At 37.5% G+C, this 72,089-nt stretch overlaps 1 long non-coding RNA gene across 1 annotated transcript; it reads right to left on the bottom strand.

Moving 5' to 3' along the window:
• Positions 1-21,056: 21,056 nt before the first annotated feature.
• On the bottom strand, positions 21,057-56,296 carry LOC130543250 (uncharacterized). The gene is made up of 3 exons (XR_008958458.1): positions 56,142-56,296; positions 23,009-23,114; positions 21,057-21,183 (listed from the first exon to the last, which is right to left on the bottom strand). It is a non-coding gene; the product is annotated as an uncharacterized LOC130543250 (long non-coding RNA).
• Between the last annotated feature and the right edge of the window lie 15,793 nt (positions 56,297-72,089).

Genomic DNA, 72,089 nt, shown 5'->3' with positions numbered 1-72,089 from the left:
TATTCTTCGGAAACATAAGTGTGTGTTTTCAAGGCAGTAGGAAATTTGGCAATCAGAATTAGAGAATTATCTCAAAGTTTTTAAAAATAGATATAAAGGTTTAAAAATATCCCATGATCTTTAAAGGTTATGAAAACTACCTCAAAATATCCCCTGTAGTTAATTTCAACAAAGGGAAAGAATTCTTGGCCAGTAAGTCCACTTCGTTCACAGCTTTCACCAGTTAACAAGGTACAGTTCAATTCCATTTTGCCTCCAACTTTGTCTCATTAAGCTTGGCTCCGATTCAAACCCTCAGCCCCTCCCACTGTCCCTGAATGGTCCCGATGTTTCACTTCACTAAAGAAGAGATTAATTTGTAGAAAGGCTTCAGCACATTCCTGGGTTGCTCAAGTGCACTTCTTTTCATAGAACAGGCTTTTGATTTTGTGCTTTAAATCAAAGGCAGAGAGCAAAAATTCCAAGTATGTATGGGCTTCCGACCTTTAAAAAAACAGGATTGTTCAGATGGAATTTGACACAGAAATGCTCTACTCCACTACTCTTGTTAGTTTGATTCTTACCCAAGATACCCCCTTTCTTCTTTCTACCAAGTATCAGCATTTCAATCAAGCTGGTGTTTGGCAAAGCATTAAAGATAAGTGAAGAGTTCGTTATTAGTAATTTATTCATATTGACATTTTAGGGGTTTTATTTCCTTGGAAAACACAGTGTCTCCAGTTAGGAAACCTGTTTGGTAGAAAATATATTAATACACTATTTTCTGTGTCATGGCAGATAATGTGTTTCCTTGGACACTGACTCAGGCACTGTTAAAAAATACTATGGCATACTGGAAAGTACTTTTGAATATTTGTACAAACTTCTAAGTTATAAATTTATAAGTTCAATAGAGAAAGGAAGCATAGGAAACATTAAATACTTATCACGGTCCCTTTGAAAGACAGTTTTCAATCATCTTTGAGTCTCTTTATTCCACCATTTCTATTTTTTAAGTTTACCAGTATAGTTTTACTTAAAACCTATGACAAGCAAAACATAATCCAGTCACGAGAAAGACCTTATCTCATGTGGGATGGAGATGTTGCTTTGATCTTGTCCAGGATGTCTGTTAAATAAAACAGCAAGTTACCCTGCTTCTTTGGTCTCATTCTATGTACACACACACACACACACACACACACACACACATTTTGATGAACAATTTGGGAAATAAAAACAGTTTCAAAAGGTTGTATACTCAGTGCAATAATTGATCTAGTCACAAAATTGTTCTGTCTTTCAATATTCAACAGGTGATTTTAGGGGAGAATAAGGATTCCAAAATTGTGCTGGACTTCTGAATGATCAGAATATATTTAAATAATAAACTGCATTTAGTACCATTTTTTACCTTTTTGAAATGCTTTCAACTTTATTTTGCAGATCCTTTGACCACATGAAAAGAAGTCCTCTGACTAATTATAAAAGGGGGTGCTTTTGATAGAGGCAATAGAAATGTGATCACTGGAGTGGGATCTGGTAAACGGAATTACAATGAATCACATTAATATAGTGGTAGTATGATCATTTGCAGTAACCATAATCAGTAGCCACTGGTACTGCACCCTTTACTGTACTCCTGAAACCATAGCATCCTGTCCTTAACTTAGTGGTATTTAAGAATTACTTTAGAGGGCCTTTAAACTACAAATCTTGCATATTGCATATGGCAGCTATCAACTGCTTCTCTAACACTATGTTGCATTCCACAGTTTCTTCTTTTGACATGCACTGGAGTAGAGGACAGCATTGTTCTATACCTTCTTCAGTCTCCTAGCCTTTTGATTTAGTTAGGTTTCTCCCAAGATGAAGGAAAAACAGATTCCTGGAATGTAGATGTGGCTGGAAAGGGGTTTTGACCCTGCCTAATTCAAAGTAGGGTAGCCAATCAACACACAAAAAAAGCCCAGGACCAGAAGGTTTCCCCAGATGAATTCTACCAAACATTTAAAGAAAAATTCATGGCAAGCTTCCACATACTTTTCCAAAAAACAGAAGAGGAGGGAAGATGCCCAAACTCATTCCATAAGACTAGAACTACCTGGATAATAAAGCAATCAAAACAATCAGTCAAAATAAAGAAATACAAGGTATCCAAATTGGAAAGAAAGAAGTATAACTGTGTGTGTTTGCAGATGATATGTTATCTCATATATAGAAAGTCCTAAAGACTCCACCAAAAAAACTGTTAGAACAAATCAACAAATTCAATAAAGTTGCATAGTACAAAATCAGCATACAGATATCAGCTATGTTTCTATACACCAATAATGAAATACTTGAAAAAGAAATAAAGGAAACAATCCTACTCACAATAACATAAAAAAAACCTAAAACTCCTAGGAATACATTTAACAAAGGAGATAAAAGACCTTTACATTGAAAACTATAAGACTTTGAAGAAGGAAACTGAAAAAGACATAAATCAAAAATAAATGGAAATATATCTCGTGTTCATGGATCAAAAGAACTAATATTGTTAAAATGTCCATACTACCCAAAGCTTTCTATAGATTCAATACAATCTCTATGAAAATGCCAATGGCATTTTTCATAGAATTAGGAAAAAACAATCCTAAAATTTGTACGGATATACAAAAAACCCTGAATAGCCAAAGTAATCCTGAGAAAGAAGAACAAAGCTGGAGGCCTGGAGGCATCACACTTCCTGATTTCAAACTATACTATAAAGATGCACTAATAAGAACAGTATGGTAGTGCCATAAAAATACACATATAGACAGAATCATGAGTTGAGAAATAAATCCTCATATATATGTTCAACTAATATTTGACAAGAGGGCCAAGCATACTCATATAGGAATTGGAAAGACTCTTTAATAAATATTTTTGGAACTGAATAACCAGATGCAAAAGAGCAAAATGGGACACCTATCTGTACCACTTACAAAATTAACTTGAAATGGATTAAATACATAAACATATGAACTAAGACCATAGAACTCCTAGAAAAAAAATACAGGGAAAAGGTTTCTTGACATTGATCTTGTCAGTGTTTTTTTTTTTTTTTTTTTGATATGACAGCAAAAGCACAAGCAACAAAAGCAAGAATTAATAAGTGGAACTACAGCAAACTAAAAAGTTTCTGCAGAGAAAAAGAAACAACCGACAAAATGAAAAGGCAACCTACGGAATGGGCAAAAATGTTTGCAAATCATATATCTGATAAGGAGTTAACATCCAAAATATATAAAGAACTCATGCAACTCAATAGCAATAAAATAAACAATCTGATTAAAAAATGGACAGAGGAACGAAATAGATATTTTTCCAAAGAAGACGTACAAACGGCCAACTGGTACACGACAGGGCGCTGGACAGCACTAGTCACCAGGGAGACGTAAATCAAAAGCACAATGAAATGTCATAGGGACTATCATCAGAAAGACAAAAGATAACAGGTGTCAGCAAAGATGTGAAGAAAGGGGAACTCTTCACTATTGGTGGGAATGTAAACTGGTAGAGCCACTATGGAAAATATTATGGAGGTTCCTCAAAATAGAGCAACCATACAACCCAATAACGCCCCTTCTGGGTATATATCCAAAGGAAATGAAATCAGGATCTCAAAAAGATATCTGCACTCTTATGTTCATCACAGCATTATTCACAATAGCCAAGATATGAAAACCATCTAAGCGTCCATCAACAGATGACGGGATAAAGAAGAGGTGGTATATATACACAACGGAACATTATTCTGCCATGAGAAAGAAGAGGTTCTGCTGTTTGGAACAAAAGGTCTTGAGGGCATTGTGCTAAGTGAAATAGGTCAGATAGAGAAAGACAAATACTGTATGATATCACTTACATGTGGAATTTTTTTAAAAAAGGCAAATTCATAAAATAGAGTAGAATGGTGGTTACTAGGGACTGGGGGGGGGTGAGAGAAGAGGGGAGATGTTGGTCATAGGGTACAAACTTCCAGTTATAAGATAAATAAGTTCTGGGGATCTAATGTACAGCATAGTGATTATAGTTAACAATACTAAATTATATACTTGAAAGCTGCTAAGAGAGTAGATCTTAAATGTTGTCATCACAAAAAGGAAATGGTATTTGTGTGACACAATGGAGGTCATGTTATACTAATGTTATGATAGTAATCTTTTTGCAATGTATCAAACCAATACAGTGTATACCTTACAATTACACAATGTTATATGCTAATTATATCTCAATAAGGTGGAAAAAAGGGGAAGGGTAATGACAATATGATAACTCCATGATACTGAAGATTTAACACATGAATTTCTTTTGGATTGATAAAATATAATAAAGCAAAGGAAAATATTCGTTAGATATATGATGCAATGGAATGATAAGAATTAAAACTTTTATCATTAACATAACAACAACAACAATAACAAACTAAATCCAAAGAAGAGTAACCAAGATCTGGTAGTGAAGCCACCGTAGCAACATAACCCTTTATTGCTGTACATACTGCAATGTTGGCCACGCCCTTCAAGGACTGTATTTTGATATGAAAGTGACCTCAAATGGGGCCTCTTCCAAGTTTCTGCCACCATCCATGAAGAAATGGAGAAGAGGTATCTATTAGTGACAACTTAGTCCTAGGAGAAATAGTGGGCCAAGAGACTAGGGACCAAAATCTTGAGAAAGAAGAATATAGAAATTTTTAAAACCCCCTTTCTACTGAATACATGCTTTCCTCTTTGCAATGTTTCTCTTTTAGAGTTGCTGCAGCAAGACAGTCCTGGAACAGATTTCCCTTCAGAGGAACCCCTTTCTTCTTTTTTTTTTTTTTAAAGATTTTATTTATTTATGTGACGGAGAGACAGCCAGCGAAAGAGGGAACACAGCAGGGGGAGTGGGAGAGGAAGAAGCAGGCTCCCAGCGGAGGAGCCCGATGTGGGACTCGATCCCGGAACGCCAGGATCACGCCCTGAGCCGAAGGCAGATGCTTAACGACTGTGCTACCCAGGCGCCCCGAGGAACCCCTTTCTAAGCAGAAACTAGCGTGGAGCCAAGAGCCAATAGACCTAAAATACAGTGCTTAGTGGAGCTGTTGTCTTTCTGTAGGATACTTTCATATACGGTTTGTCTCATCTCACAGCGAGAGGACGGCAAGGGCAATCAGGGTAAAGAACGAGGAAAAGAGGCCCTAGTGGCACAGCAACCTGAATTTTTCTTGACTTTGTGGCCACCAAATAAATAACACTTATCTTTGATATAGTATTTACTAGGTAGCAGGCACTTTCTAAACGTTTTACATATATTAACTCATTTGATCCTCTCATGGACCTATGAACCTCATTTCATAGATGAGAAAACTGAGGCCAGACAGGATAACTCAATTGCCCAAGGTCATAAAGCTAGTAAAAGGCAGAGATGGTGCTTAAACCCAGGCATTCTGACTTCAGGCGTCTGTATACTCAACTGTCACACTATGTTAGTAAATGTAAAGAAGGGCTTTGTGCTCATATCAATTTCAACTCATGGGCTAGGGGAATGGTTCCCAAAGGCCAAATATTAATCAGGACGAATAAACTTGCCTTGTGCATGTCCCATGAGGGCTCAAGGAAAGATGGCTACAATCATGATAAAATACATAGCTGGATATAAAGCTCTAAATCCACGAGACAAATGTCTTTTTTCTCATGGCGCCCCTGAATCTCAAGGACTGAGTACTTGGAGTGCCTAAAATAGGCAAGACCTATTGTCCTAAATGGCTCTTCCAAAGTTCTGAAAGGTCACTAAATTCCCTTGTAATCCCACTCTACCACATCTTATTAACAAATCACATTAATATTAACGCTAGATTCCACTTTGCTTTGCTGTCATCTCATTCTAATGTCTAAATAGATCATCAACACTAACTTTATACAATTTCTACTATATACTATTGGGTTACCTTCTTGTTAATCAAGCTGCCCGCCAAAAGTCAGGTTTGCTTAGCCTTCCTGGCTAGTGAAATACAGTATTTGAGAAGCAAATACAGGCACAAGATAAGCTGGTTTCAGAAGCTAAACTAAGAGTCAGAGAATGTCCCATACCCCATCGTCCTGTAGGCTGCAAGCCTAGATTTCAGAGGAAAAAAATAAAGTAACATGGCCTCAAGAAACACATGATCACTATAGTTACATCACACTGTCTCCTGGCATACACAAAGGAGAATAAAATCAACCCATCAAAGAAAATCATTTGCAACGAAAACAAGGTGTCCATGTGGAAACAAATCAATTACTGGAAAGTATACATCCAGACAATTTCTAAACAATGCCCAGTCATGATTAATTTTAGTTTTAGGAATTCAACAAAGAAATATTGTCCATTCAGAATCTCCAGTCCTGCTGAGATTCTGGGATGTTGCCAATAGCTCAGCTACTATTCACAAACCCTGGCAACCTGAGTCTGAAACTACATGTTTAGATAACCAGATGATGTTACCAGGATTTCATTTCTCTGTTCTTTAAAGACATTCTACTTCTTCTGGGGAAACAGAATCCAGAAAAGGGGAGCAGAAGTTGCCACCCCAAAATATGGGTCTTTGGCATAAAGATTATTTTAGTCTGATAATTTTTAAGAAACAGCGGACACAGGAAAAGCTCTGAAAACCAAGTAGAAATTACCCTTTTGTAAGAGAAAGTGACATTTATAAGGAAAATCTCCTTTGGTAAGGATGTTTCCTTCTCTGTACCAGGAAGAGGATGACCAAATCTCTAGAAACTCTTACCAGTGAAGAAGCCCAGGACTTAAATTTGCATAACAACGACACCCTTGTTTATTGTGCTTTGCCTCATAACCTCCCCAGACTGGCTTTCCCAACCCCCACCCCCAACATTATCTTTTGTCTTTGGCTGAAGATGGTATTTAAGGTGGTGGCTTGGGTCATTTCAAGGAGTGACTCAGTTTTCTCAGATATCTCCCATACATACAGGATGTGTGCACGCTATGAAACTTGTTTATCTCCTGTTAATCTGTGTTTTATTTTTTATTTTTTAAAAGATTTTATTTATTTTTTGAGATAAAGAGAGAAAGAGATCGCTAGTGAGAGAGAAAGAGATAGCTAGAGAGAGAGCACAAGCAGGGTGAGGGGCAGAGGGAGAAGCAGACTCCCTGCTGAGGTCTTGATCCTGGGACTCCAGGATCATGACTGGAGCCAAAGGCAGAAGCTTAACCGACTGCCACCCAGGCACCCCTAATCTGTGTTTTAATATAGTTCATGTCTCAGCCAAGAACTTACAAGATTAGAGGGAACATTATTTTTCCTCCTCTACCTCAGTAAGAATATTTTCCCCCAGTTCTACTAATCGTAACAGTCTGGTTTGCAGGTTAAACTCCCTCAAGCTCATCAAGGACCTAATCCACAAGTCAGACTGAAGAGGAAGTAGAACTGAGAGTCAAGGTATAATAGACACAGAAGTTAAGATAGTGGATTTTATCTTCAAATTCAAGTCCTGGCTCCATCATTTCCTGTATCTTAATCTTGGGAAAATGACTTATCCTCTTTTTTCTTTTCTTTTTCTTTTTTTCTTCCTTCCTTCCTTTTTTTTTTTTTTTTTTTTTTGTGGCTAGGTTTTCTCACAGATAAATGGGGATAGCTATAGCAGTAGCTGACGCAGACAGTCATCTATAGAGCCATTCCATATGTGGTGACTGGACCAGCAGCATCTTGTCAAACCACACAGGAGCTTCCTAGGAATGCAAACTCTTGGGTCCTACCCCAGAAATCTGAATTAGAATTGCAGGAAGGGAAGTGTTAGCTAAGAATCTGTATTTTGAAAGCTCTCCTGGAGATTCTTATGCACATTAATGTTTGATATACATTGACTGAAAGCATTAAATAAAACGTGAAGCCTTCGGTATGGCTCCTGGTATATAATATGGCTTCAATATATGTTAACTATTATTTTTATTAGAATGGAGGAGGAGTGGAGTTAAGGATTGACTTTGATCAGTGATTCAGGAGCTCAAATGGCTCCAGTGAGCTACTAGTAAAGACACCAGCAAGTTGCAAACTAATTGGACAGGGGTCACAAAACTGCCATTCCATCCTTTTCACTTTGTATGATCTCCACTGCATTTCTAAGACTTTTATTCCTGTGCATATAACCCATTCTATTATAAGCCATAACCATTTGCACCTTCTTAAATACTGCTGCTCCATTTACACAAAGTAAAACGTGACTGATTGAAAGGTAAAAGTCCATGCCTACATAGCAATACGAATCATACTTGAAAACTGGGAGGGATCGAAGAGACAGAACTCTGAATGATGGTCCTTTTGAAAGAGCAGAGTTGCTGACCAGCCCATCATGGTACCAGGAGAATGAACGCCAAGAATATATGAGAATTTCTGTGGGTACCATATTTAACTTGATAAGAATGGTTGGTAGCCGTTGTCAGTATTATCCCAGCTGTAGCCTGACTCAGGCAGTCAGTGCACAGTTTACCTCCTGTAACTAGACAGAGAAGAAAGATCGTTCCTCCTCGTGGACCTGAGTGGCTCAGACAGTTGAGCATCTGACTCTTGATTCTGGCTCAGGTCATGATCTCAGGGTCCTCACATAGAGTTCTGTGTTGGGACTCTGAGCTCAGTGGGGAGTCTGCTTGAGATTCTCCTTCTCTCTCTGCCCCTCCCTCCTCACCCCCACTCACATGTTCTCTCTTTTAAAAAATTAATTAAAATAAAAAAATAAAATACTTCAATTTAGCCTTTCAGATGAACAAGTTTTTATTGAATGCGTAAACACCTTAGAATACATCAAGTCTGATCCCCAATAAAAGTAGGAATAATTTCTCCAGCAAGCTGGATGGGGGGGTCCCTTAGTTCAAAACACCTCCAGTAACAAGGCTTTGCTCCACTCTAGTTGCCCATTATTTTAGAATTAGCTAAGAAAATAATCTTTCTATACTTTCTGCACATGCAATACTGCCTAATGTCGACTCTTTTGTTTCTAACAGTCTGCATTAAATATTGAAACTTTATCACTACTTTAGAATTCACTTATCAAACCTGATCAGGATGGGTAATCAGTTAATTAAAAATGCTGAATACGGCAAGGAAGCATAACAATTTTAACCTAAAACATATAAAAATGACATGCCTATGTCCATCTTTGCATTTCCTTTATTTTTGTTACATAAATTTCATCCATAATGCATCTTACAGAATTTCCAATTCCAGTATCTTTATTTTTTTAAAGATTTATTTATTAGAGAGAGTGGGATGGGAGAGACTGCTCGCGTGCACACCTGTGCATGTGCAAATTGGAGGAGGGGCAGAGATAGAGAATCTTCAAACAAACTCCCAGCTGAGCTTGGAGACCCACTCAGGGCTTGATCTCATGACCCATGAGATCCTGACCTAAGCTGAAACCGAAAGTCGGCCCCTTAACCAACTGAGCCACCCAGGAGCCCCTCCAATTCCAGTACCTTTAAATTGAAGCAAGAATTTAGAGGGACACATGAAACATATCAGTCTGTTGCATTCACCCTAGAATTTTTTTATTGTTTTCTTTATCTTGTCTCACCTAGGTCTCACCTACACTTAATTCCAAAGTATTTTTAAGGAATTCTCTTTTTTGAGTCTTTTAACGTAGTTTTGTTATTATAAATAATATTCCTTTAACCTTCTTTCACACTTTTGTTTAACTCAATTTATATAATATTTAATAAAATTATGTAAGTATAATGACAAGAAATACTGACATAATCCCATTGGGAATCAAAGGAAACTGGCTCTAGGTAAGTTACAGCTCAGCAAGGAGAGCGCCAGTACGTCACCAAACCAGAAAGGAGACTTCTGACCTACGTACTCACAGCGTTGTGGATGCCAGTATGTTTCACACCATAAAGGGGGTTTGTCTGATGCATCTACTACACGGAGCTTGGTTAAGACGACAGACTATTTTGAAGTATTTTATTTTGGAAACATATGGTAACATATTATTAATAATTTCATATGTGCTCATCTCCTATCACCAAGTAGAATGGTGTCTTGCAAAGAAAGGCAGCAAAAAGTCTGAGATCTGAAGCAAAAGTCCCAAAATATATGTAATTAGAAACTAGTGATTTATGAATAAAGTTTATTTGAAGACTAATTCATAAACTTTGTTGGAAAGGCCAACCACTGGCTAAGTTGCAGCAGAGGCCGGAACTTGTGTTTCATTTAGAACTGAGATGGGCTGTAAAGCAGATATGTTCACTGATTCCCCTGCCTTGTCCTTTTGACAATGGTGTTTGATCGGTCCCCTGGATGAATAAACTGACACATTGTACATATGTCTGTACACGGGCCAGCACTTAATTAAATCATGAAATTATAAATGGTACCCTAGAGTATGATCTGCAAGGATTGTGCCACATGAATATCTTATCTGGAGTTAAGAGCCACATTTACAGAATCTCTGAGAGAATAAAGGACATTGTAAAGCCCTTGGCATATAGATGGTGACAGAAAACGTCAATCATATCCTCTATTTTTCCAAAATGTTTCCTTTATGTAAGGACTGGGTAACAAAACTGTTAGGTCCTAGTGTTTGCAAACCTTTAGTTCTATTAATTAATGACAAATTGTTTTCCAAAATGGTGGTACTGGTTTATTCTTTCATCATTTTGGATGAAAACTCCTAGTCCTCCACATTTTACCAGTATTTAATATTGCTGAATTGATATATATTTGCCAATATGACAGACAAAATAGTATCTCATTACAGTTTTATTTGCATTTTCCAGATTACTAGTGAAACTGAAAATCTCATAATTTATTTAACAGTCATTTGTGTTTCTTCTTTTATGAAATGTCTGCTCATGTCTTTTGTTCATCGTTCTATTTGGATTTTTTTGTCTTTCATTGTCTTGATTCCTGTGGATTCTTTATCTTCCTGAACTTTCATATCAACCCCAGGACATGAGTCTGATTTCCCTTCTTTACAGATGAGAATCAGAGGAGTAGGAGGCTAAGAGATGTGTGCAAGGTCATAGAGATAGCAAATGATGGAGGGCAAGCCAAACCCAGCTCTCCTTGACTCCAAAGCTCAGATGGCTTCCACTAAACAAGCCATCTGGTCTTTACTTTTGCTGGTGCTTTCTTATTTCTGTACCTCAAACTCCCCCTATATTCTCTGCAAAGAACAATCTCCGTGTGAGCCACATTCTGATAGCAAGTGGGGAATGGAAATGCTCAAAGAAAGGGAGAACACTCCGGAAATGGTTAGAGAATAAACTAGCTACTAAACTGAAAGAATGGAGGCTCTCTGGGAGATCTCCTTTCTTCTTATGGCTCTGAGCCCATCATCAACACTGTCATCAATTACAATAATAATAATAATAACAACAACAAAAATATCGACCATTCATTGAGAGCTGAGGAGCACAAGCCTCTGCACAAGCACCTCAGATGCCTCATGCAAGGTGATCATAATGGCAACCCAGTAAGTTACGGAATCGATTCGATCCTGTTGCTAGAGGAGGAAGCCCAGCTTGAGAAGAGTTATTGAAATTCCCCCAAGGTCACATCATCAGGAAATGGTAGGCTCTGGGTAAAAACCAATGTGTTCGACTTTGGAAACTGCAGTTCTAACCATTATGCTCATATGTCACATGCCGTTCATCAAAATACTATTATATAGCTCCTGTCTCTTTGTCCTAAACAAGTATACATTTATCTCGCTCTATTGTTACATCATTTAGCAGATGAATAATCATACATTGAGGATTCAAAAGGCCTGATGGTCCTCAGGTATCAAGCCCATTTTAGGCTAATTCTCCAAAGAGAATTATTGTTGACATGCACACATGTGAATAAGAAGTGCACAATCAGGTCTTGTTTGGAACAAAGGCAAGGCTTCAGAGAGCTAGGAGTCCATGAGGAGGGTTAGTTTGATAGACAGCAGAGGTAGGACATGCATCGACCTATTGCTAGGATCCTTCTGTAGAATTAGAACCTGTTTTTTTTCAAACTCAAGGAAAAATATCTATGAAGTTTATAGAAAATCCAGGTACCTTTCAGATGCTTTTCACAGACATTTTCAATTCTGTTTTGGCTTATGTGAGGCATATCGTCTGTCATTTATGAAGGATCACTCTTCTCCAGATAGAAAGCAGCACTCAACTTTTGGCTGGCATACTTGAAAATACCACGCTTACTGTCCTGAAATGTCTTTTTTATATGTCACTTTTTATATCAAGCATAGCTCACAACGTAATAGTCTGATAACCAGATATGAATAACTACATAATTCTTAGCTTGATGACTTTTTTCCATTGGCATCACCTAAAACGTTACGAGGAACAATGCTTCCAGAGAACCTAAAACAAAGAGCAACCACAACAGATGAAAATACATAGTAGGTGTTCAGTCAATACTAGTTGAATAACAAATAAGATACCAGATCCATAAAGGGGCTAATGACATTATCACCAGAACACATCTCATGATTATTCAAAACTGTAACTCAAGGATGATATTACTCCAGTTATAGTTTCAAAAATACATACTGAAAATAGAATTTCTATAATGACACAAAAATCTGATTCACTCTACTTCTGTAGTAAAGGTATTATATTTTTTTAGTGGCCTTTCCTCAAAAAACAAACCTCATCATTTTCTAATGCATGATCTGGTTTAATCTTCTCAACATTACTTGCACTATCTTACAAATGGGGAAACAAAGAGCCTGAAGGTACATTTAAAGCATTAATGAGTTATTGAGGCAGGATTCACTCTTGAATCTCCTTGACTCCAAAGCTCGTGCTCTCTCTATTAAAACAGATTTCTGTCTCTTCTTTTGGGCAAACACAACCAAAATCACATTGCGGTCTAAAGAGAGGAAAGCACTAGCATATATCTGATACATTTGAATCAGATATTTTCCATACATAATCTCGTTCATCAAGAAAATAATAATGAAAGAATCATAATATCAGTTCCATTTCTATAAGTAAAGAAACTGAATACCCAGAGAAGTTAAGTAATTTGCCTAAAGATGGGATGAGAATTTAAGACTATGTCTACTAATCCAGTTTTCTTCAGACTATGCGAAGTCTAAAGACAAGAAGGGAAATGACACTTTTTAAAGGCACATTTTAATTATACATTTTATATAGTCCAAAACATGAGAAGTTGTTATATTCAATCAATTTCTACTGATCAGGACATTGAGTCTCAGAGATGTTAGGTAATTTGTAATGATGGGATTAGAATTCAAGTCTAAGTCTACTGATTCAAAGTGATTGCTCTTCCATGGGGTACCTGGGTGGCTCAGTCAGTTAAGCATCTGCCTTAGGCTCAGGTCATGATCTCAGGGTCTTGGGATCAAGCCCCACATTGGGCTAGCTGCTCAGCAGGGAGTCTGCTTCTCCCTCTCCCTCTGCCCCTCCTCCCCATTTGTGTTCTGTCTCTCTCTCTCTGTGTGTCTCAAATAAATAAAATCTTTTTTTAAAAAAGTTATTCTTCTTACCATTAGAAAATGGAATTTTTTAGCCAGCAGGACTTTTGAAATAGTTAAGGCTAGACTCCTAATTTCATTGCTGAAATAACACAAGTGTGAAGGGAATGTTGTTCCTTGGAAGTTGATGGAACAGCAAGAATGTACATGGACACCATTGCTTGCTGTCTGCTGGTAAAGAAGTTTCCAACTCTCTTATTAAAAAGTCGCTCAACAACCTCTAAAGGAATTTCATTTTGTATAATTAGTAATTATGATAACTTTAACCCGGAAACAACCATTTCAGTCAACTCCTACAAATTTCTTGGTGGGGAGGCTGGTGAGAGGCTAAGTCCCCTTTTGCATATTAATAGTTCATAGCACTTGGTGGTGCTCAACTTATGTTTGTTGGATAAATGATGAATGAAAGAATAAATCATAGAATGTATTTTTGAGAGTTCCTATATATTTAAAGGTATATTCATTTTATTTTCAACTCTTTGACAAGCCACTTCTGTCTCCTGGGATAGGGATCATCCATCCTTTCCCTACAATCTAGTGTATATATTTCTAAGAGATACTGTCCTCACTTTGTTAATTGTTCCCTCCACAGGTGGTAAGTAAAACAGTGGTTACACTGAATTAAGGTAAGAACAGTGGGATGGAATAAGATTGGAAAAAACTAGATTAAGGACTCTGAGGTTGGCAAGAGTAAATGATGAGGAGAAGAGAAAAGATAGGTGGCAGAATGTTAAAACGGACCATGTCCCAGTCGGGTTATATCTACCTGCATGTGCATGTACATATATGCACATATATTCGTGTGACAGAATTTAGCTAAAAAAGGACAGCTAAAGACAGTACAGTTATAAGAGGAAGTAGCTTCTATCAAGCACTTAAGGGGTTCCTAAACAATCAAGTCACAGACTCGTGGAGTGTTTACTAAGTGTTAGATACTGTTCTAAGTACTGAGGCCCGGGAGTGAACTAAAGTTGCTGTCCTCACGAGACAGCAGTTTTATTTTTGTTATACTTTTTCATGTTATTTTACAGCTGGTTAACCAAGTACTGACTATATTAATTCTCAAAACAGACAGTAGTTGGCAAATTTACTTCTTTTAGCACATAAAATAAAAAGCAGTGGCAGAACCTAAAATAGTGTCCAATGGCCAGAGCTGGAACAATCTGAGCAACTAATAAATAATGTAGCCTTGGACTGTAACCCAAAGTAGAAAACAAATGCATGACTCCATGTGATATAAAGTACTGAATAAGTAAATGTGGTGAAGCAACAGAACTTTCTTACAGAATAATTCTGATTCCAATTATCAGAAAGACAAAGCTTAGATTGCCTCCATCTCCCTTGAGAAAATGGTAGACTCAGTCGTTCTTTCCAAAGAAGAGCACAGGGAAAAGGAAAACGAATAACTGCACAAGAAACCCGAGAAACACGACATTAAACAACTAATGAAGGTTAAAATCACTGCAACGTCACTCGGATGTCGTGTACTCCTAGTGGGATGTGGTGAATATGGCGCTTCGCTTTTGTGGTCTTCTTCCCCAAACCTACATTCCCGTCTAATCATGTGAAAATCATCAGACAAGCCCAGCTGAAGGAAATTCTGTAAGATATCTGGCCCCAGATCCTCCAAACAGTCAAAGTCATGACAAACAGAAGACTATTACAGACCAGAAAGACGGTAGAGACAGCTAAATGCCATGGGGCCCTGAATTGGATGCCGGGAAAGAGGAGGTTAATGGAAAAACTGCTGAAATCAAAATTAAGTCTGGGCTTTAGGTAACAGTAATGTACCTATGTAAATTTATTAGGTTTGTTAAGTGTATCATGGAAATACCAGGTGTTAACAGCGAGGAAAACTAGGTGAAATACATATGGGAACTCACTATATTATCTTCGCAAGACTTCTGTAAATCTAAACATATTATAAAAGGAAAAACTATGTTTTTAAAAAAGAATGACAGAAATATTAAAAAACAAAACAAAAAGGTAGATGTGAGGTACTGTTCACAAGCGTGAATATCTTAGAAAATAAAAGCCCAAAAATGTATTACATACAAGCACAAGAATTTTGTGTGGACCTGGGTAAGTTTCACCTAGCGAACTCTTCTCCAGCCTTGTGAAAACTCTGAAAACCCCCTTCACATACTGGGCTGATTACGTGTGTCAGCAACCACGATTATAATGAGTACAGACAAGTTTATGGCTGTAAAAGCAAAAGTGAGATGAAGGAGAAACGTGGATTCTGTCTTTGAAATAGGTGACAAAAGGTTCCACCATGTGAGAACTTACTTCCCAGACCCTGAGTATCACTTGCTAGAAATACATACTTGGTAGAAAAAAAAAAAAAAAAAGAAACGCTAAAATAAAAAACATGTGTGAGCAAAGCACTATGAAAGGATAATTTATATCTCCAGGGATTTGGGGAAGTAACTAAAATAGTCAAGGAGGCCTGTATTTCATTCATTTAACAAAAGTTGGAATAAGAACCACTGGGTCATGCCCATTGTATTTATTTCTGTATTCCTGGGGTCCAAACATGTGAGATATGGATGAATGAATGAATGAACGAATGAATGAATGAAAAAACATGATGGAAAGATGAAAAACTTAGAATTGTAGGAAATACCACAACATTCATTTTAGTAGGGGAGAGGCTTATGAATGGCTCTGATATTTAAAATAAGAGATAAAAGCATTAAGAGGTTTAAATAAAGAATCACAGAGGTTTTAATCTGAGGTTAGATAAAGACCAGCCATTTATGTTAAACTTTCAAGTACTGTTAGGACTTGACCATGAGATATATTAAGGTTCATTTATTCTCTGGTTTTGTGTGTGGTACAAAGTGCTTGCTTAAAGCAAGAACATCAGAGTTTGCATCTCAGCTCCACATCTGACCCCCACACACCTAACTTCTATAGTTTCAGTAACTTTACCAGCAACACAGAGAGGAGGTGACTACTTATTTCCCTCACTGCTTTGCTGGAAAAATTAAAATAGATAAAATATGTAACAAGTCTGGCAGAGCAGAGTGGCTAAGAATGGCACATGACTATGAATCTAGAGGAAAGTGATTGACAGTTCACTGTTCCTAGTCTAGATGGGCCACCATCTATTTGGTCTAGCCATTCCACTAGGTAATGGCATTTTAACAATGCCTGGTGAGACTATGCTGTCTCTAATAGTGGGATTTTAGATAAGGGAGAACAGGTAGGAACTTCCCAGATCCCTGACAAGTACAGTTTTCAGGTGACCAGCCCTGAATGTAATAAGCCATCCTCTACTGTTAAGATTTACATTGGTGGTTACCAAGATACTCATATATTGATACCCCAAAGCATAATTTCCATCCCTCCACTTAGACTGGTTGATTTACACATTGGTTTATCCTCATAATAGATAGTTTTCAATAGCAGTTCCCTAAAATGATTTAGTGATATAACTTCCACTTTGGATTTACAAAGTCTGGTCAGATGCTGAATAATGACTCCTTGTTTTCTCAAATGTAAGACAGATAGCCAGAAGTCTGGAAGGGTCATGAGTAACCAGTAGGGAGTGTAGTATCTGTAAAGCAGTTGGTCATCTGAGAAATCTCGTCACAGTTCCAGTATTAGTCAGTTGACCTTCAATTTTCTCTCAGACACTCCAGAAATCCTGCAAGCTCATTATTTAAACACACACACACACACACACACACACACACACACACACGGATTCCTGTGGCTAAAACTTTAAAGTCCAGGTCATCTATTTTAAATGTCTCCATCCTAGGCATTCGGTGGTCTTATGTCCTGGTTTTTTAGTTAGAATTTAGAAGCTTTCACAAAAGCTGGGGGAAGAATAGCAATATTAGCCTTTAAAACATGTTTTCACTTGATTTCATTATTTAATGGTCACAATAGGAAGCTGTGGGTCAACCCATCATCTCTGATTTCCAGACGAAGAAACTCAAGCTGAGAGAGGTTAAGTGACTTGTTCAAAGTAACAAGGCAAGTTAGTAAGTCTTTTAACTCTGTGTCTGGAAATTTTTCCCCACTATGCCCTGCTGTTAATACCTCAGTGGGAATTAATTTTAATTAGTGCTTCCTTCCCAGGGCTATTGGCTTTTAAAATAACATAGCAAGTAAAAGGACGCATTCATTAATGCTGGAATTTAAGACATTATAGAATTTGAGTAAGTGGATATTTAAAGAAAGCAAAAGGACCTTCTGGGTGTTCCACAAATCAGATAAAATTTAGGTGAAGAGTACCTACTTACATGTAAGATTTAGTTTGATGATGTCATCCAGCTATGACCCCACCTTATTAGTAATATCATACATATTTAAATTCCTAAATAATTTAAGATTCTTTTCTGGCTCCAGTAATCGTGAGTCAGAACAGCATCTGTACCATTACATTCTGTCATCATGATCATTGGCAGACCAAAGGACAACTGCGTAAGGGACCATGGGGGTGTAACGTGAAAGCATGAAAAGCTCTAATGATTATATAATAGTTCTACCACTATATCTGACATTTTAAAAGTCAGCAATTGATAATTCCTCATGTTGATAAATCAAACATCATCTATGCAGATCTTCAAGTTTGGGTATGAAGGGAACAAAACCTACTAATCAGAATCAAAGATCTTAGAATGATTTTCCCCCCCAGCTTTACTGAGATATAATTGGCATAGAATGATTTGAACAATAGTGCTGTTGGGAAGGGAGTCATTAGTAGAAATGTTAAACATTTTGATCTTTGAATTTCTGTCATGGATAGAAAAAAGTACAGTGGGGGAATGAAGCACGAGAGACTATGGACTCTGAGAAACAATCTGAGGGTTTCAGAGGGGAGGGGGGTGGGAGGATGGGATAGGCTGGTGATGGGTAGTAAGGAGGGCACGTATTGCATGGTGCACTGGGTGTTATACGCAACTAATGAATCATGGAACTTTACATCAAAAACCAGGGATGTACTGTATGGTGACTAACATAATATAATAAAAAAAAATTAAAATAAAAAAAAAATTGTAGATTCTACACTCAAAGTCATTGGAAATGTCTTAAATATACCCGTCCCTTTGTGACTCCAGTCATTTTGTAGTTCTTTCCCAAATACTGTGTATATACATTATGCGTGATTAAAAAAAAAAAACTACACACACACACACAAAAAAAGAAAAAAGTACAGTAAATAAGCTATACACTGTGAGTTTTTAATAAATACCCAAATCGTTTTAGGAAAGCATAAATAAACAATGAAACCTAAGGATATCTGGGTGGCACAGTTGTGAAGCATCCGACTCTCGGTTTTGGCTCAGGTCATGATCTCAGGGTACTGAGATCAAGCCCCACCTCGGGCTCCACGGTCAGAGCAAAAGCTGCTTGAAATTCTCTCTCTCCCTCTCCCTCTGCTCCTCCATCCCGTGCTCGCTCGCTCGCTCTGTCTCTCCCTCTCTCTAAAATGAGTAAATAAATCTTTAAAAATAAGTACACAAACTAACAATGGAACCTGGATGGTGCTGACGATCGTGAAGAAGATGAAGCAGCTCTTGACACATACACATAGAGATCAGGTAGCCCCAAAAACGAACTCGGCAGGGAAATGCTAAAAGAGCACTGTACTGTGGGTTAGAAGACTTTAAATCCAGGCGCGCCTCTGCCATTCACCAGCTTTGTGGTCTTGGGCAGTCATTTAATCTCCTAGTCTCAGTTTCCTCCTCTAGAAGTTATCCAGTACATTAGATTCCAAACCTTGGCCCGCCCTCTGTCATATAAAACATTCCTTGGTAAAGAGGCAGAAAAATTTTGATAAGTACTCATTCATCTAGCTTAACCTTCATACTGTGCTTCATGCTCTGGAATCAAAGATAATTACAAACATAATTATCGTCCCCTAGTCCTATCCCCATTCTCTCACCTCCCCCGGGTTTACGAGGCTTACGCAGTCCAGGGTAGAGGTAAATTCATTCATGAGAGAAAAAGCACAGCACAATGGTTGGGACTATGAGCTCTAGATACAAACTGCCCAGGTGTGAATCCCCACTCTTGAACAAGTCACATTAGCTTCTCTGCACCTCTTCTCTGTGCCTCTTCTTCCTCCGCTGTAAACTGGCATGACACTAGCCCCCAACTTGTAAGTGTTAATAGTAATTTATTCACGTTACTCTTAGAAAAATATCTGATATTTACATGTACTATATAAATGCTTATTAAATAAGTACCATAAAACGTTTTAAGTGGTATAACAGATGTATTCACCAGTGCTTCTTAACCAGGGTAGTTTTGCCCAGCAGAGGATATTTGGTAATAGCTAGAGACATTTTTGGTTGCCATACTGAGGATGCTGCCAGCATCTAGTGAGCAGACGTTCGGCATGCTGGTCAATATCTTACTAGGAACAGGACAGACAGCCATAACAAGGCATCATCCAGCCCCAGAGCAACAGTGCTGAAGCTGAGAGATGCTGGCATACGCAGAGCAGCAGTGAGGACCAAGGAGTCATTTGGGCTATAGCAGGAGGCGGGGACATTGTAAAGATGAAAGTAAAGAGGTGTTTGAGGAAGATACAAGGCCATTCCAGGCCTAGAAGATCCCGGGGCCAAAGGCAATGAGATGAATTCCAGGTGTGGCCTGAGTCCCTGAGAATCTAAAACTGATTAAATTATTTCCTAAGGTATCAAAGAACTCGTAATCAATGAGTGCATATTTTGCATTATTAATTCACTTCGTCCTCATCACAACATTGGAAAATACATATTATTATCCCCATTTTACAAATAAGAAAATGAAAGCATGGGAGAGTTTTGAAACTTGCCAAAGGCAGCATAGCTAGTAATGATTTTAGTATAGCTTATGATTAAATTTCGAATTCACAAAGTCTTTTTTTATAGATCACATCATGCCAAAAGAAGTGTCTGATGGTTTGCAAAACACACACACACACACACACACACACACACACAAACATACACACGTAAGACTGTTAAATAGAGGAAAATAGCATTTCAGTGTTATACACATAAAGCCTTCAACAAGTAAAAGGGAATAGAAGTATGAAAAATATTTGGTCTTTTATGAAGTAAGTAGAAGAGTAAGAAATTTGACTCTGTGCTCCTTCTAAGCCAAAGTGAGGAGGAAAACATCATTAGACACAAAGCTATTGTGGTCTGATAAAAGGATATCAACTGATGGTATTCAAGTGGTGGCAAATATTCCCCAGGAACTCTTTTCTAAACGGAGCTCACCGTAAGGGACACTGTTGTACAGCTGAAGGACTCTTAAGCAGACACATCAGGCTGCGTGTCTAGCGGCAGACTTAGGCTATTCTTTCTCCTATGATTAAACATTTAGTTATTTGAGGATGCTGGCAGAGTTTCCTAACTTCTATGATTTTCACCTTAAAAATGGAGTGATGACATATAGAATCTAATCAGCATGTGAACAACAAGAGATTTCCTTAACTGTCCTCATATCGTGATGTTGGTTTAACTCAGCTGGAAAGCCTGGAGCAATGATTAGGTCTGTTGCTAAGGATTAAGGCACTGATTTATGGACGGAAAGAATGTCACCTACTTGTCCACGAAGGGCTGTTCTTCTCAGCTGGGCAGCCAAGGGCTCAATTCCTCTTCCCTTCCAAACCAAGGAAAATGTTTTAATTATGACTTAAACAACTGTTCTGGACAAATCCAGAAATAGATTGCCATGGGAATTCTTCTCTCTAAAAGGAATGGCAAGAGTTTACCATAAATACATGTTTAATGTATGTTCTGCTTATATCCCAGATCCCGTAGCTTTGAGGAAAAAGGCAGCATAAAATTACTTTACTGATGATATTTTTAGCAGGCAATTTTTAATTTATCCAACCAACATGTATTGAACACCTAAGCTGGGCCGATGTCTTTTCTATCTGGCTTCTCCTTTTTTTTTTTTTTTTTTTAACATCACATCAACCCATTACTTGGATCAAGAGAAGAATAGTAAACTATTACACAACACATGTTATGTAAACATAGCATAGCACATGCATTTCTTCATCTAGCATTTATCAGGGACCTCCTATGTCCTAGAATTTGCCCTGAAATCACACAATAGGCAGAAACACCAAATTTTTCCAAAACACATCTATTGACATTGACTGAATTTTTCTCCTCATACCTGTGAGCTCACTTTTCAGCAAACAAAATTGATTTTTCATCTGGCTTTCTATAGGGTAATGGGTTTCAAATATCTTCACTCAATACAAAGCTGTTCTCAGCCAGCAGGAAGACTCGCAATACCGTTAGGTAAGCCTTTAGCCCTAAAGCCACTGGACACCAAAACAATTCATATCTGCTCCGATATTTTATTTACCAACTCTACAAGCATCCACAGAAGTGAAAAGTCTGATAAATGTGCCCTCTTTTCTCCCAGCAGTCAAATCCCTCAGCACTGTGGTTTGGTTGAAAAATAAAACAGTGATGTGCTTCCAAATAGCTGCTGCTTTTTATCAAGCAGCCTGGCTGTAAGTGTACACTCCCCACAACACAACACAACACAACACACACACACACACACACACACATACACACCAGGTTTCCTTTTTCCTTCTCCTCTCTCCCCTCCCCCTCAACAAACTTGATCTCTGGAGAAAATCTGTACAGAACAGAATCAAAGGCGAGCGCTATGCTGCTGTCTTCTGCAAACCAAACGTCGCCCCATCGTGCTGTTCTAACCGAGGCGTTCAGAGACTGAGAGAGGAGCAGCAAGCCCTGTCTGGACTGCGGTTCGGGGTCGGAACATGAAAAGGAACATGGCAGGTGCCTGGAAGAGCTCAGTGTTCCTACCCTTGAAAGAAGTGTCTAAGCACGTTTGAGTTAAATCAAGTTGACAACACTGCAAAGTCCTGGAAAACCAGGTGCTTCGAAGCCAACTTTTGGAATCCAAAGGTCCTGTGAGGGGAGCCTGGAAAGGGAGGGATAGTTTTTCCTGACTCAAAATTCAGGGTTGCTGCCTGTGGAGACAAAAGTCCAAGGATATTTGTTTGTTTGCAGTGGAAGAGAAGAGATGTTCAACATTGCATCTCTCTTCCTTTTTACCTCGGAGCTCTGGAGATGAAGCTGCCCTCTCCTGCCTTTACAGAAATTATCTGACCATCTTCCTCCCAGAAAGGCCGACAGTCTCGGGCTCAGCAGGCCCAGTAACACTGACTTGTATCTGAAACGTTTTGACAGATAAATAATTCTTGGCTGATATCCTGGGTTAAATATCATCAACTCCTCCCTCCACCTGCCAGGGCAGCTGCAAAATATCTGACCTTGGTGAGCGAGGTCCAGACCCCGAGAAAGTGGCAGTATCACCACCAACTGATCACCGGGTGATCTGTTCTCAGGGACACTCCTCACAGTGGCTTCAGCCCCTCAAAGAATGTAGCTGGAATTTGCAACTCGGGGACAAGCTGGTCTTCACATTTATTTTTAAAAGCCCATCAATATGGAACCAGGTCTTGGTATGTTTTTAGACCACGTTATGAGGAATTCCACCAAGGAATGAACTAATCACAATACCTGCTTTTTCTCGGTGAGCACAGTCAGGAGTTGAAATGCTTCTTTGTTTTTTGTTTGAATACAAAATGCGTATGCTGTGAAAACTGGAATCTCTTGTCCTGAGTACCTTAGAGAGAAAAGTCATGAGGCATAAACTGAAGAGATAACTTGATTTGAAAGAGAGATCAGAGAGATTCTGTAGGAAAGAGAGATAAGTAGAGTAGGAGGTGGAGTATACGTACAATTATCACGCTTATGGAAAGAGATAGTAGATAATGGGGCATCAAGAATAAAATTAATGTGGATAGATGACCATAATAATAATAATAATAATAATAATAATAATAATAAAGTTCCAGTTATAGAGTTCCTACCACGTGCTAGAAACCGTATCTGCAAGAAAAACATCGGAAGCCCTGTTTTAAAGATGATGAAGTTGAGGCTCGGGGAAAAACTAGCTCCACGATGTCATCAGTCCTTAAGCACACATCTGTCTGAAACTAAGGTATGTGTTAGTAAAAACCAGACACGCTCTCAGGCAGTTCAATGTCATTCAGCTTCTCTTCTTAACCCAAGTTACACTACACACACCAGCAGAGATTTTGCTGAGCTTTACTCTGTAGTTTTTATAGAGAGAAACAGTGGTCGCATGAGTGTGTTTTTCAATGTACATACCCCTATCTAGAAATACTAACATAGTTCCAAAGAGACTTCTTTCATTCCCCAGGCTCCAGCCCCCATCTGTACCCATACCCTGTGCCATTTCTCTTGCCCTTCCAGACTAAGAATCATCGAAATAGTCAGGGAACTCAGTCCTCTATTACATACTCTGGTTCAGATATTTGGGCATTGCCAACATGCATTATACTGAAGACTAAGAAAATTCCGCTTTCTAAGATCGAATGGGTATGTGTTGCCTCGCTGTGTAGCAAATCTAACCATTGTGACGGGTACAGCAGAAGATGGATTTGAGAGGCTCCATGTTCATCACGGATCTGAATAAGGAGAAAAGAGTGTGAACGTGTGAGAAAGGGAGTGCCGGGTTTGAGTCTCAAGTTATCATTTACCACCTGTGTAAGAGAGCATGGCTCAGAGGTCTGACTGCCCGGATTCAAATTCTACCTCACCCATTAATAACCGTGACTTTCGGTTTGTTACTTTATCTCTGTGAGTCTCAGTTTTGTAACATATAAATCAGAGGTAATAACAGCATCTGTCTAGTGAGGATTAAATGAGATAATTGTAAGTTCTCAGAACGATGCTCGGCACTTGGTTCTCAATAAATGGTAAGTAACCATTACTATCATTGCATTATCATTCTTGGTAATACTGTGATTGCTGTTATTCTTGTGGTATATACTGTTGTCGAGTCCATGAAAACAACAACAAACAAGTATCAAAGCAGTTATTTTTTCAAAAGAAATTACTGTATTTGGCTGATTACATTAGCTTTAAGAAAATAGAACTTTATGAAAAAGTGCAATAATTCACTCAAATAATGGTAAACTGGCAACTGATAAACCTGAAAGCGTATAATCAGCCCCAAAGACTCTTCACTGGCCACACCAAGGAAGGAGACCAACTATCTTCATATCGCACTTGACACAAGTCACGGAGGAAATCGGAGAGCCATTCTGGAAGTTAAGTACATCTGCTTTAGAGTTAAGCACCCCTACCCTGAAATTCCAGCTCCGATAAAGTTCACTTCTCTTGTCTATATAATGGAACTAATAATAACTACCTTGAAAGCTGTTGTAAAAATTAAACACATAATGTCACAAAGTAATGAAAACTAACACTTACCGAGCTCTTATTTTATGCCACACACTGAGCTAGGCACTTGTAATGTATTAACTAATCTATTCTTCACAACTACTCTATGTGGTACATGCTATTTTAATACCTATTTTTGTCACTGCTAAATAAATCGCAACTTCAGTTATTTAAACCAGTGTCTTTACTGTGCTTGGCATTTGTTTTCAGAGACAAAGCCTTTCAAAGACTCTCCTCTTCCAGGCATCATTTCAGATCACCACATTATCTGCCCAGGTTCCCCACTGCCTGTCTTGCCTGAAGGGCTCCAAGCTGAGTGTGGGAGAAATTACCAGGGAGAAAAACCATTTAGTTTTACCTGGGTGACAGCAATTATGCAGAATGACAAAAGGAGCAGTTAAGTTACAAGTTAAGGATGATAATTCACTCTCCGCAGGGACTGTCACTCAGAAAGCCTTGAGAAAAACTAACAGCAAAACAATGGCAGGCTCCATTGTTAATAGCCATGTCCCCATGATGCCTTGGCATTCTGAAACAATAAGGCCAAAAATGCAGTCTGCTGTCCCTCCAAAGCTCCCCAAGCACATATGCTCTATCTCAAGCTGTCATTCCTTGGAGACTCACCATGGAATGGTCGTCAGGTCGTCCCTGTTAGCCATGGTAGCTCCATAGTAATGGCTCCATAGGACCCTCCAAATAACTTCCTTGCAATCAGAACTCACCAAGAGCTTTTAAAATACATGAACCAAGGAGTAGGAGAAAGCTGGATAGTGAAGTATAGATTTCCTCAATCACCATAGATATGAGGGTGGGAGTGGTTGTCAAGTCAGATCGTGACTATCATTACCTTTGCACACCCTGTGAAAAAGTGTTACTCTGAAAACCTCTGCCAAATAAATAGAGATAAATTGTGAATGCACGTATCTCCAGGAGTTAAAACATTTTACTGATTTCTAATCCATCAGCATTGATTTGAATATCTTCATCTTCCTTACTCATTGCTATAGTCTTAAAGACAACATCGAACTAGTTCATGGTAAGCTGATGGCAGGTGGCATATTTATCACTTGAGTCCACATCAATAAATGGAGTAAGGGAGACTAACAGTCTTTGAGGGCTTATTATGACCCAATACACCCACCTGTATACTAGCACATGCTAGGTAGCATAAAGATAAATAAGATTATGGAGCCAGCTTGCCTGGGCTCAAATTCCTGCTCTTCTACTTCTTGCTGTAAGATCTTTGGCAGGGAAATCTCTTAAACTCTGTATGCCTCAGTTTCTGGAACTATAAAATAGGCATAATATTTGCCCCTAAGCCATATGGTTATTATTAAATGAGTTAATATATAGCATATGCTTTAAGCAGTGCCCAGCATATGATAACTGCTGGATAAACATTAGCTCTATGACTTATTTAGCACATTTAACAGCGAATTTAATCATTTAGTCATTTTACTCCCATTTTTATTGATAACAAGACTAGTGCTCAGGGAAATTCCGTCATCTGCTGAAGGTCACATGGAAGAGCTGGGACTGGAACTATATCCAAACTGAATCCAAATATGTTTCTCAACCACTTGATTCTATTTCTCCAAGAGTAGGAGCTTTGGGAGAGAGTCAGAACTGAAATCAAATTGTTCACTCTGTGGCTTACCTGCTCTATGACCTAAGGCAAATCATCAAAATTCTGTTAAACTTAGTTTCCTCATCTGTAAAATGAAGATAATCATAACAGCTAATCTATAGGAGAGAAGTAAGGATCTGAAGAGATTTTTATGGCGAAACTAGCAGAACCATTTGTCATTCACCATGACAGGTGCTCTGTAGGTCACCTGGAAATAATGACATAACTCTCGCTTTGCTTTGGGAGGGAAGCAGTAGAGAGATTACAGGGGGGAATTTTGCATTAGATTTTATTTTTCCAAATAATTTCTTCCCAAAGAAATATTAGTATCAGTCAAAGGATTCATTAAACTTACATAAAATTTAAATTCAAAATCGTGTGACAATATGTATCACCCCAAACTGTTAGCCTCTAACACTCTTGATAGAGTGAGCTTAAAATTCCAAAGGTTCAAAGGATGCAAGAGTTTAACTTTCAGAAGTGTGTCCCAGCAAGAAGGAATCTAGGCAGCTGACACTCAGACATTAGTGTTCTGAACAATACATTTTTATTAAACACTTACTAGGTGAGGCACTGTGAACTGGAGTACCAGCCAAGTGGACAGAGTTTAGGTTGAAGTGCAAAAGAAGCTTGGAGGAGACCAGTCTCCTAGATGGGACACAATGAACAGAAATCTTATCAAAAGAGATACTTACTATGGTTTGTACCCGACACTTGGGGTGGGGAGGAAGGTGGAGAAAGAGCATGGTTGGGCCAAGAAATATTGAATTGGAGTGTAACTCATCCCAAGCACTACCATAAGGGTATAGTGAGGGATGGGAAGAAAGGTGAAAGAAGTCTCAACAGAGACTCACCTGTAAGACTAGGTGCTCTCCTCCGTGCTCCCAGAAGTTTCTGGGCCCTTCTCTAATGGCAATAGTGTTAACTACGGGCTGTAATCTGTCTCATCCACCAGACACACTAGAGGTCCTTGTAGAAAAGGCCCAGATCTGGGCACCTGGGTGGTTCAGTTGGTAGAGCATGTAACTCTTCATCTCTGGGTTGTAACTTTGAGCCCCATGTTCAGTGCAGAGATTATTTTAAAAAATTAAAATCTTTAAAAGAAAAAAAAAAAGGCCCAGATCATCCATCTTGTGTTATCAGTTCCAGGTATGGTCCTAAAACATAGTGCCAGTAAATCTTTTTTGAAAAAGAAACAAAGAAGAGAATGATGGAATTTGTTATATATACTTTGGCCCTGCCAGTTTAGGCAATGATCCAACCCTGATCTTAGAGGCAGAAGCTTGGAGAAATCAGGGCATGGAGATCAGGATAAAGTGAAAATCCCCCAAGCCAGTAATTCTTAAAGAAGTACTTGAAGAACTTATGAAAATATATATGATTCAGTCCATTCAAACCCAATGTTAGAAGATGCCATTTGGAGGGCACGGTGTAAGAATATGCATTCATTCATTCATATCTACATATCTCTTATGTGTGAAAGGCTTTACCAGTTGACGTCTTCAGACAGAAAACAACATAGAAACAAATTCTTCTCTAAAGTTTCTTATAGCTTATCATTGGCTCTGATATCAAGCAAAGAAGTTAAAAAAATTTAAAGTTAAAAATTATTTAATCATAATGTGATGGTTGCTACATAGAAAAATAGTAGGGTACATTCTGCTATAGACTAGGCATAGGAGGCATAAAATAGTTTGGGGACAGTGCCTTAAGGTGATTCAGATATATCTTCCATTGAAAACTACTGCTTTGGGTCTTTCTTAATTTCTTTTGACTCTTATTTCTATGATCTGTTTTTTTTTTCATACATTAAATCCACTTATTTGAAAACACCTTTACATTTCTTCTCCCAGTGGGTTGAAGGCTCTCCAAGTCCTGTGAGTGAGTGGAACGAAGTAAACACTGAACTATGGCTGGATCCCAAAATAATGGGGAAGCAGTTAAGTCAATATAAACATGTAAACGTTCATGGTCTTTTCAACCCAAGCCTCCTAAACAGTAATCTGTACAACTCTCAGGACACCCTATCCCACTTCCAGCCGAGGAACTGTAATTCACTTTTAACCATCCATATGACAAATAGCATGGAAAATCCAAAAAAGACATGACAGCTGAGGGTTCTAGCTCCTAATGTTGTGGCCCATAAGAAGTTACAGCCTATCGAAATGACCTTATGTCTCATATTTTCCCACTCCATTCTCTCACATCATCATGAATGTGATTAATAGCCAGAGTTTCTGGTGATGTCAGTAGAGACTCTGGCTTCATCTGAAACCCATGACAAAACTGAGTTTTTGTGTATCTAAGAGAAATAAGAACTAACCCTCACTAAAAGAAAATTACACGAACTCAGTGCAATCATAATTTTCTGAGATATCAGTTGCCTAAATTACATGTATAGACTTCAATCACTTCTGAGGAATCTGGGGGTGGGTTCTGAGTTTGTTGTTATGAATGGGTTTAGAGTAAACATTCAGAGTATATGTCCTAGCTGGTTGGACTCACCCCACTCCCCAGGTTTAAGTTCTCTGTTCCATGTAGGTGTTCTTTTTGATTCAGAGGTCATAGTATTGGAGGAAGAAGGAAAAAAGCAGCCTGAGTGTCATTTGGGGGCCATTTTGAGCTGAAGGATCAGGGATATAAAAATCCCTTCTCCAGTTGAGAAATCTCTAGAACGCTCTATACAGTAATCTATCATCTGCCACATCTTCCCACTTTTCCTGCCATGAGTTCCAGAGGTGTCTGACCCTGCTGACATTGGCAAAGCTTGCCGTTGACATCCAACAGTTTCCATTTCATCTCTATATTTCTCTACACTGACACACTGCACTCATGATAATGTTAAGCACCCTTGTTTCATTATTTTTAGGCATTTTGTAGGGCATAATATTTTTTAAAGCCAAAGCTATTTGTTACTCCTATCATGTTGTCTTTTTTCTTTCAAGTAAACCACAAATTCTTTTCACCAATGGCAAAATGAGCCCTTTCAAAGATTTCTCTGGGTCTTTTATCTTAGTCTTCTTATAAACATAGAGATGAACAAAATGTCAAATTCTGAATCAGTATGCTATGGTCTGAAGAGCACCAAATTGGATTTGAATCCTAGCTTTGCTTTCCAATGACCTTGAGCATGTGAAAGTCAGGCAAGGAATTACATATGAAGAACTATCTGGTCACTTATAGACCCATCCCTCAATTTCTAAAATCTATTAATTCTATGGTTTTTTGGAGCACACATAGTATAATTTCTAAGACATTCTCCAAAGAAATAAACACTGTATTAGATATCTGTGTGTTAATATTTATTTCAAAATCAAGACAGTAATGTTCTCCTTTACTGAGGCAATGGAATGAATCAGATCAGGATTTGAAAGCTACATTCTTCATCCAGCTGTTAAATAACATTTCTGAGTAACAAACAGATCCCTCAATTTTAAAACAAAGGAATAATGTCCTTCCTCAGTGGTTTTTGTGAGAATTAAACAAGGTAATGTACGTGCAAATGCCTAGCATGAGACCTGACACACAGAGGTCAGAAAATAAATGATAGCAATTCTTAGTATTATTGACACAAAGCTTTGTTCTTTTCAAAGCCCATCTATATACATTATTTCATGCTAACAGACTAAGCTAATGCTGCCAAGAAATTTCATGTAAAAACATATCCCGGGGTCAGTGACATTGTAAAATTCCCATCTTGAAATGAAGAGACTGTCAACTGATTTTAATTTGTAGCAATAAACTCCTTCAACCTATGTTTCATTCATTCAAATATCTCCTTGACCCAAGAACTTTGTAGCAGGTTTGTCATATTTTATTTATGCAGTCATTAATATGGCAAATATTTATCAAGTATCAACTATGTGCCTGGATCTTATTTTATCAGAGGCTAGTTTCTTATATTGAAAAAGGACTGGGGGGAAAAAAGATTGTTATAGTACAGCAATGTGCTTAGTGGTGAGCTGATAGGAAGGAAGGAAGGAAGGAAGGAAGGAAGGAAGGAAGGCAGGCTTGAGTAATTAATTGTTGAATTGGATATTAAAAATATTTAGTAACTATAATAACACTACATATTATGTTTCCACAGTGCAATAAGATTTACAAAGCCCTTTTCCCAAAACATACCTTGGCCTACCCAACTTGCTCTAAACCTACTGAAATCACTGACATTCAAGCCACCTTTATTTCTAACCAAGATTCTTAATATTAGCCCCTCTTCGTCTCCATGTTTTCACTTTCTGCGTCCTTATATACATTTTCTACAGAGCAGCTAAAATCATCTTAGAGTGAAAATCAGATCATTTTACTTCCCATTTTGAAACCATCCAATGCCCTCCCCATATGCATCTCCAATGTTGTATCCAATAGCGACTCCCTGCCCCTCAGACCCCTGCTCAAGCCACAGCAGACTTGGGCTATTTCTGGAGAGGGCAGATCTGGTTCTTGCCTCAGAGACCCTCCACTTACTACTCACTGTGTCTGAAACACGCTGTCCTCTCGTCCTCTTGAGGCTGGCCCATTTTCATAACTGGATCTCAGCATTCTTGAGCACTCACTCTGAAGCTGCCCTGTCTAGCATCACTATCACACTAGATGACCACTGTTCTGTCTCCCTGGCTCTTTACCACTACTTATAAAAATGTCTGTTCGTGTGCTCATGTGCAATCTAACTTCTCCACCAGAATGGAAGCTCCTTGAAGGAAGGGATCGTGCTTTCTCACTGACAAATCCATCTCACAAGGAAGCCAGCCGCAGGAAGAGTACAACACATAAGCAAATAAAGGGGATTGTAAATAGTATCTAGGATGATTTCCATTTCTGTTTTATTACATTTCTAGGCTGGAGAATTTGTTCATATAAGAAACTTCGCCCCTTGTTTCAAGACGCCTGAATCTACTTCTTAAAATATTATCTCATCAATAGTTAACAATCCGGGAGTTAGACTACAACACAACAAAAATACAATCATGTAACAAAACTGGATACGATTATTTGCCAAAATAATCAAAAAGAGACAGTAAGTGCTCTGATTTTGCATAAAGTTTAAGAAAGTATGTTACAAGAAGTGTTTTTTTCCTCCAGTAAATACTATCTATTGTTCTTTGAGTTCAAGTTGCCTGACTCTGCGGTTATTTGATTTTTCTGTTTGTTTAACTGAATGTCACATCATAGGGTCTCCTAAAATTGCTGTATTTCACATATTTATTTTGTAAATTAAACTTATTTCAAATCAGCTGTCTCTTGACCATGTTTTAAAATGTTCCAAACCCCTTAAGATAAATGGAGATACAACATTGGTGATATTCCAAAATCAGCATTGTGGTGGGGGAGCCAGGGGTCACTCATTTGGGAAAATTTTCACTTTTAGCAAAACTCAAAGAAAGTAGTTTATATGGCCTGTTTATCATTCATTTTCAAAAATAAAGACAAATAATTTGAATAAAATAACTTACAGGTATGTTTTAATAAAGCCTTCTAAAATGTTGACCTAAATAAATATATATCCAAAAATATATTTCAATTACATAAAAATATTAGTAATAATCACTTCTCTATTTCATTAAAATTTGAAAATGTGTTATTATATACCTGAGATTCTGTTCAGTTTTTTCCACTGATTAATTCACTTAATTATTACAACTACTCTTTGTAGAAGATACTATTATTGTCTCATTTCACGTGCCCAGTGGTACAAGCTAGTAAGTTTTGCAGCCATATGACCCCACAACTTACCCTTTGTTATAGCCTAGGCATTAAATGCATATAAAATTATATTCAGTGTCAAATAGAGCAGCATAAATACCTTTACAATTAAAGAAAACAGGAAAAAAATACTGAATGTAATCATTCAAGTCAAAATTTAAAATTAATTACCATAAAATCAACAAAAGAACAATGTAAGAAAAATATTTTAAGATTAAAAACAGCAGTAATTAGTGAATTAGAAAACTGAATATGAATTTTTTTAAATGCCTAGAACCAAAATTTCAGATTAAAATTTTAGATTAAGAACTCGGAAAAAAATAATTTAAAAAATACAGATTTAATGAAAAAGGATAAGACTACTGGAACTAATAAATGATCAAAGCAAGGTTGCAGGATTCAAGGTTAATATTCAAAACACAATCACTTTTCTATACATCAGCAAAAATCAAGCAGAATTTGAAATTTAAAATAAACTCTATTCATATTAGCATCTCCAAACATGAAATGCTTAAGTATAAATCTAACAAAATACATATAAGATCTACATGAGAGAAACTACAAAACCGATGAATAAAATCAAAGAACTAAATAAGTGAAGAGCTATTCCATATGAATGAATAGAAAGACTCAATATTATCAAAATATCACATCTTCTCAACTTGATATATAGATTCAAAGTAATCTCAATCAAAATCTCAGCAAATTATTTTTTGGATATCAATAAACAATTCTGAAATTTATATGGAGAGACTAAAGACAGAATAGCCAACACATTACTAAAGGTGATGAACAAAGTTGGAGGACTGACCCTACCTGACTTCAAGACTCACCATAAAGTTATAGTAATCAAGACACTATGGTATTGGTGAAAGAACAGACAAAGAGATTGATATAACGGAACAGAGAGCCTAGAAATAAAGCCACATAAATACAGTCACCTGATCTCTGACAAAGGAACTACGGCAGTAGAATGGAGAAAAGATAACTTTTTCAGGGTGCCTGGGTGGCTCAGTCGGTTAAGCGTCCGATTCTTGATTTTGGCTCAGGTCATGATCTCAAGGTCCTAAGGATCGAGCCCTGCGTTGGGCTCCATGCTCAGCAGGGAGTCTGCTTGGGATGCTCTCTTTCCCTCTGCTCTTCCCCCCACTCACTTGCTCACTCTCTCTCAAATAAATAAATAAATAAATAAAATCTTTAAAAAAAGAGAATTTTTTCAGCAAATGGTACTGGAACAACTGGACATCGACATGCAAACAAATGATTCTAGATACAACCCTCACACCCTTCACACAAATTAACTCAAAATGGATCACAGACCTAAATACAAAATGCAAAAAATATAAAACTCCTAGAAGATAACACAGGAGCAAATCTAGATATTCTTGGGTAACTCCATGACTTTAGTTACAATACCAAAGGCACAAACCAAGAAAGAAATAATTGATAAGTTGGATTTCACTAAAATTAAAAACTTCTGCTCTGTGAAAGACAGTAAAGAGAAAAACGCAAGCCACAGACTGGGAGAAAATACTTGCAATAGACATATCTGATAAAGGACTATGACACAAAATATACAAAAACTCTTAAACAGGAAGAAAATGAATGAGCACTTAAAAAAAAAAAAACTGGGCAAGAGATCTGAATAGACACCTGACCAAAGAAGATACACAGATGGCAAATAAGCACATGAAAAGATATCTAATATCATATGTCATTAGGGGATCAGAAATTAAAAAACAATGAAATACTACCACACACCTGTTAGAAAGGCCAAAATCCAGCTCCCGGTCAACCCAAGTGCTGGTGAAGATGTGGGGCAACAGGAACTCTTACCCACTGCTGGGGGGAATGCAAAGTGGTGCAGTCACTTCGGAAGACAATTTGGCAATTTCTTAGAAAACTAAACATACTCTTACCATATGCTCCAGCAATCATGCTCCTTGGCATTTACCCAAAGAAATTGAAAATTTATGTCCATACAAAATCTCTCCACAAATGTTTGTAACAGCTTTATTCATAATTGCCAAAACTTGGAAGCAACTAAGTCATTCTTCAGTAAGTGAATGGACAAATAAACAGTGATACCTCCAGACAATGGAATATTATTTAGTACTAAAAAGAAATGAGCCATCAAGCCATGAAAAGACATAGAGGAAACTCAACTGTATATTACAAAACGAAGAAGCCGATCTGAAAAGGCTGTGTACTGTATGAGTACAACGACATGACACTCTGGGAAAGGCAGAACTACAGAGACAGTAAAAAGTTGGGGACTTCTTGGGCTGGGAGAGAGGGAGGGATGAACAGGAGGATTTTTAGAGTAGTGAAACTTCTGTATGATACTGTAATGGTGGATACATGGCATTATTCATTTGTCAAAATCTGCAGACTACATAACAGCCAAAATGAGCCCTAACATAAACTACAGACTTGGAATGATAATAATGTGTCAATGTAGGTTCTTCAATGGTAACAAATATACCACTCTGGTGAGGAATGTTCATAGTGGGGAAGGCCGTATATGGGAACTCTATACCTCTCCTCACTTTTGCTATGAATCTAAAGCTACTCCAAAAAGAGTCTGTGTAAAAGGGGGAGGGGATACGACTGATATGGAAGATATCACAAGTTTTATGTATTCTTAAAATTGGTTATTTCCACGGTAATATGTACCAAAATTTATCCAAAACGTTAACAGAAGACCTTAACAAAAAAATACATAGAAACAATTTGAATAGGTTATCGAAGAATTATTCGATATTAAGACTAAAAACTGGGGGCTCCTGGGTGGCTCAGGCAGTTGAGCAACCCACTCTTGATTTCATCTCAGGTCATGATCTCAGGGTCGTGAGACTGAGCTCTGTATCAGGCTCTCAGCGCTCAGTCGGCTTGTCTTGCTCCCTCTGCCCCTCCCCCGAACTCACACTCACGCTCTCAAATAAATAAATAAATAAATAATATCTGTTAAAAAAAAAAAAAGTTTAAAAACCAGAGAGAGCTCACAGGCTTTTTTACTCAGTTTTTTCAAGCTTTAAAGAACAGCTAGTTCCTATATGGTAGTTACAATATAGAAGAAACGAATAAAGACACATCAAAATATTAGAAGTGGGGGCGCCTGGGTGGCACAGTGTTTAGGTGTCTGCCTTCGGCTCAGGGCGTGATCCCGGCGTTGTGGGGTCGAGCCCCGCATCGGGCTCCTCCGCTATGAGCCTGCTTCTTCCTCTCCCACTCCCCCTGCTTGTGTTCCCTCTCTCACTGGCTGTCTCTATCTCTGTCGAATAAATAAATAAAATCTTAAAAAAAAAAATATTAGAAGTGGACATCTACAGGTGGCAGACTCTAAGAAATTATTTTCTTCCGTCTCATTTAGTTTTATTAAGGGTTTATGCAATCCATGCATATAATATGCATTTATGTAAAATAATGTAAATAAAATTATGTAAAATAATGAACATAAATTTTTTGAAACTAAAGTGTATTAACAGAAACACTTGATTTATAGCCAATACCTAAAAGTAATATATATATATATATATATATATATATATATATATATATATATATATATATATATATATATATATATAAAACAGGGCATGAACTCCTGTGTTAAAAAAATTATCTTAATGAGAACTGGACATTAAAGCCTAAGGAGAAATGGAGAATTAAAACAACTTGGAAGGATAATGCACATGTAATTAAATATTAAAATATTCATGCAAAATGTTGTATGTTATCAGTAGCACCCACTTTTCTCATGGATAGATTATGATCTGTGAGGGCATGGGTCATGTATCCCTCAGGTCTGTATCTTAGTAAGCAAAGTAAAGGCAGGGATTTTGTTTGTTTGTTTTCTCCAGTATATCCCCAGACCTATAATAGCCCCTAGCATATTGTAGGCACAAGGTAAAAAGGTAAATCTTTCTTGGATGAACGATTCATCATCTAGTAAAGAATACCTGTGTGTGCACACACAACATGCAAATATATAATTTCAGTATTATATTTCAAACTTTATGAGAAACTTCATTCTTATATAGTCTATCTTTGGATACTTCTGCCTGCTTTACTTATCTGCTTATTTCTAATTCTGCAAGTCATTACTGCTGATCACCCAATATTTCTGACTCCCTGTCTTCCAGGCACATGGTGGGACTCTAGTCACTGGGTCCGCTTGTAGCTAGATGGGGTCATTTCTGTCTAATGAGCTACAAACAGAAACAATAGGTGCTGAAGTATTTCATTATTAATGTAAGCTACTTTAGCACTCTTTTATCTATCTGTTATGATAACCTGTAATGCTCAAGATGATACTGTTTCATTAGCCTGAATCCTTGAGTCAGGAACTGTGTACAGAGCTCTCAGGCCACCTGCAATGGTCTGCAGAATGAGCAAAATGCTAACTAAACCTTTGTTGTTGTAGATCATGAAGATGTTAAGATGTTTTTTGCTATAGAATATCCTAGTCCATCCTGCATGATACACTCATTAGTAGAAAACTTTAAATTATCATAACTTTATAACAACTCCTAATATCTAGTTTGACACATTTTCCTTAGTATTGTTCTTTTTCATAATCTTCTGAGCTATTATCCCACATTGGTTTTCAGTGAAATCTATCTGTGTTTTAATTTGGTTTGTACTGAGTTTACAGATGAATTTTGGGTGAATTTAAACTTTTACTATATTGAGTATTCCAATATAACAGTGTTCAATTACTTAAAGCTTCACTTATGCTCAATAGAATTTTTAAAAACTTGTCTTCATATAAATCGTACATATTTCTTAAGTGCATTTCAAGGCAGTTCATCTCTTTTTTTATCATTCTTATATATGGGAACTTTCCTTCTATTATGACTCTTATCTGGTTGTTTTTATACAGGAAAGATGTTAATGTTTTATATATCAATTTTTGAACTACCTAAATAAAGTCCCTTAATTTTTCTTATATTTTCTGTATTCATTTTCATTGTCATGTTTTTAAAATGTGTAGAAACACAAAAGATATTAATTTTACCTCCTCCTCTGACATAGCTATACCAGCATCATTTTTAAAGTCGTATTAAGTAGGAAATATTTATACAACAAAAGAGTGGAGAACAAGAGACCATAAAATAAAGTTCTAAATCACATGGCACCAACTGTAAGTGGTATAAATAGTTTTGAAATTAAAATGAAGGATTACCACGACTTAAAAGGTCATTATGTTGAGAAAAAGTAATTTTCCATAAGAAATACTCGAAGCTACATAATTGCAAAAGTATTTTACTGCTGAAAAACAACAGTGAAATGAGGTATTAAAATCTGTACATTTTACTAGTTCTGACGTTGGCCATAGTCAGCAATATGTTTCCCTACTTATGCATGCAGACCATAACACACCCAATTGAGTGTTTCCACATGGTTTCTGCAAATTGTTGTATTTATGATTTGTTGCAATTAATATTTAGGTCTGCTTCTTACGTCCAAACATTACAGGCATTTAGGCAAATCTCTCCCTGCAAATTCTGCAGATGTCAGGGCTACACCAATCCTGGCTTTGTTTCCTTTGGTCTGTATCTCTTTCTTCTTGTTGGTTTCCCTGACATCGTATCTTTTACAGAATTATTTATGTCCTAGTGCCTGACCTGTGGTGAACATATTTCAGTATCTCCACTCCATTCCCATTTCTTGTGCTCAAAAAATGAGTGATGTTTGTGAGCAAGTGAATTTGGTGTTGCCTTTATTGACGAACAGGCCCAAGGTCTGGGGCTGAAGAATGAGTCTTGGGTGTTAGGGAACATTTCTAAATTACAACACTTTGAATTCCCAGTAGTTGGTTCTTCCAGCCCACAGCTCCCTCCTTTGGGGGGGGGGTTGAAAATTTAAGGGATGTTTTTGTTCTCATAATGAGGTGGAGAAGAGTTACTGGCTTTTATTGGGTATGGCCAGAAATGCCAAATATCTTGCAATACAAACTAAAGAATTAAACTGCCTCTCTAAACCAAAACCCAAACCAAATTAAATAAACGAAAAATATTTGCAACAGCCTACATCCTTAACACTGCCTCCTCATCAAGGAAATAAAAGATATTTGCTCCAGATCTGATTCTCACTTCCTAGCTAGCAACCTGCACTCCTTCCAGGCCTACAGTAGTCGGATCGCACTTTCTACTTCCTTTCAAATAAGCATAGTTTATGGTTCGTTTCGGCTGGTGGGATGTGAAAGGAAGTGACACGTGTCACCTGCAGGTGCAAGCTTTAAAAGCCAGTGCACAGTTTTCCAAGTTCCTTTCTTTCTTTCTTTTCTTTTTTCCCCCATTCTCCACATGGTAAAAGCATGTGTCCGGATAAGGCTCTGACATCCTGGGATCCTGAGAGAACATAGGAAGCCTCTGCCTAGCCATACTGTGCCTATAACCTGACCAAGAAATGAACATTTATTGTACTAACTCACTAAGAATGTAAGGTTGCTTGTTACTGCGTCAGATCCTAGCCTACCCTCGCTGATATGTCCCTTGGGACAAGAGGAGTCAAATCACCTCTGTGTACCTCGTATGGACTGCACTGCATCCACCCCAAATTCATAGATTGAAGCCCTGACCCCAGTGTGGCTGTATATGGAGACAGGAACTTTAGTAGGGAGTTATTTAAGGTGAAATCAGGTCATAAGGGTGGAGTCCTAATCCAATAGGACTGGCATCCGTATAAGAAGAAGAGAGGCCAGGGAGGCACACACACACAGAGGAAAAAGCACATGTGTGGCCATGTGAGGACGCAGTAAGAAGGCAGCAGTATGCAAGCCAAAAGAGAGGCCTCAGGAGAAACCATACCTGCCAACACCTTGATCTTGGATTTCCAGCCTCCAGAACTGTGAGCACATAAATATCTGTTGGTTAGGCCATTCAGCCTGTGGTATATTGCTATGCAGCCCTAGCAAACAGAGGGCCAGTTCTACCATCTTCAGAATAGTTCCTTCAACTTCTTTTAATTATACACTCAGCTTTCACCAACCAACCTTGTCCAGATCTTAATCCAACCCCAGCATCCCTGAGTGTAACTGGAAGCCTTCCATTTACATAGGGAAGATGCTTTAGAGTTTCATTTGAAATGACAGTCAGTCCTAAAACCTGGGTTCGAATCCCCGCTCTCCAGTGGGTTGTGTCTGTGTTTTAATCCCAGCTCTTATCTCAAACTCATTGTGAGATCTTGGGCATATTACTTTCTTTGTGCCACAGTTAGCTCAGCTTTAAAATGAGGGGCTAGAAGCTATAAGAGCTCTTAGAACCTCTTATAGTGGTTGTAGGAGGATACAATAAGACAATGAAAAATAAGACACTTAGGGTAGGGCTTTATTTATAAGGCACACCAAAATGAATATTATTTTTTGTTATTATAACTTCTAGATTGAAAGGTCTTTCATTTTTGATTGACTACATCAGGAAAAGTCTTGATAAATTGGTCGGCTCTCGGGTGAAGCCGGCAAAGGACTTGTGTGACCCCGGAGAAAGTATCTCCTTAAAGGTGGCACCCTAGTTGTCTCACTTGCCTTCACTCCAGATCTGGCCCTGATAAACCTGGCAAACTTTGCGCTTCAGCTGCCAAGTTCCTTTTCCATTATCAGCCTCTACAGCAGGTGGAATTCTTGAGCTGAGGGCCCTACTCAGGCAATGGGTATTTTCAGGATACTAGTCCCAGCACTCTCTCTGCTGGCAATGTGGTAGCAAGATTCTCATACACCCTACACTCAATTCTACTCAATTTATAAAGTAGTCTAAAACACTTTAAGTCTCGTACACAACAATGATGACAAATTAAAGTTCAATGGGCAATTTACTCTAAAAATCAAAGAACATGTAAGAACATTTAGAAATGCATGAAAGAGACAGAGCATGCAGGGTTTGGTAACAAAAAGCTACCAGATATTTTATTTGAATTTTATAACAAGAAAATAAAGGCCAAAGATGTGTTCCTTTTCACACTAAAGGAAATAGCTTCTATCAGCTAGAAGATCAGCTCCAATAACTTCGGGGATCTATTTGGCTTTATTAGGTCTGTTGCCATTGTGATGGGCTAGGAAGTTTCTTTTGAAGAAAAGTAATTACTGTACCGGAGCCTCTAGTCAAAGAAATGCAATTGTGTTAAAAAATCCACTTGCTCAGCACAATTTAGGCTCTCCGTGCCTTTCCATAAGTTGGATCGATAGCTAGCAGATATATAGATCTCGACGATTGGTTAGAACTTAAATCTTCTCCCTTACATTTTCTAGTGATGCTACAATGAAAGAAAAACCGCTGTGTGAAACTATTTACCAAAAACCTAAATAGCATTTTATCACATTTACAAAGTAGTCACGAATGTATCATGGGGGTGTTGAAGCAGAAAAATATAGGAAAGAATATTTGTTGAACATGTACCTTTGGCCAGGCACTGCAAAATGTGATGATTTGACTTACATGATTTGAACGCGACGATTCTCACTAATACCACATGGGTGTGGGTGGATGATGCCTGAGTCACCCTCCGTAGGAAACATGAAACTAAAAAGAAAGAAATGAAATCTGAACCATTGCTGAACAATTACCCGGTGTAAGTTTTAAAAATTGATGTTTGTGGGTTCCTGGGTGGCTCAGTGGGTTAAGTGTCTGCCTTTGGCTCAGGTCTTGATCCCGGGGTCCTGGGATCGTGCCCCGCATAAGGCTTCCCGCTCAGCGGTAGTCTGCTTCTCCCTCTCCCTCTGCCGTTCCCACTGCTTGTGCTCTCTCGCTCATTCTCTCTCTGTGTCAAATAAATAAATAAAATTGTTTAATAAATAAATAAATAAATAAATAAATAAAATAATAATTGATGTTTGCTTGAAATCCCTATGATACATTCCTTACAGCTGGCAATATCTCTATCTAGATGTGTGGTAAATTGTATATGGTTTGAACAAGTGTTCAGCTTTCTTAAGTAACCCCTCTATCTTTCTAAAGTGCCTTTGAACGACACCCACTTGCCTGTTATGGAAAAATTTTGAAACCAGATAGATGCACTCAAAACCACAGCAGTGAAATTTTCAGGCCCAGAGTGGGCCTCATCTTTTCCTGAATGGCACTTGACAAGTTTTATTTCTGATATGTTCTCTCTAGCACTGTTGCTTTCTAAAGTGAGGACCACCTGACACAATTTTTAAAAAATTTTTTCAAGAAGAACCACCATTTCCTCGTGTTAGGTTTATGTTCGCTGGGTCCTGAATTTCCTTCCAACCAGCTCAGTGAACTCCCCGAAGCAAGAATCTTTATTTAAAAAATTAATGCAGAACAAATTCAGTTTAGCATAATCTGACGATTTAACTCTCGTAATTCTGAAATGGGGAATACAAATTAAAAGTAAAGTGATATCTTCTCTAATGTTGTGCCGTAGCAGGCTTTCATTTGAGGGGAAAAAATCCATCTGGCCTTAATAAAGACTGGTGCTTTCCAGGTTGTTGGGGTATATTGTTTCTTTTACATTTTTATAGTAAGGGCTAATTTTTAGTGCTGTGGAACCAAAAAAAAATTATTTTATTTTTAAAAGAGGCCAGTCTTATTGATTCCATAAGTCTTCATTAAAAAATAAATGAATAAGTGCCGAGCATCTCCTCTGAGACAGTGTGATAAGTCCTACGCCAGAGAGAAGTGAGATGTGCATGCAGGAGGGAACCCGCAGGTTAGGCAGAGCTCCCCGGAGGACAGGGACCTGGGTCAAATTTTGCAAACAGGCAGCAATTACCAAGATGAAGAATGGGAGGAAGGACTGTGCAGGCAGAATGAGAAGTGAATGCAAATCACATTACTGAGGTCTGATTATGATGCATTTTCATCTAAATCCCCGTACGTTCTCAGAGGTCTCATGAGCATCCCTCATCGGCAGCCCTGCATATGTGCTCCTCCGTCTGGATTCCCCATCTCAGGCAATGGCACTGTGCGTAACTCTTCCTCCACATCAAAAAGCCTGAGCTAACTTGAACTCCTTCCTCTTTTGTATTTAAAGACGACGTTAAAGGGATCACCAAATGTTCTCTATTTCATCTGCTAGGTGTTTGTTTAAGCTTTTACTTCCTCCTCATCTCCAGATATACTTACTTATTTAAGTGCCTTTTTCTCTTTCATCTGTACAATTGCTATTACTAGTTTTTATTAAATAATCATCTACCTTTTAAATTCAGCAATTATTAGCAGTTATGGTAAGGTATACACTAAGTGCTGGGGATCAAATGATGAGTTCAGCATGGCCACAGACGCCAACGAGATCCTTTCTAGTGAAAGAGCTAGAGACACAGAGAGAGCATTCTAAAGATACACACAAAAGGCATATGAGGAAGCGGAGGAGGCTGGAAAGCCCCCCAGGTGAATTAAAATCCTGTGGGGAGATCTCAAGGATGAAAAGGAAATGCCACAGAGAAAATATTCCAGAGAAAAGAGGCAGAATTAGCAAGGATACACGATACTGCGAGCTATATTCAATATTGCTGACATTTCGCATTTTGGGAGTAGGAAACGATGAGAGGTAAAGGTACAGGAGGAAAAACAAAGGCACAGGGGGAGCAGGGGCCGAGTCATGCAGCATCTTCTGTGCTATGTTAAGTAACAACAGCAGTAATAATAGCAGTTACTGGATGCTTACTGTACTCCCATATATGATGATACACGTTTGTATTTCATCAAAAGAACTCTATCTGGAAAAAGATACTATTTCCATTTTACAAACTTATAAACCAAGGCTCTGGTGGAAGTTAAGTTGCTGATGGATTCTGCTACATTCAAATTCAAATGTAAATATGATCTAAAACTGCATTACTCCTCCCTTTTTTTTTGCCTTTCCCCAAAGCCTCTTTAATTTATTAACAGATGCTTCTGCTTCTAATTTCACATTTCTCGCTTCAATTACACCCAGTTACCAAGGGATTATGTTATTCTGTTGGCTTTTGGTGATTCTCCTTTGCCTTTTGTAGAAGGTTCACACTTTCTCAAGTGACTTTCAACGTTCTTCAGGTTTTCCTCCTCCCCTATCTTGATTTCTCTACACCCATCTTCCACCCTAGAAGTACAACTTTTTGAATTTCCCTGAACATGTCTCTATATCCCTGCACGTGCTGGGTCAGCTTGCTCAAGGGCCTTCTCCCACTTTATATCTTCCTAGATCCCTGGAAAATACGTATTTATTCCCCAGCACTCTGAAGGAACCAAAATCCTGTGTTAGTTTCCTTCACAAAGATCTATCCTCCAAAGATAAGGATTCACTTTCAAAATATGTAAGAATGATACCAAAGACATTGAAATACGATATTTAGCCAAAGATCATGTAAGAAATATCACCTTCAAAGATACAGACGTAGTGAAGAGAAGGGCCATATGCACCCCAATGTTCATAGCTGCATTGTCCACAATAGCTAAATTGTGGAAGGAGCCAAGATGCCCTTCAACAGATGACCGGATTAAGAAGATGTGGTCCATATATACAATGGAATATTACTCAGCCATCAAAAAGAACGATTACCCAACATTTGCAGCAACATGGACGGGACTGGAGGAGATTATGCTAAGTGAAATAAGTCAAGCAGAGAAAGACAATTAACATATGGTTTCACTCATTTATGGAACATAAGAAATAGCAGGAAGATCGGTAGGAGAAGGAAGGGAAGAATGAAGGGGGGTAAACAGAAGGGGGAATGAACGATGAGAGACTATGGACTCTGGGAAACAAACAGAGGGCTTCGGGGGGGGGGGAGGATTGGAATAGGCCCGTGATGGGTATTAAGGAGGGCACATATTGCATGGTGCACTGGGTGTTATACGCAAATAATGAATCATGGAACACTACATCAAAACCAAGAATGTACTGTATGGTGACTAACATAATAAAAAACTATTATTAAAAGAAAAAAAAGAAATGTCACCTTCCATAAATCTATCAAGGTAACTATATGAGGGAGTATCATAGATGTATTTTTCCCTAAGTGGTCCAGTAGGAAACTACAGTCATTCCCACTGGTGTATGCCTGCCTCTGAGTGTTCTAGCCTGTGTTTTATAATCTAGGTACTGAGAAAGGTAACATGTATGGCCTAGTCAAAGGCACTATACAAATCAAAGCATGACCCATCCATTTCTGTTCTGTCATATGGAGATCGCGAAGAGTGTACTTTTCATGTGCCACATCATTTAGCAGGGCCTGACACCACATTCGGCTGCATAATATCTATGGCTGAAGGTGGACAAAGGGATTGAGATAGTCAAAGATGTGTGTGTGTGGACAGTTGTGTCACCAGTGTGATGTCATTTATGCTATCCCTCAACACCTATTTAGTGAGAACTTACTAAGTTCCTTGTTACCTTGAACAGTGACATGAGGCCAAGTGCTCACAATAATAAAACTCATGATCTTCTTGGGGAGACAGAACACAAAACATGGGAAAAAATCATAGTGTAGAAGAGCAATACAAGACACTTCATTCTATAGGAGAACATGGTAAAGTACGCAGCTTAAGATAGCTTGTGAATAATGGAAAGGGGACTGGAGTCAGAAGTTTGGGTTCTTGCCCCAACTCTGACACATAGTACCTCTATGACATACAACAATTACTTGAACTCTTGGATTTTTGAGTTCAGACAAATACACTGTTATGCCAACTTCACCAGGCTTTGGAAAGAAGCACACGAAAGTGCTTCAGACTTCAAAAGAATACACAGAAGTATAGTGCAAGACAGTTTCCATGTGAGAAACAATACTGTAGTGGACCATATACTCAGAGGTTTCTATATGTGTTCTCTTCTTCATTCACCTTCAAGTTGGCTGCTTCTCTGACTGTACTTATTAATTACTCAATTAAATATTATTTTTAATCCAATAATTTTGAGCAACTACTATATGCCAGCCACTGTGTACAATGCTGGGGACTCAATCATGGACAGGTCACATATCTGTATCATGCAGAAACTGTCTGCCAAATAGTGAGTGGTATTTTCACATTAAAAAAAAAATTAGACTCTGCATTTGTTGGGTACATAGAGAGAAACTATTGAAAGTGAAGAAAAGGTTTGCATGATTTAAAAATTGCCTGGATAGAGTAAAGTTTTTCATTGCCGTGACAAAGATTTACAATCCAAAATACATCAGAACATATTTAAAAAAAAAAAAAAAACTCTACTAAATTAATTTCCAACCTTCAATAACTGAAAGGCAAAAGAGAGGAGCTGGCAGTTCACACCAGAGACAGGATAAATAACAGCAAAACCTCGGTAACTGTTCTGCCTCATTAATAAAAATTATGTGTGTGTTCATACATATGGATGTGTAAATAATATATGCATATATGTAAATATGTGTGTATACTTCTGTGTATATATATACATAAAAATTAAATCAAGAGATGATTGCAAAACATTAGCAAATAGATATTCTCAACATCTGAAAAGCTGTGATGAAATGGGTATATTTTGATTGTACTTATAGCACACAATCTTTCTGCAAAATAATTTAAAAATGTATTACTATATTGGAGTGATGCTACCAGATGACCAATAATGGGGTATTTCTATTGCCGTGTGATGATTTTTCTACAAAGTAGTAGCTTAAAACAACACATCTTTCTTGTATCACAGTTTCTGTGGGTTAGGAGTTGGCATGGCAGAGCGGAGGCAGCTGGACCCTCTCCTAGGGTCTCACAAGGCTGCAATCAAAGTGTCAGCCAGGACTGGGGTCTCATCCGAGACTTGACTGGAAAATGATTCACTTCCAAGCTCACTTGAGTTGTTGGCAGATCGGTTCTTTGTGGCCGTGCCCTTACCTACTAGAGGCCACACACTGTTTCTTGCCACATGGGGCTCCCAACAAAGCTGACTGCTTCCTTAAAGCCAGCAAGGGACAGACTCTAGCAAGATGGGCTTTATAATCTCACATAACATGATCACGTACACACAATCACATATATCCCATCACCTTTGTCATATTCTATCATCTCAAAGTAAATGAGGGGCCACCACCACAATTAAACGGAGGGAATTACATAAGACTATGAATAACAGAAAGTATAGATCATGGGGACCACCTTAAGATTCTGTCTGCTAAAAGCATATCAGGACATATACCCCAAGGAAGTATTTCAACATAAAAAAAATACTTAGATAATAATGTTTATTGGTGTACTATATATTATTTCTGGACAATTGAGGGCAGTTTGAACTCACAAATAAGTGAGGGCAAGAAGAGAAAAGGATATAAATGGCTAGAATCTTAGGAATTAATCTAATTGGATATTATGTACATTTGTCATGAAAATTAAGAGGCATACATAATAGTTGAAAAAATAAATAATTGAACAATACAGGGGAAGTCAAGACAAAAAACTAAATATGAGATCATAGCAACTAGACAAAATTTATCTGAATAATTAGAGTAATAGAGAGACTATAATATTTAAAAAATGATTTTTATATTTGCAAGACCTTAGCTATTGTGTAGTGTCCTTAAAAAAACAAAAGAAAATAATTTAGAAAAACACAAGATTATTGAAATATAGAAAACAAAAATTAATTGTAGAAATGATATTTAAAACTCAACAGCTGTGCGGGGCACCTGGCTGGCTTGGTTGGTGGAGTATGCAACTTTTGATTCTAATTCTAACAAAAAGCAATTATTAGACCTGAGAAAGGAGGTATAATCATATATTTAAAAGAGCTTAAAATATCTGAATGCAAATATTGTGTGCAAAAATAGGGCAACTAATTAAGAGTATTTGAAGAACAATGAATGAATACCTAGCAAAGTATAAATTGTCCAAATTGATGCCAAAGAAAGTAGAGAACTGAAACAGACAAATAGCTACAGAAACGATGGTGGAATAAATTATTTTACCATTTATAAAGCTATTGGCCTAGATTCGTTAACAGATGAGTTCTACAGCATCGTGTTTTTGTTTAATGACATGTAAACCAGTATTTATTATTAAAAACTTTTTCAGATCACAAAAGATTGAAAGTTCCTCACTCCATTTTTAGAAATTAATAAAATCCTAAACATTTTAATATCAAGATAAAAAGATTTCAAAAACTTTATACCAATCACATTTTGAATAAAAACGCCCAATTTCCAAATCAGAAATTGGAAATTGAGAAACCTGTGTACCTTCTGCTTAATTTTGCTGTGACCCTAAAGCTGCTCTAAAAAGTAAGACCTAAAACATTTGCAGCCTGCATTACAGAATAATAAGACAGCACAACAAAATCAAGTTAAATTATTCAAAGAACATGAGGATGTATGTATATACTGTATAGCACATCAAATCAACATATCGGAGAGAAGAAATAAATTCTTAAGAGTAATACATTTAAAAATGCATTTGATACAATTGATATATTGATGCAATTCATCATTTTTAACCAAAATTTATTAGGTAAAGAGGGGACAGAATACTATTCAAACAAACAGAAAAGACCATTCAGAATCATTAGATGCAATGTCATTTCCATTAAAATTAGGAAGAAGACATTATAATTTTATATTATTATAGAGACACTAGTTCATACAGTAAGTCAAAAATAAAGTTACATACCTAAGTCCACTGACTATTGAACAAGAAAATCCTCTCTCGTTATGGATATGTTTGCACACCTAGAATCATCAAAAGAATCTAGTTTTTTAATAATAAAGATTTTATTTATTTATTTGACAGACAGAGCACAAGTAGGCAGAGCAGCAGGCAGAAGGAGAGGGAAAAGCAGGCTCTCCACTGGGCAAGGAGCCCAATGCAGGACTCGATCCCACGACCCAGGGATCATGACCCGAGCCGAAGCCAGATGCTTAATCAACTGAGCCACGCACGTGCCCCAAAAGAATCTAGTTTAAATAAAACAACACACATGCACATAAACACCCACACCCAAAGATGAACCATCAAAATTAGAAAATGATAGACACTCCAAGTATATTTCTATTGTCTGAACCAATTAGAATGAAAAATGACGAAAAATTCTGTTTATAAAAGTGATGCTAAATGACATAATACTAAAAATTTGCAAAGAATTGCATAAGACTCTCAGATGAAGAAAATAGCAAGTATTTACATGTATTTCAATAGGAAAATTATAATCTATGAAAGTGTAAATCTTTCCATCATTGTAAGGTGAATGCATTAGAAATCATATCAGAATATCAAGTTATTATTTTAGAACTGGATATGGTGATGTTGAAGTCCATATGAAAGGGCATATATTTGATTATGGCAAACAAAATAAAGCAAACAAAACAAAACAAAAGAAACCCCAAAAGGAATATGGAAGGAAATTTGTTTGAGTAGATACCAAAACTTACAATAAACCGATTATAATAAAAGTAACGGGGCAATTGAATAGATATAGACAACTGCCTGATCAAAATAACTAGTTCAAAATAGATCCACCTGAAAGTATGACTGAATTAATGACAAGTTATAGCTCAATAAAGTAGCAAAACAGAGGTTAATTTCATAACCAACACAAGTTGCGAGCCATCATTAAGAAAATAAAGCACCAGCCACATAAAAAAATAAATCTGGGGCACCGGGTGGCTCAGTGGGTTAAGCATCTACATTTGGCTCAGGTCATGATCCCAGGTTCCTGGGATCGAGTCCAGTGTCGAGCTCCCTGCTTGCCTGGGAGCCTGCTTCTCCCTTCCCCTCTCCCTCTGCTGCTCCCCCTACTTGTGCTGACTCCATTTCCTGTGCTCTCTCTGTCAAATAAATAAATATTTAAAAAATAATTGTTTTATAAATACATCTAAATAAAAAGTCATAATGAATAATGCTCATGTATATTTGATAACTTTGCACATATATTTAGACTAATTATTTAAATAAAACAATATATTAGAAAAACTTAGGAGGTCTCATACAACTCTTCTGGGAAAAGAATACACCTACCAAAGTGAGAGGAAGCCCAAATATCACAAAGGAAAATGGACATAAAAAAAATTCCATGAACAGAGTCAAATAAAATATTTGTAACTCATATGGTAGGTAAATGATTGCTACCTCAAATATATATAAAACTCTCCCATAATGATGAGAAAAAAAATAGAAAAATAAGGAAATTATATGAATAGGCAATTCACAAATAAGAAATCCAAATGGCCAATAAACACAAGGATTATCAGCCTCCCTGGCAGTTGGAAGCTGGAGACAGGATGAAAAACCATATTTCACATCTCAAATTAAAAAATAATGTAGAATAAAGCTGTGTTCTAATGACTAGATCTGGTAAACAGGCAGCCACGTAGTTAGCTGCTAGTAAGAATGTGAGTCACTACTGCATTTTGAGGAGTAACGTATCCATATTGATTAAAAACACAAGCTCCTTAGCCTTTGTATTTTCCCTCTGGTTTTCAGTATCACGGAATGAAAGCTCAGATATGCAAAGAAATATGTACAAAAGATATCTATTGTGGTATGTGGGGGGTGCTGGCAAAAAAGGAAACAGGAATAAAGAGAAAAAAAAAAACAAAAAAATCTAAATGTTGGTTAACTGACAGTTCAGTGCATGAAATATTATGCAGTATTTAACGAGTTTGTTCTGTATTTATTGACCTAAAGAGATGTCCGTGCTATATTATTAAGAGAGTAAAGCAAGATGAAAAGTAATGTGTATATAAAAAACTACAAAACCCTTGGTGAGCCTGGGTGGTTCAGCTGGTTAAGCATCCAACTCTTGATATCCGCTCTGGTCATGATCTCAGGGTCGTGAGATTGAGCCCCATGTCCAGCTCTGTGCTGGGTGTGGAGCCTGTTTAAGATTCTCTCTCTCTCTTTCCCTCTGCCCCTCCCCACCTCTATTTTTCCCTGCCCCGTCTAAAACACAACAACAACAAAACTACAAAACCCTTATATATGTATCTGAGATTCCACAAGCAAGGAGTTAGACGTGGTACACTATCAACCAGGGTGTTAACATTGTTTACTGTAGGTTAGGCCACATGGGGTGGGGTGAGGGGGTTAAATTGTCTCAATAGTTATAATGAACTTTTTGAAGACATGAGAAAAGAATTAGATTTAAAAGAAAAATTTACACTTTGTTGATATGAGTCAATAGGGTTTATAGACTTGCAAAGTTTGAGATTCATAAGTTATGATGTCCTACGGTCATTGTTGGTAATCTATTTCTGCTCAGATCTTAGTATTATATTTAATAAAAACCATAAAAACTATAAAAGGACTTGGCTGAACATGAGATGGAATGTGAAGAGAGAAACTTAAGCCAACAGCCCATGCCTTAAATGTTGGGATACCTCAGCCTTCTGTCCCAGATCTTCCTCTCTTGGCTGGTGAGAGATGTAACTGTACTGTATTCGAATCATCTTGTTACTTTCTGGTTCTCCTTTAAGACTTAAGGGCCTCACATGGCCAGGGACGATGACTTTATTATATTCAGTAGCTATAAACTAATAGGTAATCAACAGATATGTGCTGAATTGTGGGAAGAAATAAGAATAAAGGGAAGAAGGTGAAAAGATCCAACATCCCTAGCAGAGCACCTGCGACATGAAGGATCTTTACAGAACATTATCGCCCCGACATCCCTTTCTCATTCCAGTCCTCCTGCCTCCATTCCCTGAGCCCTGCATACTGCTCATTCTCCTAAGTCAGATACCAAAGCCAAGCAACAAAAAGGTTATCCAGCGATTCATCAATTCCTCACCTCCCATGATTAGCTTTCCTGGCTACATTTCAGCCCCTGGTGGGAGATCCACAGCCTCTGGCTATGCTTGCAGAATGGCCAAAGAGCACATCTGGATTGAGCATTTCATTTTCAATCCAAACCTGGTTGTATTAACGCTCTGTCATACTTAATATATACTGGGCAACATGTAGTCTGCTAGACTTGTACTCACTGGAAAAAGACAAAGCATGACATTGTTGAGGCCATACTAGCAGGGGGTATAATTCTTTGTAAAGCTATATAGTATGTTCCAAATATACTGCAGCTGTTGATAAGTTTTATTGCATTTGCAGTTAGGGACTTTATTATATTTGCAGGAAAGATTTATTATATTTACTTTTATTACTTTAGCAGTTTGGGATATTTTCATATTTGTCATGAACGTATTCCATTTATGCTCATTGAGTTTATATCTTAAGTTTGCTACATGAGCAGGCTATGAATAATTTCACCTGTTGTCATTATACTTGCAGTCAATTTTCATTACCACTCTGCTAATATTTCACAGTATTTGCAGGTGCTGCATATTACATTAGTGGTTTGAGTCTTTTAAAGTCATCAGTAATGGGGCAGTGCAATCAGCTGAAGAAAGGGCACAGACCTATCAAATGCTCAAACTCTTGGCAGATGGAGGGAAATATGCCGGGCTGCAGACGTTGGCTACAACAACTAGACTCATTTTAAGGAGTACGTGTCCAAAGGACGTAAACCTTAGTCTGACGTGCTCAAGCTCAAACTCCAAATTGTCTGTATATCTTACTGCTTCGAATTTCCCATACTCTTCTAGTGATTAACTAAATGAAGATAAGAAATAAAGCTTGAACATATGACAGATTATGTTTTCAAAGTGACTCCTTGCCCAAATTATCTCTACCTTGAAAAGCTAGACAGCAGCCAAACAAAAGCACACTGTCGGTGATAAAAGCGAGTACTTGGCCTAATTCTTAGAAGAGAAATGCCTATCTCCTGATATCATGACTCAGTGGATGGACTGGGGTGTCTGATAGTTGTAGGAGCACCCCCGGTGATTCTGATGCCTTAACTGCCCCAGAAAATCAGCTAGATTTAACTGCATATATTAATTAGTTTATTCTAAGTGGAAAAAAAAGAATTAGGGGAGATTTTGACAGCAGGGGCAACACTCTAGGCCTTCACCACTTACAGCCACTGCAGTCTATTAATAAACAAAGTGATGAAAACCTTTGTTTGAATTTAAATGATTTATTGTTGCTGTTAATGGAACCAGTAAGGAAGGCAATCTGGGGCAAGAAGCAACCTGGGATAACCATGGCACAAGCTGGTAGTAGCAGCTGCAGAAGAAAAATAATAGTAATCATTGCAGCTTAAGTTTATGGAGTGTTTACTACTTGCCAGTCACTGTTGTAAAGCACTTGACTTAAATTAATTAATCCTCATGACAATTCTACGAGATGTTTACAAGACTTAGCTCCATTTTACAGGTGAGAAACTGAGTCACAGATAAGTTTAGCAACTTGCCTAAGGGCACAGAGTAGGATAGATAGAACCAGGTTTGAACCCAACCAATTTGACTTCAAAGTCTAAAGTCTTAGTCCCTGGACCATGATATTAATTCCTACTTCCCCAACTCGACCAAGGGAGACAGCCTCCTATGCCTTAATCAAATAAAGATTTATATTTCATTCTTATTCATGTTATGGATTATGCTATGTTCACTGGACTTTCTCCAGACCAATATTTAGCCAATATTTAAATAAATATACTTTCTTCCAATTATATGGGAATCCACTAGTTTACACGAATATACAGTTTCTTTCTCTCAAACTATTTTTAATAATCTGACATCAGTTTAAAGGCAGGGAACATCCTTGTAAGTCCTCTGCCCCCAATATATGCTAAAATAATGTGTGCTGAAATTAACTATAGCTGTTAGGAGTATAGTATAATTAGCTCAAGAGCTAAAACAGTGGAAGATAGAGTCCTGGACCAGCAGATTAAACTTGGATGTGGTTTCTGCTCTACAGCTCACTAACCATGTGACATGCAAAAAAGCCACAGATTTGCAGAATATCAATTTTCTCATCTATAAAACCAAATTAAAAAAATACTTGCTCTGCCTCTCTCATAGGTTATTATGAGCTCATAGGGTTATCAGATTTAGCAAATACAGGGAGCCCAGTTAAATTTGGAATTCAGATAAAAAACAAATACATTTTTAGCATAAGTATGACCCATGCAATATTTGGGACATACTTACATGAAAAAGATATTCATTGTTCATACTAAATTTAACCAAGCATTATGTATTTTATTGGGCAATTCTACAAGGGGATTGAGTGAGATAATGCATGAAAATGTAGTTAACCATTTTGACATTCTGACATAACACATTAAAATGGTAAATAAAGGGGCACCTGCATGGCTCAGTTGGGTGAGCATTCGACTCTTGATCTCAGCTTGAGTCTTGATCTCAGGGGCATGAGTTCAAGCCTCGTGTTGGGCTCCATGCTGGGCATGGAGCCTACTTAAAAAAAATTCATCAATTAAATCAATTAATCAATCAATCAATCAATCAATAAAATAAGATGGTAAATATGGTTAATCCTTCCAAAACAGTAAAAAATACTCAGGGAGGATTTAATACAGAGTCCTAATGCTGATTTCCTCCCAAGAAATTCTTCCTCAATAGGTGGAGGGTTCTATCTGTGTCTACTTTGGAAAAGAACCAACTCTCAACAGAGAATACCCAAGCCAGGAGTAGGCAAAGATCTTTTCCTGGGTAGAGTAGGGCAGGAGGTTGTCGTAGCCTTCTCCATGGACCAGTGCCAGGCTGACTACACTAGGAATCAACAGACCGGAAGTTGTTACAAACACAGCCTCCTGGATCCCACCCCAAGAACTCCAAAATACAACTGTATTTGTCCAAAATTCTATATATGCAGTAAGATTTCCAGATGATTCTGAGGAGTACCAGGTTTGACAATCACTTTTAAAGAGATTTTCAGTGATACTAAATGGTTTTCTCCAGAACACTAAAGACCACTGCCAGTGGCAACAAGTCTTGTCCCCGGGATGGGCCTTAACCCCAGCATCTACATCAGATATTTTAAGGAGCACTGGCTGCCAACCAGAGCACAAATTCTTTGAAAAGGCTCAATATCCGACCCAACCATGTATTTAATCCACTAGATGGATTAAATAGGCCACTCACTGTTGATAAAGATAGAACCCTAACTCCAGATAAGTTAAATTTGAAACAGTGGAAGTCCATGTTCCAATCTCCATGCTCACACGGTACTGTCATCAAGACAAGTGTTATCTCATGTTCTCTCTCCCCTTCTCTCTCCCTTTCTTTCTCTTTCAGAATATCCCTCAGCTAACCTCACTGGCCCAGCAGAGTTGATAAATGCCTATCCTTGAACCAAAACCACTCAGGATTAGCCAGTCCTAAGTCACACACTCACCCCTGCCTAGGATGAGTTAATCTTACCAAGCCATATAGACTAAGATAAGAGGTGATGATTTTAAATGCCAGAAATTATTTCTATTACCAAAATAAAGTATGCTGGAGAGAAGGGTGTTTGTTATAATAAAGTATAAAAATAATGAGATGAAAATTTCTAAAAATATGAAAGCTAAAAACAAAACAAAACCCATGTGACCCAAAATTTTCAAAAGGCATTTTGTAAAACCCTAGTTCCATTAAACACTCTGGATGAATGGATAAATTGTGTATTATATATACATATATATATATATGTAATGGTATACTACTCAGCCATCAAAAAGAATGAAATGTTGCCACTTGCAATGATGTGCATGGAGCTAAAGGGTATCATGCTAAGCGAAATAAGTCAGTCAGAGAAAGACAAATACATATGATTTCACTCCTATGTGGAATTTAAGAAACAAAAGAGATGAACATAGGGGAAGGGAAATTAAAAAAAAAGAGGGAGGCGAATCATAAGAGACTCCTAACTAAAGAGAGTAAACTGAGAGCTGCTGAAGGGGAGGTGGGCAGGGGTTGGGATTAATGGGTGATGAGTACTAAGGAGGGCACTTGTGATGAGCCCTGGGTGTTATACATAAGTGATGAATCACTCACTAAATTCTACTCCTAAAACCAATATTACATATGTGTTAACTAACTGGAATTTAAATAAAAACTTTTTAAAAATTACCACAAGAAACAAAAAAAAATAAAAAATATAAAGTAATATTTCTCAAAGTTTAATGAATATGCCTATCACCTGTGGCTCTTGTTAAAATATTCTGATTTAATAGGTCAGGAGCAGGGCCTAAGATTCAGCATTTCTAACACAATCCCATGGGGAACCACACTTTGAGTAGCAAGGTTGTAAGAATAATACTTCGGGAAATACAGCTCTGACTGCAACCTAAGGTCCTAATGGCCATTTTTGTGTCTTCCCCACCTTAGCAACTTAAGACCTTTTGCAAGGTCCGGCACACAGAGATGCCCATAACTATTTTAGGAATAAAAGGATGTGTGAAAGATTGAATCACTTGAAAGCTTTGCTCTGTTGTAAGATTTACAATTCAGGCACCTTTTCTAATAGGCTAAGCAGAGTATCCTCATGTCAGACGGGGGAGGAAGAGGGAAAAGTGCAGGAGGAAAGATTCACAAGAGTCATTAGGTAGCTGGAGGGTAATGAGAAGGAGCTAAGTTAAGGGTCCCAGTGTGACAGGCCAATGGAGGGCCTAGTGGGGCTCCACACAGGCTGGGTACTGGGAAACCAACATGACTCTAAAGTAACGGTCTTCCAAATTTTTCAGTCCCAGTGACCTGAGGAATAAAACATGCTGATCTCCAAAGCCACTGCTCTGTAGCTCACTTGAAAAGAGATTCTTAACTGGAAATGGTGGAGTTAAATGCCAGAACTCTATTTGCCTTAGTCTGAAAAGAGCTCTCTCCTTTCCCTCATTCTAATTTGTGACCATACTCCTTACTACGACATACTTAGAAGCAGTGGTCCAAAAAAAGCACCAAGGATTTTTGAAAGATAGTGCTTCATAAGGAAGGTTCTGTTTATTATCCTAAGCAACTAGCATATTCTAATCACCGTCATCACCAACAAAATAAGTAGACTGAGACAAAAATCATACCAGCTGCATATTTATATGAGCAGCTCTCTCTTTGATATTAGTATGCAATTAATGAACATTAGTTTCTCAGATCATTTAAGTTCTCAGAGTTTGTCTCGTCATTTGACAAATGAAGTTCTGAATCATGATGATATTTGTTAGTCGCAGAATAGTAATTCTCTACTCCTTATGCTTCCAGGTGAAGAAACTTTCGCGAAATGAACTTTTGCCCCCACCCATCTTATTCCTTCTAGTGCTAGAAGAAATCAGCCTGCTTACCGGTGTGGCTAGGGACAAAAGTTGACAATTCTGGCCATGGTATCTTCCTCTGTTCTCTCTGGGGTCTTTCTGCTCACATAGAGCTGCATCCTCCTCTTCTACGAAGCCAGTAATTTAGTGGGTGGACTCTGCCAGGTTACACAAAGTCTTCAGTCCTGCAATACTGCCTGTGACAAGGTAAAGACGCCTGCTCAATTTGGGAATAAAGTATTAGCAAGCCCTCTTGCCTAGATGTATTGCCAGTGTCCACATTTACCTTAATATCAATAAAGTAGATACCCTGATTCTCCATGTCTCTGTCTCTTGGATTTCATTTTGTTCTGAACTAAGGTTAGGAATAAAGTTATTATTTATTAATTCCTTCAAATTTCAATGTTTGCATGCATTAACCTGGTTAGGAACCTTGGAAAATATAAGGAGTCGCTTTGGGGAACAAAGTAACAGAGGGAGAGAGAGAGCGAGAGAATGGCTGACAGCTTTATTCTTAAGGTTTTAGTAATTGTGGCCCAAGTGGAATTTTGTCCTTGGTGGATCATTATGGTTTATGAAGACTTTGTTCACAGCTAACTGACTTCACTGATATAGGTAGGGCTATTTTTAGCAGGCATAGCTCATAGAAAATACAGATCTTTGGCAACAAGCCTCGCAAGGACCTTAGCAAACGTGCGTAGCTCTACCTTACTGAGCAGTCCTTGTTGGGCCTCGACTATGTAAATGCACAGCTTTGATCCTGAACTATAAGATTGTGACTTTGACCTCTGCAGCAGCCAGGGAGGCAGAGATTAGACATTACCTGTAAGATGATGCTAAGGTGAAAAAGTATAAAACTGAAAAGATCTCAGGCAAGTCTCACTTTCAGTCATCCACAAAATAGACAGGAGAGAATGGCAGCTGCCTTTGGTGGGGCGGGGATGTTGTGCTACAAGATCACATCCAGGAAAAGGCAAAGACCTAAAGGGAGCCTGGGAGGCATCATCTTAGTTTGGCAGCTCATTTCACTGTCAGCCCTTCAATTAATATAAAGTAGAATAACTCTAATCTGATTGTTCATGGCTTACAAAGGAGAATCAAATAATGAGGCAGATTCAGAACACCGAGGCTCATGGGTGGAATAAGAGAGATTTCACAAACTCAAGCCAAGAATTTACCTAGAGAAGGGTCATAAGTTTCATTAATGAACAAAAGAAAGTGTTGAACTGCATTCAGGAGGTTGATAGAGGTGGTATTTTTATCTCTTTGTCAAATTACCATCTCTCTTTTCTTACTGGTTAAGAATCAGGTAGAGAAATGGAATATTAGTTGTTGAATCCCTAAAACTTCAATTAAAAGAACAAGCATTTTTTTTTAACTTTTTGGTTAATTTTTTTTTCTATGTGCTTCTTACCATCACAACAATGCTAGATAATATGTAATGATGACCATGATCAAGGGAATGAAAGTGTAATGGTGAAAAATTGATGGATTCAGAATATACCTTAGAAGCAGGAGTGATGGAACTGGCAGCAGTATTGGATGTGAGGGAGAAGAAGAAATGCAGAGAAATATACCTGCTAGATTGTAGTCTTTATTAGTTACATAATTACGATTAACTGAGACTGTAAAAATTATAGAGGAACAGGTTTAGGGGGATGAGACAGAGCTTATTTAAATTCAGGTGAGTGTTTACTTATCTTTATTATATTTTCCAATTTGTAAAACAGGACTGATAATTGCTCTATCCTCCAAGCTTTACCATGGGAAACAAATGAGATATTCTATGGAAAAGTGGCTTTGAAAAGGGCAATGCCTACTGAAAATACAAACTCTTACATGAGGCAGTTATTCAGGTAATAGAAGAAAAAAGTAACTAGTTCTTGTTCTGGATTTTCTATAGATGTTAGAGATGAATAACTGCCCCCATTTTTAAATCTTGTGGTATTTGTCTTTAGCTCTTAAGAGCTTCTCATGAGATGATTTAACAAAAATAACTATAAAATCTTTAGTCCTCTTTTTAAAATAGGATAGGATAGGAAATCTAACACAAAAGAAGTAACTAATATGTTCCAGACCCAGGTCATCCACTTTATAAGTATTACTCTATACTTACTTAATTTCTTAATCTTCACATCAAACCTGGGTAGCTATCATTTTGCCCATTTGTCAGATGAGATTCACAGAATAAAAGTAACTGGTACAAGGCTACAGTGTTAGTAAATAAGTAAATCTAGAATTTTATCTGAAGTTTTGATAAAAAGAAAATGCATCTGATTCACAAATAGGTCTTAAGAGCCCACCATAAGCCTGGTATCCTGGCCTGACTGTCTATGCCAGCAAACTTTCCTGGTTACATAACAGCAACAAAAACAAGCAGACATAAAGAATGTGAACAAGACCCTGGGCCATGATAAATATTGTAGCCTTCTAGCTCCGGGGATATAAAATCTTGCTAATGCAGACAAAATAGTTTTTGGTAGTGATTCTGGACTATAAATCGAAAACTAGAAGCTGTAAGGTTTTTGTCCCTAGTTTAGCTTACATTGTTTCCTTCATCTCAGATAACAACCTTCCCCAGAAATTACATACTTTGCTAAGTTTATTTATGTAGCAAAATTGACAGCGTGTGCTGACAGACTGTGAGGGGTGGGGAAGGTGAAAAACTTGTGTGCATTTCCAGGTTCCTGTGGTTCTATGTCAGGCGTAGAACAGAGAGTGATGATTCAGCTAAACCAATGTTCACTACTTTCTACAAATAGAACAAGTTACAAACAAATCATCATTTTCCAAAATGTGCCCTTTGAAAGTATTCCCTCACACTGTTGTATGAGGGCAATAAAATGTAAGTATATTCAGAAGCTGTCTTTTAAAAATGCCAGATTCCTCAATTTAAGAACCCAATTAGAACTTCAGACCACTTCTGACCATAAGGTATCTGTCCATGGATGTATCTAAAATCCATTTCGTTTATTTTTTATTATGTTGTAATTTGTATTGGAGCAGATGATTCTGATGATGTAGATTATGACAAAAAGAATATGGTCCAGATAATACAGCAGATGCTCAATAGCTATATACCTATGGATTTTATCAGTCAATAATCCATTTTTATTTCTATACTGTTTTTCTGCTGGTAAGCCACTTTCATATACAATAACATAGTAACTGCTTGTGGGGAACAAAAGAAAAGTAAGAAAGAGCTGCTTATTTATATAAACACAATTGGGATAATCCTGGCAGAACTTAGAATCACATTTTCTGGGCTGTTCCAAAACAAAGTTCTGCATTAGTCTCCAATGATTATTTTTTCCTTGAGGAATATGAAAGATACATTCATGTAAGTACATATATTATTGTTATTATTATTATTACTATATTTTTAAATACATGATTATAATAATTATTAATTAATGTCTTAATCTGCTCAGGCTGCCATAACAAAATTCCATAGATTGGGTAGTTTAAACAATAGAAATTTAATTTCTCGAAGTTCTGGAGCCTAGAAGTCCAAGAGGAGTGTGTTAGTATGGTCAGGTTATAGTGACAGCTCTTTCTGGCTTGTAAAAGGCCACCTTCTTGCTGTGCGCTCTCATGGCCTTTCCTTGGTGCACGCATGTAAAGAGACTGACAGAGAGGGAAAGAGATCTCTTCCTCTTAAGGTCATCTATTATACTGGATTAAGACCCCACCCTTATCACTTCATTTAACTTTAATTAGTTCCTAAAAACCCTTATCTCCAAATACAGTCATTTTGTGGGTTAGGGCTTCAACATATGAATTTGGGGGTTGCTATTCAATCCATAGCATTAATACAATAAGAAAATTTTTTTCAAGCATTCTCACAGTAGTTTCACCAAGTCATCTAGTAGACAATAAAATATCTCATGGTAATGCTATTTGGTATGCATTTTTACATTATCAAAGCTCTTTATTAATTTCTTATATTACTACTAATGTGAATTTTTTTGGAGTGTTAAATTATGGATGTTTTTGCTTTCTTAATTCTAGAAGTTTGATGAGAAAAATGTTCATTTCATTTGAAAATGTAGTTGCAATCTATTTTAGTTAAATGTGCAGTTACTATTTAGTGTTTGTAGCAACTTGAAATGAGGTTATAGTTTACGGCTCAGGGTCCACAGTTATAAAGAGCAGCAGTCTTATCCACTAAAATTAAATAGATAAATAAATAAAGCATATTCTATTGACTCAAAAGACCTGTTTACCAAAGAACAGGAAGGAAAAATTATAAATCGACAGACAGAATGATTAAATTCATTGGTAATAAAACTCATGTAAATTAAAGATAAAAATCACATTTAATACCTATCAAATGACTAAAAATCATAAATTCCCAAAATGACAAACTTTTGAAAAACCATTATCTCCATGCACTACAGTTTACATTATATAGTAATGAGATTCTCATTTAAAATATCATAAAAATATTCATAACTTTGACCACAGAACCTCTCTACTAGGAATATTTCTTAAAAATATTATTCCAAAATTTTTCTAAATTAGAAAAATAGAAGGATTTATATGCATAAAATGAAGGGAAATGCTGTGCAATTTTATCTAAATAAAAATTTATGGAGCCATTTAAATAATTATGAAGGCTATAAAAAGTGGGGAATAGTTTATAATTAGTGAAAAAGGCAAAATAAAAATTATGAACACCTGGAGATTATAAGAAATACATGTATAGACAAGAGGCAGCAGGCCATATTGGAGGTTGCATGCGCAAGCACGCGCACACACACACACACACACACACAAACACACAACAGAGACATTATGAACTTAGGGTTTTGGATTTTGCGTCATCTATTTTCCTTTCAAAAGTTCTTTTTTAGTTTACTATAATGTTTGAATAATAAATGAAATCCTATGGCTATAATAAAACTAAAATAAATAAAAATGAATATAGATTTATTTTCATACACTTCTTATTTCTGCACTCAGCAGTGTTTTTTCTCAATTTAGCTCTAACAACAAAAGTTAAAATGAAAAGGAAAGCCAAATGAAACTTGACTAGCATAATACATGACGATAGCATACAAGTTTAAACTAATTATCAATTTTATTATAGTAAGGTCAACAAAATTTACAAATCCATACATTTTGCGTGGAAGAGTACACAGAAGTAGAGAAGCATTTTAATGTATCTAATATTTTTTTTAATTTCTTATTTTATTTTCTGTTGCTAGAACAAAGCTTTGTAGAACGCAGGTACTCAATAAATAATCATTGAATTGAGTTATATTTTGTAAGAAGCACCCCATGCATTAGATGTTAATGTTTCAATACATTTATAAAAGTTATCTTAAATATTAATTTATGCAAAATAGAAGACAATTCTATTTCTCCTTCTGAATAGATAAAATGAATATAGAGAAAAGAATATAAGCTTTGGAATCAAATACAATAAACACACAATAAATATTTATTCAATGAATGAATGAACAAGTTAGTGACTAAATGAATACGTTTTCTCACTCTTAGATTGCCTCTTCCTGTGGGGTACTACCTACATCGGCGTTTCTCAAAGTGTGGTTCCCACAGGGTCACCCGAGAACTTGATAAAAATGCAAATTCCCAGGGCATCCCAGAAACTGGGGGAGTGAGGTCCCCCCACTCTCTGATTTGACAAGCTGTCCAGGTGATTTTGGGGCATGTGATGCAAGCTCAAATTGGAGAACCAGTTATCTAGCACAAGTGACACTGCTTAGGCCATGCATTCCACAGCCCCCACCCCAGCAAAACAAGAGGAAGCAACTGTCCTCACAAAACACATGTGCTTAGGACATTCTGTGTCAATGTGAGATTCAGTTTTGAATTAAAGAGCCCATCTTTAAGAAGAGTTTCAATAAAACTCAGTAAAAAAAAATTAATGATGTGTATTCTCAAAATCTGGAGGATATAGGTAACCTAGTATTTACAGGAAAGCCCTCAAGTAAAAAAAATAATTAAAGACTGTGCCTGAAAATGAGATTTAAGTAAGCTCCTAAATCAACATTTGATCAAAGCATTAGACAAAATCCACATCAGGGCAAAAGGCTGAGAAAGCTAGTTTGCCAAAAGGCCAACCAAGGGTCCCCATGGGAAGAAAATCTATACTTTGGATACTTATAGAAAAAATGAGTTTGGAAATCAACTTTGTCATTCATCAGGGAACTTACACAGGGGGAAACTCTATAAGCTTTTCTGTTGTTGAGAAAATCTTCAGACAAATGTCTAAATCTTATGTCTCTGGAGAATCCATTTCGGGCAGAAGGCCAATAAATGTGATCAGTGTGGGTAAGCATGCTGTCAAAGGTGATATCTTCAGGTTTACTCATGAGTCCATATAGGAGAGAAACTATATGAAATCAAATCAGTATAAGGAGGAAAATTTAACTAGACATCTCTTGGAAAAGCCACATAAGAAGCATTCCTAAAACATATGCAAGTTAGTTGTGGGTTGCCTGCTCTTAAAGGATTACTTATGCTACTGTGCCCCTTGGTTGCTGGCGGTTAATGAGTAAATTCTATTTAATGCAACAAAAATTATATGTGTGGTTACTACATGTAAGAACAGTCTGAAACTTTATGAAGGCCACTAAAAAAATGAACAAAGCATAGTGCCTTCCCTCCAAGAAAACTGCAATCAACCCACAGAGATAACTCAAAATGCAATCATTTTTTGTGTGTTTGTTTGTTCAAACTCTAAGTAAATCAGGCAATGTGTTTAAAAAGTGACAAAATACAAAGAATGGATGCATTTTCTTCCAGTGAGTAGAATCTGGAGAAGTTGGATAAGAGATGAACTTTGAGAATGAATGATGAGTAGGGTTTCAAAGGGTAAAGGGGCTTAAAGAAACCATTCTGAGATGGGAAAAGGGATAAAAGAAGAGAGAAAAAAAAAGCAGGAATCAAGAGAGAAGAAAACATGGTATCCTAAGCAGAATTATGACCCCTTTGAAAGATGTCCTAATACCCAGAACGTGTGAGTATGTCAGGTTCCATAGCAAAGGGAATTAAGGTTCTGAACGGAATTAATGTAACCAAGGACTTGTCTTTAAGGTAGGGACATTATCTTGGACTATGTGGGTGGTCTCAATGTAATCACAAGACAGAGGGAAAGAGATGACAAAGGAAGCACAGTAGGAGTGTTGTAACTGCAGGTTTTGAAGAAGGAGGAAGGAGGCCACGAGCCAAGGAATATGGGCATCTTCCAAAGGCTGGAAAGGCAGAAAAATGGATTCTCTCCTCCAGCCTCCAGAAAGAAACACAGTCAGGATGACACCTTGATTTAAGCCCAGTGAGAACCATTTGAAGTTTGACCTCCAGAACTGTAAGAGAATAAATTTTCCTAATTGTAAACTACTAAATTTGGGGCAACTTGGCATAGCAGCAATAGCAAAGTAATAAACAGAGATTGTGGGAAATGACTGAATCACAGTGTGTTCTATAGATTTCAGGCCAGTACATGGAAGGCAAATTGGTACCATGGTGAGAAGCACCTTGATTCCCGGGGTGAAGCAGATCTAAATTCAAATTATAGTGAAAAAATCATCATAAATTTTGAGCTAGAGATTTTGGGGGATAGGGGGTTGTAGCAGATTTAACCTAGAAGCAGTGTGTAGGATGGATCTGAAGAGAGAAAGACAGGAGGCTGAAGTCTCCCTGGGAGGCTGATAGCAAAGTTTAGTTAAGACGGACTCAAGATCTGAAAGGCAACGGTAGCAAGAATATTAAAGAAGGTAAATTGGGTTAGACATTACAAAGATTGATCTACTTCTATGTGGAGGGTTTGGAGCCTGGGGTGAATTGAAGGACTCAAAAGCATTTCAAGAGCAGACAAATGAAAAATATATATAGTAATAAAGAAGTCAAAAGAAGCTAGGGGAATCAGGGAGACAATAAGTATACGTTTTGAACATACAAAAAAAGAAAGTTGTATTTTTGTATTTAAAAGTGGAATATATATCACTTGGATCAGAACAATATTTTACATAGCCAAAAGGTGACAGAAACACAGCTGCTCACCAAAACCAACTCTCTCCTTCCATCAGAATGAAGATCACAGCTAGATAAAAATCTAGACTAAATGTCCAACCTCTCTTGCAGTTAGATCACATAACTGGGGTCTCTCCACCGGAATGTGGGTAGAAACGACATGGGAAAATTTTTGGTTTGAATTTTTAAAGAAAGCTGGGGTGCCACTTTCACAATGCCTCTCTTCCGTCCCAAGGGATGGCACAGCCACAAGCTAGAGAGGGACTGGGTCGAAGCAGGACTGAGGGAAGGAGAGTTGCTCTCTCTACCTGAACAATCTTCCAGGACAGTTATGTGAGGAAGAAAGAAGTTTCCATTTGGTCGAGCCACTGACACTTCGGTTTCCACAGCTGAGGCTACTCTAACACACACATAGAGTTTCCAGGACAGAATGTGACATCAGTAAATCTAGTTGTGAGTTTCCTTAAAGAACATCAAATTCCATTTATGCAGATTTAAATACCCACAGTCACTCACAGTGATGCACATACAACTCCTTTAAACACAGAGTTTCTTCATTCAAAGATAAGATGGTGATCTCACTTTCAGAACTATATTACATAAATTGAGATGAAGACAAATCTATACAAACATACCAGCAAGTCATAAACACATTCGAATTCAAAAGGAAAGTGAAGGGGCATCTGGGTGGCTCAGCTGGATAAGGGTTTGCCTTTGGCTCAGGTCATGATCCCGGGGTCCTGGGATCGAGCCCTGCATCAGGCTCCCTGATCAGTGGGGAGTCTGTGCCTCCCTCTCCCTCCCCCCTCCATTCATGCTCTATTTCCTTCTCTCTCAAATAAATAAATAAAATTTAAAAAAAAAAAGGAAAGTGAAAAGAACAACAAAAAAAGAAAAATAGTAATTACTGTTCCAATTGAGAGACCTCTGCGACCCTCCATCGTCACATTTTCACAAAAACAGTTATACCCATATGTACACATATATACAGGACAAACTAAGAAAAAAACCGTCTTATTGTCCCAAAGCTGGTAACAATTCCTCAATGATCTGGGTTGCCATGTGGGCCACATTTCTCTAGGATGACAAAGGAAGAGCCAAGTTGATGGTTTCTAGAGGAAGATTTTCTGGACAAAAACTTCATCTACTTTATATCTTTTAGACTGAACCACAAATGTATCACCCCACAGCTCATTAGGCTTAGAGAAGGAATAATTTAGCTAATCATTATCCAACCTTAATGATGCATGGAAATGGGCTGAGCTCAGCTCCAGGCAGGCTGACCTGTTCTGTCCTGAGGAAAGGGCAGGCAGGCCAAGGCGCCACCTCCAGCTGTAAACAGACTGAGAGTCAGACCAACTGAAGCCAGAGGGCAGGGGAGGGGGAAGAGTTCCTTTCAGTTTTGATATTTCAGTATTTCCATGTTGTCAGGGCTCCACACGCTGGCATCCAAAGTAGGAATACTTGTCAAAAGACAAGTGGGTTTCTGCCATGTGGGTATAGGGGTAATCTGAACATCCTATAATTCTAGGATAGAGAAAAGAAGGAGGGAGGCAGAATGACTGGGTGCTTATTAAAGAAATTTCATGTAGCCAGCTTTGCCAGCCTGCCTTAGCTCCATTTCTATAGTAGCGACTTCTTCTTCACTGGGTGAATTCCAGTCTTTGCTTCCTGGCTCATTATAGATGCTTACTGGTTTTCTTCATTGCTCTTACCACCGTGGCAATAGGATGATCTGTTTGTCTATCTCTTGCATCGGACTGCATATTTTCTAAGAGTAGGAAATCTATCTCACAACCCTGCATGCTAGTTTCCTTATCATAAAAAATGATAATTATAATGATATGACTAACCTAATAAGCTGTTATAAAGGTTAGGTTGGTTAACCCATGCAAAGTGCTTTGAATTGTGCTCGGCAAAGGGTAAGGGCTCCAGAGGTATTTGTCATCATTGCTATTGACTGTTATTGTTCAAATGAGTCAAAACATAGTCTTTGTCCATGAGGAGTTTCAATATATTTAGAACTAAATTTAAATTAATTATAATTAAATAAAAATAAAAATTTGGTTCCTTAGTCACACTGGCCACATTTCTCAAGTGTTCGACAGTCATATGTAGCTAGAGGTTACTGTATTGACCAGAACAGATAGAGAACATATCCGTCATCACAGAGACTTCTGTTGGACAGTGTTGATCTGAACTGCTCTCTTGTCAATTTCCTGATCCCTTTTTTCTTTCATTAAAGAAAAGGGATCATATCTCTTTCATCCATCATTTTATATCTAGCACCAAAATATTTTTGATTGAATACATTCCACAATAGTCAGCCTAGCTTATAAATTTGCCCCCCATATTCAAAAAGCAAATCAAAGGTTTTTCTCCAAATTTCAGACCTACAAACCAAATTTCTGCCAGAAATCTCCAGTAGAATGGCCTACAGAACTTCACATTAAACATGTTTGGCATCACTCTTCTTGCTGTGGATTGTTTTCAGGAGTTGGTGACACCAACACCTATGCTCAGGTAGATGTTAGGATCCTCAAAATCGTCTGTAAAAGAGGGAACTAGCTGTGTCTTGAAACCTGTTCTCCTCTTCTTTGCCTGGATACGTGCCTTCTTTGTATTCTGATTTGGCTATGTGACTAACATAGAATGCAGTGGAAGTAGAAGTTATACGTGTAATTTTCAGCGGAACTTTTAGGAAGTATCTCTTCCTCCTACAGGCTTTATTTTCCCTTCTGTCAGCTGGATGAAAGGATTCCAAGGCATTAGAGCCTGAAAGAACCAGAAGATGGTGCATTTGGGGTCCCTAAGTCACCACATGGAGAAAAGACACTCACCTGTCAGGAACATCTGCTTTGGAAAGTTGTGTGAGAAGTAAACCTCGATTTTATCAAACCTTGGTAATTTGGGGCCTATTTGTTATAGAATCTAGCATCGTTTTTCCTATTCTGTCAACCTTTCTTCCTTTCTGACCCTTATGTTTCAAATTCAACCATAAAGCATGCTGCCCACACACAAAGTAAACATTTTTCTGAGTTACATGTATTTTCCAGCATCCTATGTCTCTCCCATTCCAACTCTTACTAATTATTGTATCTAACTCATAAAGCTTTCTACTTACTAAATTAAGCAAATAATCCTCATATCATCAATCAAAATCCAAATCAACTTTTCCAGTGTTCTTTTTATTTTTGTCTCAAAAACTCTGTGTCCCCACCAAACTAGACTGTTCATTATTTCTCTGTGCCTCTGTTCCATATTCTCATGTCCACATCTTATTTAAGATGTTTATCCTGCCAGAATACCCACAGCTACCTTTCAAAATCATACTCCTCTCTTAAGGTCATATTTAAATTTCATGACTTCCATGATATTTTTTCTTCTCGCATTTTTCTATTTGTAGTAAGGTTACGTCTTTGTGATCCCAACATACCTTCTTTAATCATCACACCTGGGATACTATACCATAAGAGAATGAGAGACTATATACAATAGTTCTGTCCCTAATTGAGCCATAGTATCTCAAGGGAAGGAATTCTGCCTTATTTTTAATTTAAAAAAACAAAAGGAAAACAAAACAAAAAACCCTAGGAACAATTTCATGAACATAGTAACTGTTTCAAACACTAAAAAATAAACAAACATTCAAGATAGTATTCAAGGTGCTGACTAAGAACATGGCCTTGCAGAGGCTACTAGGCTGAATCAGAGCTACCTTCTGCCTCCAGGAGCTCCCAGTCTAAGATTGGCAGATGGAGGGACTCAAGCCAGAAATTTGGACAGCATCCTTGACATCTGGCACTCCCCTCAAACCTCTCAATTCATCAGAAAGTCCCATTAGTGTCACCTGCTCAAGTTCTCTCAAATCTGGCTTATTCTATATCTAGTCCAAATTACCATCACCTCTCAGCTGGGCACCACATAACATTTGCCAGTTGAGTTACACAAACTAAAGACAATAGAATCTTGTTCTTTGCTGTTGCTGCCACCTCCCTTTAAAGCTGCTAGCAGTTTTCAGGGCACCTGAGTGCCTCAGTCAGTTAAGCCTCTGACTCTTGACTTCAGCTCAGGTCATGATCTTGGCGTCATGAGATCTGGGCCTGGGGTTGGACTCTGTGCCCAGGAGGGAATCTGCTTGGGATTCTCTCTCTCTCCCTTGCCCTCCCCCTCACTCTCTCTCTCTCTCTCCATGTCAGATAAATAAATAAATCTTAAAAAAAAAAAAAAAAAAAGCTTCTAGCAATTTTCTATTTCTCTTAGAATAGAGATAGAACTCCAGATAGTTCTGGTCTGTACCTCTCTCTTAGCTCATCTCCCACAGAGTTCCCCTTTGCTATGTCTAGCCATATCAACCTTATATTGGCTCTACGATTCATCTCAAGGCCTCTCCCTAAGGATGCCTTTTCTCATCTACTGGATTTGTCAAAATCTTCCGAGGGGTACCCTAGCACTACACCATTACCCTCATAGAATTTATCACAGTTGTAAAAATAAACTTGATTCTATAAGACTGCTTGAAAAACGCCTGCCTGCCCTAGGCGACATAGTTCCGTGTAAGTTTGATGAAGGCAGGGACTATGATTTTTACAGACAGTTGACTGCTTGACATATAGCAAACACTCTATAAATATTTGTTGAAATAAAGAATGAATTAATTAATAATCCTGAATCTATTAACCCTTTTCTTGGGGAAACTTTTTCTTAAGGAGCTCATGTGAGGAGTTACACTGCATTATTATAGCAGTAAATGAAAATAATTACAAAGACACAAAGAAGCTCCTAATTTTACCAGGTAGCAGAGGAAAGTTCAAAACATGAACATTTTTTGGCTAAATTTTAAAGGATGGAGCACAGTGCACCAAGGAGCAGTAAGTCAAATGAAGTCACTGTATAAAACAAAAATCATGAAAAAACTTTGCCTGTTGCAGGAATTCACATTCTGAGAAACGTAAATAATGTGGCAAGTTAGAGGCCAAAGAGCCTATAGGGAAGGTGTAGAAATAAAGATAAATGCAGACGGTTTATCAAGGGACATGTGATTTTATTTTCTTCAAAAAAGTTATCTCATTTTAATTTACGTAAATGTAATTACCTAGCTATATAAATAAAAGTGATACAGTTTTTAAACAAATTTTCATTTAACTACTTTTTTTCCTAAAAAAGTCTCCCAATTGGAATATATATTCTAAAGCACACATGGTCATGCTTTTATAATATTAACCCCAAGTGCTGTTTCTATATATGCATATTTTTTAGTTTAAAGAACAATATTAAAACTGTTATTTTTGTTTTCAGGTACTGGTGTTTTTCTGCAAGGATGCTATGGTAACAATTTCTTTAAATAAATACTGAATATGCTATTCAAAGTTTACTTAAAAAATAAATAACCATCGCATACTTTCTGGTTAGTAATTTTATAATAAAATTCCCAATGCTGCAGCTACACATTTCTTACCAATATCAACTCTTTCCTTAAAATACACTCACACACAAAGACAAATACTGTTTCCTTTTTTTTTTTTTTTAGATTTTATTTATTTATTTGAGAAAGAGAGAGTGAGAGAGAGAGAGAGCACGAGCCAAGGGAGGGGCAGAGAAGCAGTCCCTGCTGAGCAGGGAGCCCAACATGGGACTCGACCCCTTGATCCCAGGACCCTGGGATCATGACCTGAGCCGAACAAAGGCAGACCCTTAACCGACTGAGCCACCCAGGCACCTGACAAATCATGTTTTCATTAATTGCTATATCTATAAAGGTAAGTGCTTCAAGTTTCACAGATATTGTACAAATAATATCCCTCCCCTATCCCAGCTCCCACCTTGGTTTTTTGTTTAGTAAGACAAGTTTTGGTTACAAGAACTTTCGGTCAATGGCAACAGTGACAAACATGAAATTTTTTTTAGAATGACTACTAATTTATTAAGAACAATTCCTTTTATGTGTTTTGGACTTTACAATTTACTGTGTAATTGTGGGGGGGGTCTACTGTATTCTAATAAAGTATTTGTGATAAGGGCATCCATATTTAACTAATAAAAGCTCAGTAACTCATAGAAGTTAAATGACTTGCCCAAGTTCACCCAACAAGTTAGTGGAAGAAGTATCAGCCAACAGGACCTCTTATACGGTGTCTAACTGGAAGTCTAATGCTGTTTACTACTAGAGGTGAAAGTATTAATAGATCACAATATATAGAGATACCATAGGAATATTTCTCCTTAGTTAAATTTGTATCCGTTCTTCAAAAATAATAGACTGTTTATTTCCCTTTACTTTACTGGGTTTCATGGTTTCTGGTGTTATCTTAGTTCAAGCAACAGAAAATAATATTCTTCTGAACATTTCATTATTATAAAAATAAAAATAAACTGAGGATTTAACCACTTGAAACCTTTGCTACAAATGACTGTATGATAGAAGTTCTTATATTTACTATATGATGTTATAGTTATAAGTAAAATGCTTTTCATCTGGAATACTTTCTTGAGTTGTAATTAATCGTTCTTCCTATAGGTATTAACCTTCAAATAATAAAGTTAAGGTTAAATATGCATTTTCATGTCTGCATTTCACTGATTGACTTCTATTCTGAGCCATGGGCCTGTGTTAATAACAAGCAAAGAAGCAGGGTGTGAACTTACGTTCATTTGGTTTGGGTCTTGGATTTGTACAAAAATAACGCACAGAGCGTTTGAACCAAATGGGCCTGGCTCAGCCTTGCATCATCACCCTTACTTATAACAGTTTAGTAAATTGTACAATATTATGAATTAGAAGAAAGTAGACTCAAGTCTCTTAGGAGAATATATGGTTGTCTAATACAGAAAACTGAAGTTTAGAATCAGATAACTCTAGGTTAGTCCGATTCCCCACATCTTCATAGTTGATATTAAATAAATTACTTAAAGTATTGAGAATTTGTTTTCCTTATCTGTAAAATAAGACAACAATGCTTATTTGTTAGTGTTGTGATGAGGAGCTTTAAATAATATATTAAATATTAAATAATATTAATATAATGTAATGGATATTCTGTTTTACTCTATAGGATTTTACTTTCAGACACAGGCAAATGTAAGATGCTATGGGAAACTTCATATTTTCAATAACTTTCCTTTTTTAAGTGTTTCTTCAACATTACTATATCTACCCATTATAAAATGTCATGTTTGTTTTCATTTGTGGTATCCTTTCTCAACTCTGTATCTTTCCATAATTGCTATAAGTTGTGGAGAGCTTTGCCAATATGGAAAAGTTATCTTTGCTGACTAAAGCAATTTTCTTTAAAATAAACATAAGCTTTGTGGCTACCCAAGAGCCCTCTTTGTGTGTATTTAGAAAGAACTAACAATGTGGTTAGTTGAAAAGGTTTGGGAGCAAAGAACAATGTAAACAAAATTTTCTGAATTTTCAATGGTTAAGAAAGTAACTTGGAAGAGTTAGCTTACGCCAGCTTTTGAGTAACTACTCCTACTTCAAGACGATTTAAAGTGGACTCCTAATGTCTGGTCACTTTGGCCCTTTCATCAAATAAGAAGTGTTTTGTAGAGGTGTCACATCAAAATAAAGACAGTGGTGAACATCTGTGGATTTTGTAAAGCACACTACTTTCTTTAGATAAGTGACCTGATCCCCCTCTAATCCTAGATCCACATGGTTCTGAGTCCGGGGAAAGACTTCCTCTCATACAACTCCAGAGAACACATTTAGAAACACCAGCCAAGCTTGGTCCATCACAATTCTCACAATTCTTTTCTGAATCTCTTCTCTATCCTTTGTTCATCTGTCTTTCCTCTGGATTCCCTAAAGTAATACGATGACTATACCCCACTTCTCCCTCAGTCACATGAGGAAACCGACTTAGAATAGGTGAGGATGAGCTAACAAAGACAAAAGCAGAACGCATTCAAGTACTCATTCTGTGAGCCAGTCATTCATTGAACCAATATGGATATGGTACCTACTATGAGCCA

The sequence above is a fragment of the Ursus arctos genome, unplaced genomic scaffold (assembly GCF_023065955.2).
Source record: "Ursus arctos isolate Adak ecotype North America unplaced genomic scaffold, UrsArc2.0 scaffold_9, whole genome shotgun sequence".
Classification (NCBI taxonomy): Eukaryota; Metazoa; Chordata; class Mammalia; order Carnivora; family Ursidae; genus Ursus; species Ursus arctos.
This window is presented reverse-complemented; position numbering and strand designations above follow the sequence as displayed.